Source organism: Abrus precatorius, unplaced genomic scaffold (genome assembly GCF_003935025.1).
Source record: "Abrus precatorius isolate BTA unplaced genomic scaffold, Abrus_2018 Scaffold11, whole genome shotgun sequence".
In the NCBI taxonomy this organism is placed as follows: Eukaryota; Viridiplantae; Streptophyta; class Magnoliopsida; order Fabales; family Fabaceae; genus Abrus; species Abrus precatorius.
In genome coordinates, this window is record NW_020874303.1 from 27,525,357 (window position 1) to 27,577,355 (window position 51,999).

The 51,999-nt window shown below is 31.0% G+C and overlaps 5 protein-coding genes across 16 annotated transcripts; 3 read left to right on the plus strand and 2 right to left on the minus strand.

Annotated features, from left to right (window-relative positions):
* Window positions 1-11,653: 11,653 nt before the first annotated feature.
* Window positions 11,654-15,732, plus strand: LOC113854803 (uncharacterized protein YKR070W). The gene is made up of 12 exons (XM_027486038.1): window positions 11,654-11,784; window positions 11,892-11,995; window positions 12,095-12,130; window positions 12,314-12,387; window positions 12,829-12,869; window positions 13,043-13,114; window positions 13,234-13,435; window positions 14,219-14,314; window positions 14,423-14,490; window positions 14,714-14,915; window positions 14,997-15,080; window positions 15,541-15,732. Exons 1-12 carry the CDS (start codon window positions 11,681-11,683, stop codon window positions 15,598-15,600), a joined length of 1,143 nt encoding a protein of 380 aa, XP_027341839.1. The 5' UTR covers window positions 11,654-11,680; the 3' UTR covers window positions 15,601-15,732.
* A 596-nt stretch (window positions 15,733-16,328) lies between these two features.
* Window positions 16,329-20,763, minus strand: LOC113854804 (enoyl-[acyl-carrier-protein] reductase, mitochondrial). The gene is made up of 8 exons (XM_027486039.1): window positions 20,278-20,763; window positions 19,495-19,638; window positions 19,303-19,405; window positions 19,031-19,130; window positions 18,706-18,782; window positions 18,525-18,603; window positions 17,231-17,349; window positions 16,329-17,126 (listed from the first exon to the last, which is right to left on the minus strand). The coding sequence occupies exons 1-8, from the start codon at window positions 20,687-20,689 to the stop codon at window positions 17,033-17,035; spliced, it is 1,128 nt and encodes a 375-aa protein (XP_027341840.1). The 5' UTR covers window positions 20,690-20,763; the 3' UTR covers window positions 16,329-17,032.
* A 7,890-nt stretch (window positions 20,764-28,653) lies between these two features.
* Window positions 28,654-32,328, plus strand: LOC113853712 (probable serine/threonine-protein kinase PBL7). 2 transcript variants are annotated; one of them, XM_027484260.1, is made up of 5 exons: window positions 28,654-28,933; window positions 29,682-29,932; window positions 30,099-30,288; window positions 30,408-30,799; window positions 31,534-32,328. In XM_027484260.1, exons 1-5 carry the CDS (start codon window positions 28,849-28,851, stop codon window positions 31,951-31,953), a joined length of 1,338 nt encoding a protein of 445 aa, XP_027340061.1. In that variant the 5' UTR covers window positions 28,654-28,848; the 3' UTR covers window positions 31,954-32,328. The 2 variants fall into 2 exon arrangements, 1 of the variants encoding a protein (XP_027340061.1); XR_003502689.1 differs by lacking the exon at window positions 31,534-32,328 and adding an exon at window positions 31,162-31,519 and having other exon boundaries at window positions 28,683-28,933; window positions 30,408-30,885.
* Window positions 32,329-33,560: 1,232 nt separating this feature from the next.
* LOC113855958 lies at window positions 33,561-36,031 on the minus strand. The gene is made up of 3 exons (XM_027487587.1): window positions 35,036-36,031; window positions 33,962-34,504; window positions 33,561-33,662 (listed from the first exon to the last, which is right to left on the minus strand). Exons 1-3 carry the CDS (start codon window positions 36,029-36,031, stop codon window positions 33,561-33,563), a joined length of 1,641 nt encoding a protein of 546 aa, XP_027343388.1.
* A 3,104-nt stretch (window positions 36,032-39,135) lies between these two features.
* Window positions 39,136-51,656, plus strand: LOC113856148 (phototropin-1). Of its 11 annotated transcripts, none has more exons than XR_003502868.1 (24): window positions 39,136-39,672; window positions 40,891-41,530; window positions 41,639-41,821; window positions 42,537-42,628; window positions 43,618-43,912; window positions 44,180-44,399; window positions 44,518-44,588; window positions 44,890-44,996; window positions 45,294-45,343; window positions 45,468-45,572; window positions 45,821-45,880; window positions 45,966-46,055; window positions 46,189-46,265; window positions 46,635-46,719; window positions 47,061-47,141; window positions 47,486-47,589; window positions 48,439-48,488; window positions 48,800-48,906; window positions 49,006-49,137; window positions 49,798-49,849; window positions 50,386-50,455; window positions 50,857-50,997; window positions 51,119-51,211; window positions 51,305-51,654. XR_003502868.1 is itself a non-coding variant. In XM_027487838.1 (24 exons), the coding sequence occupies exons 2-23, from the start codon at window positions 40,926-40,928 to the stop codon at window positions 51,206-51,208; spliced, it is 2,910 nt and encodes a 969-aa protein (XP_027343639.1). In that variant the 5' UTR covers window positions 39,136-39,672; window positions 40,891-40,925; the 3' UTR covers window positions 51,209-51,211; window positions 51,305-51,656. The 11 variants fall into 11 exon arrangements, 4 of the variants coding, with proteins under 4 accessions (XP_027343639.1, XP_027343640.1, XP_027343642.1 ...); XM_027487838.1 differs by having other exon boundaries at window positions 50,343-50,455; window positions 51,305-51,656; XM_027487839.1 differs by having other exon boundaries at window positions 49,006-49,065; window positions 50,343-50,455; window positions 51,305-51,641.
* The last annotated feature ends 343 nt before the right edge of the window (window positions 51,657-51,999 follow it).

Consider the following 51,999-nt stretch of genomic DNA (forward strand, 5'->3'; position numbering starts at 1 on the left):
GCATGTGTTTGTATATATACACATGTGGGTATCAAGCATGATATGAACTTTTTTATTATCGTTTAATTTGATGATGTATACATTTTTTTTAAATTTGTTTTTTTTTTAACTTTATCACCGTCATTTCTAAGTGTTTTATCTCTATATACTTCTTGCTATTTTTTTTTTTAGATTTATCTTATTATATATTTCATAATTTTGATACTAAAGGTATTTATATCATTTTCTCTGTTTTTTTTTTATGATATTTAAGATAAAGCAATGTTCGTTTAAAAATATGAAAGCCTAAAATTACAATATATTTTTTTGAATGCAATCGTATTTGATTATATTTTATTTCATACATAAATTTAATATCAATATAATTCATTTCAAATATGTGAGCGAAAAGTTAGTAGATATACAAAAGAATAGTTGATATTTTATCAATGTAATTTTAATAATAGAAAAGTAAAAAAAAAAAAATCATTAACAACACGTATACTTAAATTATTATCTTAAAAACACAAAAAAGGAAAAAAAGTATACGTGAATTAAAAAAAAAAAAGTCAATTAAAACAGTGTTCGCAAAAAGTGAACTTTTTTTCAATTTATGTTCCTCTCATGTTAGTACGTGGAACATAAGGATTGGCTCACTGTACAAAACGAGTATACACTGCATCAAGTTTCACTCTTCACATATGCATAACCTTCGGTCTTCACCCCCTCGATTCTCAATTTGACAGCACTAGTCCCGAACTCCTCCCCTTTCCTTTGGCATATTCTGTTCCCGTTGCTCAGGTAATCTTAAACTTCGCTATTATGTTTGTACAGTAAATTTTTCTCTTTAATTCTTTACTCACTACACAGACAAGGACTTTTCTGTAACCTGTTCGTTGTTCCCCCTGCTTAATTTTCACGGAAACGCTACACTTGCTATTTGTTTTTGCTTCCTCCTCCTTTTCACAGATCTAAACTATACAGAATGTCAACCACTTCTTCCACTCCTCAAAAGCGGAAAGCAAGCCTTCCCCCCAAAAGAGGCAAGATCAAAGCTGAAATTTTTAACGGCTTTGTCACTTCAGTGGCTTCTACTGTCACAAAGGTTGGAGAATCGCTTCGAAACGTAATTGGAAATGGTGGCGGCTCTGTATCTTCTACTCCACCCCCAAGTGCCTACAACTCTGACGGTAACTCCGATGCCTCCTAGGCTGGATCAAACGACTTATCGTTCTCATGTGTCTTCGTGGCCGCTTAGCCTATGTTTTTGCTGGTTAAGCAATGTTTGATTTATTGTTTTCCTGGGAAATATATATATATAGGTTCTTAAACTCTGCTGGTGTTGTTTTCGAATGTTTTAGAGAGGAGATGACAGAACTAGAGGAGGTGTTGGATCTGTCTTTCTATCGTTGTTTCGTTTGTATTTTAGGGTACGTACTGGGATCATATGTACTTTTGCTCGTGATTATATCGAAGTAATAATGTGAAATTTGTCCATTTTGTGTGATATTTTTGCTCTTTTGCTTTGAGTTGTCTAAGATCAGACATTGTTTTTTGGCGGGTTTGATCCTCTGAAAATAATCTTCAATTGGTTACTAGTTAATTTATTATGGACCGGCTTCTTCTATGTTTTTGAATTGATCAAAAGTCACGGTAATTACATCTGGAAAAGAAGCAACTGGGAACGAGCTTTACAATACGCCGAGTATAAATAATAATAATATATAGGATTTACTTTGGTTGAACTTTTTCATAAATATATAATTTAATTTTGAAAAAGTCCTTTTGCACTTTACTGATTCATTGTGCGACCTATACCTTTTAGGATTTAATTACTTGACGTGGCGAATCTTTCATCCCAAAGAACTCATCTCTTTATACTCTTATCAAAGAAGTAATGATTTTCTCATAACTTGATTAAACATACTTATGTCCTAGAATATGTCAAAGTTACTGAATCTATAGTTTCTCCGTTGAGCCCTTACAATAATTTTAACATTGGTATCAAATTGTCTTTCAACAAAATTAATACATCTTTGTAAAAGATTTGAGTTTCAGCCTTAGAAAATATTGGAAAAACCTAAACAGTCAACAATAGTAAAAAATATTTATAGTTATATATGATATATTTGAGCAAATCCCTCTAATATTAACATGTTTTAAGACAAAAAGAGAAAGAAATTGAGAATTGCTAATGAGAAAAGTCAACTTCTTTTGTTTAGCTTTATAACAAGCATTACAAATAATATCACTAGCAAAATTTAAAGTGAGATAATGTTGTTTCATGATTATATTCAGAAGAAAAAAGTCATCATAAATAAAGTGAATAAAATATACAACATCATGAACATTACTATTACAAATACAATAACTGAACGAGTATTGTATAATTGATGAAATTAATTTTGTTTTACTCTTCTAAAGCTGTGGTATAATTCTTTGAAAGTTCTTCTTATATAACAGTAAAATTTTTCAACAACCTTATATGGATATATATCTGCTTTCATAAATAGTGTCTAGTCATGCTCCAAATTTGTTCATCTATTCCTTATGATTCTATTGATCAAATTATAGATAAGTGGAATAGAGAAGGATAGATAATCCCAAATAATAAAAACAAATCATCACTATAGTTACTACTGAATCTATAATTTTCTTGTTGAGTCTTTACAATATATTCAGGAAAAAAATGTTATTTGCCAAGATGAAGAAATTCTCAATTAACAAATTGAGAATTCTTTAGTGTAAAATAGATGGTAGAAAGATTGAAAATTACATTTACATGTAAAACTTAATATATTATTTATTGTTCTTAGAACAATAATTAAAAACTGGTGATAAATAACACGTAAATCACAATCACGTTTTAATGTTTAACAAAATTTAATTTTGTATGTTTTTTAGCATCAAAATTATCTTAATTTGTACAAAATATTGTGTATTTTTTATTAACATTTTTTAAAAAAAATATTATGTAGTTATATAAATTATAAAAAGTCAAAATAAATTTAAAGTAAGAAAACATGTAATCTCATTAAATTTTTAATATAAATATAATTTATCCCAAATAACAACATATTTGAAAATATTTGAAATTCACGTAGAATCGCAATACATATCAATTAATCGTCCTTTGAGGCGCTGCACATGGTATATATCTATTTTGCAAAGGTAAGGGGGAATAATAATACGATTCTGTCAAGCAAGACCCGTATTATTTTGTTAGATCGTCAATGAAAGTGCAATCCATTTAAATTGCTTAATTTAATATTTTATAATCTAATTTTAAATAACTATAAACTATATTCCTATGTATGGTTGATTTCCAGTGGAAAGATGCGCTATATTGTGGTAATTGAAGCCTAGTTTATGTTATTTGTGGGTGCTTAATGTGATGGGTTGGCGATGGCTATTGGTGGTCAATGGGGGTTGATCTTTATTTTTTAATTAATCTATTTATTTTTTGTTCTACGCATCCCTTTAATAAGTATGCAATTATTTCTTCTACGAACAACCGTTTTCTTTACATTGAGCAACATCAACTATGCAACTTAGATTAAAAGTCATTCCATAGGAGGTGTAATAGGTCAAGAAACTTTCATTAAAAATGGTCTAAGTGGCATGTGCCAGTGCTTGATTTAATGACATGTCAGATATACTAGCTCCCCCTTTGTATACATTAAATTAGCTTATGTTATTGAGATCGCTCTACTGCCTGTACATAGAATACTATCTTTGAGATGCATTCACACACGTTAAATTTGAAAAAAATAAATAAATAAACCCATTTACTTACTCTCACAAAATGATTGAATCAAAATATGCACGCTAAGGTTATATTAACATTAATCAAAGGGAAGGATAAATTCACCAAAACCTATTATGATTTAAACCCCGTATAAATAAAACTAAACGTGTGATTTTAAAATGAAATATCTTCTGTCAATATTTTTTAAGTTCTTGGATCCATTTCCGATAAATTTGTAAGAACTTTTAATGGGAAAAAAATACTATTAACCATATAAAATAGTTTCTGCTCAGTAGTTTATTCCTCATTTTTGTGGTTGGGCAATCGGGCCGCTTACACCATTTTTTAACTAAATTTTTCTTATTTCTGTTTGATTTATGAAAATGGTGGTTCACAGAGTAATATACAAATTATAATTAGACATGAAAATACTATTTATTGGTTAATAATATTTATTGAACTCAAGTTAACACACATGTACAAATCAATTACTTAAACTAACGTCAATTATATTGATTAAATTCAAGTCATTAATGCATTTATCAAATTTACTGTGCATCAGAAATTAATTGATATACATAAATTATCAATGCGTTTGAAAAGAATCTAGTTGCAAATTTATAGTAAACAAATATTCGTGTCTATTTTGAAATTTGTCTGCACACATCTTCTCTTCGGCCTATTTTATTACGTCCCAGTTTACAAATGTGGACACCGCATTGAAATTGACAGGAACCGTGCACCATCACAAACATAAATTAATAAAAAAATTAAAATATTAGTAACATATTTCTGATCATTTGTGAACTTGTTATTAATAATAATAAAAATATATTAAAAATATAAAAAAGTACAATCCTATTCCTCACATAATAAATCTTGCTTATCCTTTTGTATTTTTAATAAATTTTAACCTAGAAGAAGCACTTGGTAGTGGGAAATGGTTCATGAGGTAGGTTTGTAAACGAATCTTCCCATCTTAATGGCATATTTTCAATCATTGCGCGGAAGGAGAAACTACTTTTTTCTTTGGCGGGCGTTGCGTTTCTGTACTTTTTCCCTTGCCCCGTGGCAGTGGATAAGTGTATGTCTTGAACGCTCGTCCTATAACATTTTGTGTTGGGCTGTGTAATGTGTTCAGAGTCTTGTTCCGCAAGAAGCTCAAACCTAGGTCGCTTTAAAGAGGGAAAAAAAATGTTTCATGAACATCTTAATAAATATTCAAAATCATTCTTTTATATTATAAAGAAAACAATTTTTAACTCATAGGTTTAAATTTATTTAACAAATCGTAGGTTTAAATTTCTACTTATTTTATTGAGTTGAGGTAATTTGAGAAATTTTCTTGCTTTTAAATGGGTACTATCCGTCTTCTTAAAAGTTTTATACCAACAAAATATTGTTTTTTTTAACTCAATGGAATGGTTAATATTTAATTTCATTCTGTCATTTAAATATTATTAAAAATACAATCCAACTGGAAAATAAGAAAATTTGCATAAATTCATTAAATGAATTTAACTAATCGACTTTTCCATTTCTTAAATTTATTTTTATTTATTAAGTTGTTTTTTACAAATTTTTAAATAATCAAAAGTTACATATCTTTTAGTTGGTTGAATAGAAGAGAAACAGAGACAGACTACATTGCCTTATTTACTAACAAATGAATCAATACCAAATGAGAAAAAGAAGTCGCGTTAAAATTTGGAAAAGAAATTATTCACTAGTTCGGTTTACATATTTAATGCGTAGATGTATAAACCATTGTCATGGAAATTTTTCATCTACCGCTGAAATGGAAACGCAAAATACGAATGTTGTGGATGCAAAAATTTAAAAAACATATCGGGCATTACACACACACACACTATTTTTTTCCAGTTAAAAATATTTTATTATTTTTTATAATTAATATATAAACTTTTAAAAATAGAACTTTCATATTTGTAATTAATTTTTTAATACTTTCAATTTAATCAAATGTAAAACATGGAGTTTTTTTTCCTCCTACAGATATTTTTTTTTTTAATGCTCAAATTCCCTTTTATCCATCTCGTTTTTTTTTGTCAAGAAAAAATACAATAAAAAAATCAATTAGATTAATTTTTTATAGTTATTATAAATAATTTTAACACAATCTAATTATTTTTGTATTCATCTAAAAAAAAAGAAAACGTTATTCATTTTTTCCTCGTACAATTACTCATTTAAAATTCAAATAATAACTTTTATTGTTTTTATTCTGATTCTCAATAAGAAAAAAAAAAAACCATTCCTCCAAACATCCCACAATCTTCAATGAAGCGAGACGAATGGGATAAACACATTCATCACAAAAAATAAATATTTAAACATTTTACTATTGTCGGATAAAATACGCTATAAGCCGAACTAAACTGGCGATGAGTCATCACTTAATTCAAAAGCCAAAAAAACAGAAACGTGGGCAACAAGATTTGTACAGTGTCTGTCCTCGCTTCCTTTATAACAGCGTCACTCAAGTTCGCGCTTCTCACTTCAATCCATACACAAACTCTCACAGTTCACAAGTTACAGTTTAACCCCTAAACTTCTTCTTCTCTCCTGTGTTCAATATTTTCTGCTTCTTTCACTCCCTTTTCTCTTCAAAGTTCAAACCCATTTCACTGCCTATGGATCTAACTGAAGCCCAATCAAAGAACAAATCCACTAAACTGATCCCACCCAAGAGAGGGCAAATCAAGATCATAATATTCAAGAGCATCGCCGCGGCGTTGTCCTGTTCCGGTCGTCGGAAAGAACGGCGCCGTGACGCTCCTCTCAGCTCCACTTCTACAACCCCACCCATTCCAAGTGGCTACAGTTCTGAAAATTGACACCGGGTTCGGGTCGGGTTATATCGACCCGAAAAACTGTTATTTCCCCCCTTCGTTTGAGGGAAATTTTGGAGAAACCTTGACTTATTTATATGCATCGTCGTTGATGTTGTAAATAAATTTTTGCAGCTGATTTTGCTTGTAAGTTGTATCTCCTTACTCATGTGTACAATATTATGAGAATATCGATAAACGCTAATGTGATTTTGCGGAGTTGTTAATTATGACGATGTAAGTAGAGTTTTCTTTTTGTGTATAATGATGTAAACCGTTTATTGTTAGTCCAAATTTAATAGCTTGGTTTCTTAGATAAATTTTATTGTTCGTTGTCAGCTTGTGAATATGTAATGATATGATAAGCCTTTACTTTCTGCGGTTCTTCTTTCCGTTTCCATTTTCTCTTCTTCTAACTATCTGGATCCAAGCTTTGAATGATGAAATTTACACTAGTTCTTCTGGTACCTCTCTATTGACAAAACAATATTTTGATTACCGGAGCACGCTAAATGGCGACGGCTACTCCTTTGAGGAGGTGAAAAGAGCGCGGAAGGAGCAGGGAACCGGCGTTTAATTAAAAATTAAGGAAAACACCCATCAATATTTTTTTTAATACGAAAAGTCCAACGTACACATCGTTGATAAATAATTTTTAATTTGTTATCTAACTATCAATTATTGTCTCGCTTATTGTCTTTTAATTTGTTGATAAATAATTTTTTGAAAGATTAAACATGATTAAATTAGTTTTTATGAAAAATTAAATTAGTACAAAAGACAAGTTCAATAATATTTTATGAAATAAATAAGTGACAAAGAAAAAAAGTGATAATGAGCATTTATCTTAAAAACGATTTTGACTAGACTTTGAAAATCCTTTATGAACACGATAAGGCCAGTTTGAATGTGTATTTTTATGTTCCCCTGTTCACTTTTGTAAGTAAGGATTTTAATAAAATAATATTTTTAATTGACAAATGTAGTTAATTGTTATCTATTAATCTAATTTTATATTAAATAAGTATTTTAAATTTAATAATTTTTAAGTAAATATTTTGAGTGATAAAAAGTCAATGAAATAAAAAGTAAATTATAATATTAACATTTCTCCATTTTTTTCTCTTCTCAATTTTTTTTAGCTCTTCATTTTTCATTTATCTCTCATCTCAACTTTCATTTCTAATATTTTATTGTCAAAATAATTATTGTTTATTACTTGTATTTATAATTTAACTCACTTCTAATTGATAAAAGTAATTGTCATTATTTTAGTTAAAATTTCATTTAAGTTAAGTAAAACTCATATTTATTTATTTTTTTTAAATAAAGTGTTTGCCATTTACAAATCTTCAATAGTATGAATTAGAATTTATAATTAGGTACTCAACTGTGTAGTCATGAGTTGAAGTAAAAGATAAGTAAATCCTTATTATGTGAATGAAAATCAAAGAGAAAAAATAAAATAATATTTATTTCTTTCGTGGTTACTTCCTTTTTATTTATATATTTTTTTAAACCAAACATGGTATTGTGATAATAATAGAGGTGAAACAATGGCAACTTCAATATCTTCGAAGACCCTGTCTAACTCATGTCAGCACAGCACATCCAAGATCTTCTCATCATTATTAGAAGGTATATTGAATGTCCTCGATGACAGGCATCGACGGTAATTGATTCAGAAAGGAAGACTCCTTGCATTTCCTTAGTGTATGTGAACTTAGACCCTAATGTGCACTCTTGCTTATCCGATTCCCACCCGCGTTACACCTCGCGTGATTACTATCATTTTCAAATAAATAAAACTTTGTTTAATAAATTAAATAAATAACATTTGCCCTTCTTCTAGATTCAGTTATGTAGGCATGTCGTTGGCCTGAGTTTTGTGGCCACTTTTTTTTTTATATGATTTTTATTTTTTAAAATACAAAAAATATGAATTTTTTTACAAAATTACGAGAATATAAAATTTAAAAATTATCATTGAAAATTTTTGGTGTAGTACAAATATTTAGAAACAAAAAAATAAAAAAGTGATAAAATTTTAAAAGTTGTCAATGACAAATTTTTAAAAAATATTAAAAAATAAAAAATTGTCAATAGTAATTTTTTAAAATATAATTAAATATTTAAAAAGTGTATCAAAAGTTGTTATTAACAGTTTTTAGCCAAAAGTTACCGATGACAATTTAAAAAAAAAAATCATCTTTCTATAATTTTGCAAAATTTTTCATATTTTTTGATTTTTTTAAAAAAACCCATATATACAAAAATATTCCGAGTTTATTGTATTATTCTATAACCTTTTTATTGTTTAATAAAGTAACTATAAAATAAGAAATACATATATTTATTATTTTAAAAACATTTAACAGTTAAAAAGATTTGTAATTGTTTCAGCTTTATGAATAGTTAAAACTGTGGCATTTATGTGGTAAATCACGTTCCGTTAACAGCCAAGGTAAATTTTATGGTATCTATAAAAAAAATTTAGTATATCATACATAAATTTTTTTAATTTATAATATTTAAATACGTATTTAAATAATAAAATTATTTAATAATAAATTATTATATTTATTATATTTAAATAAGTTTAAGAGCATTTAAGTTAAAATTAAATAAATTAAAATTAAAAATAAATAATAATAGTAATATATTAATATATATTTTTGTATTTTTAATTTTATTATTATTAATATTTAATTATTACATTAATATATTATTTATAATTTTTTATAATAAATAGAAATTATTTAAATAATAAAATAAAAATTTAATATACAATATACTTATATATAATAATAAGACTATGTAATAAATAATATAATTTTAAATAAATTATATATAATAATATTTTTTATTTGAAATATATATTTTTTATTGATATAAAATTTTTAAATATGATACTCATAATGTATCTTTTTTTTGTTAATATAAATTTTTTAAATATAATATTCATAAAAAAATTTTAAGATACTACAATATAAAACCTATTTGTTTTACTTGTTGAAATTAAGTGTATACGGTTTTTCATATTAAAAACCACGTAAAAGTAGAAGTTTAGTACTTAAAAAAAAAATAAAAAAATCATAAAACTGTGTTTGGAGAAGTGTACAAATTGGCTATTATTGTATTCGCTTACCCTCAAGCCTTGCTGCTACCTGCCTCAACAAGCATTTTGCTTTTTGACGTCAGGGTCGTCGTTACTCAATGATGTCAGATGGTGAGGTAGGACTTTTTGTGGGCTTGACTTGGCTGCAAGTTGATTCTAATGGATGATGGCTCGCAGCCCAAGAGTAACTTTTTTAATACATATTTTATTTTTTACTAAAATTTATAAAAATTATAAAGTTTCACTTGTTTTCATTTTTAAATTTATTTTTATATTTTTTATTTTTTAAGTAACAGTAAAAAAAGTATTGTTAACATTCTTTTAATATTAATTAAACTACAGTTAAAAGAAGTTGAACAAATAATCAGCAAAATAATTGCGACATAAAAAAAGTTATGAATTTGACAATAGGATGTGATGAAATAATAATATTAATAATGGTGAAAATTAATATGATACACTCAGTTCATAATTCAGACTGAATTATGGGATGTATTCATGTTACATGTATTATTGTATATAAATAAAATTTGAATTACGGATGAGATAAATGGGGGGTCTCTATGTTACTATATACTGTGTACAAGAGAATTGATACTGAGAAGATGAAGTTAAACATTTTTTTAACTTACAGCACATTCAGACATTTGCTTAATCACACTAATTAGTGACCATAAGGCAACTAAAATTTATATTTGAGACATTCAATATTTATGAATAAAAACACATAAAAATAATATATTTTATTAAAATAATTTATATTTCACCGTATTGTGTTTCCTTTTCTTAATCAGTAATTAATATATCTATCTCATTATTTGACTTATTTTTTATTCTTTTCATTTTTATTGTTTATTTCTTATATTTAATATTATAATATTGAGATAAAAACATTACTAAAACATAAATTGTTCTAAATGTTAATTATCCATTGCCTTTATAATACTTAAAATTCATACTATTTCTATGTGAATTATTTTTTGAAAAATTAACATCAATAAAATATTGCCTAACATCAACAGTGTCTCAACAGATTATAAATAGATATCGATTGAAAACAATAAACAAAATTAACTATAACAATTTAGCAAGATTTTACGTATCTAACATTATAAAAAGGCATTTTAAAAAAGTAATTATAGTTTTAGTATGTTATTTGAATTATCTTTTTTCAAAATTTCTAAACTGTTATTAGGCCAGCCGCGCAAAGTTATTAAAATAAGTTTTCTTAAAAAGACAAAGTTGTAAGATACTATTTTTAAATGTACTACAAAGAATATATTTTTTTGTACGGCGAACAAATTCTGCTAGTGTCGGATCAACTGATAAAGTTATAATTTTGAATATTGATTTTTTTACCTCTTCTCTTGTGAACATCTATGTTACAGAGAGAGAGAGAGAGACAGGGACAGAGACGTAAATAAATTTTTATTGATATCTAATCAGAAATTACGGTATTGAAAAAAATATTGACTTTTATATTAATTAGTTTTAAAATTATATTTATTGTACTATTTTAATTAATTGGCATTATAAAAAGTTATATATTTTGATTTTTGTAGAATGGTCAGGTAATAAAGTATTAAAATTAAACTTAATAATTTTTAATATTTTCAAGTTATATAAATTTTATTCTATTGGCAGACTTATTCTACCTAAATAACTAACTTGAGGACTAAAATTCCACAAATAAGTTACAATTTTAAAGCTGATATTTTTTGGGTCCACCAAAATTTAAAGTGGATTTTACCTTACACTTTATGGAAAGCCCATGAATCTTGTTTTTAGGCCAGACTAAGCCCATGAATCTAATTCTGATTTATCTTCTAAGTTTCCTAACCCTTCGTCCCAAGGGAAAGAGATTTCCTAGGCCCAAAGCCGGCCCGTTGGACACAAAAGCAACCACCTAGCATTGGAAAAAAGGCTTATGCTCTCGCATTCACCTCTGATTCTGAAGTTGTGAAAAGGAAAAACACCGTAACAATGAGCTTCCATCTCCTAACCAAAGCTTCGCGGCAGAGCCAAACGACAAAGCCAATTGCATTTTCCCATATACTTCCACGCTTATTTTCTCAGCGATCGGAACGGTTCGTTATTCTTAAAATCTCTCATATTCCTCATTCTCTTTATGCATTGTTTCATTTCGCTCATAAGCTTATCGTTTCGAATCCGTTAACTGATGTTACGCTAGCAGGCCTTCATTCGGCATTGCGTTCGACATCGACGGTGTCGTTTTGCTCGGTAACACCCCCGTCGGTGGTTCTCCGGGAGCACTGAGAAAATTATACGACGACGATGGTAAACTAAAAAAAAAAAAAAAAAACGCTGTTTCCGTTTCCACCATTTCTTATTCACCGTTACGGACTTCTGAATTTGTTGATCTGTTTTTGTTGTCAGGTAAACTGACAATCCCTTACGTTTTTCTCACTAATGGTGAGTGAGTCGTTACTGTAGTTTTATTTGTTTTGTTTACCACTGTTTATATGCACGGACGGATTTTTGAAAATTTCTTATTATAAGAGTGTGGTTTAATTAATGACTCATTTGAATGACCGGCCTCATAAAAATATTGTTTTTAAATTATGCGTTTTAATGTTAATTTTATCTTTGAAACAGGTGGTGGCTTTCCTGAAGCTAAAAGAGCCTCTGAGCTTAGTCAACTTTTGGGTATACACGTTTCACCTTCGCAGGTGTGTTGGAAGGGTTTCTCCATGTTCTGCAAAAACTAGATGCATTTAATATCTGAAGAACATAAAATATCATTCTTATTTATCGGTGCCCTGGGGGGAGTGGTTAAAGAAAAAAAAAAAAGATGTTTTTGTTAGAAATCATGGTAGGTATGTATTAATACATTTTTAATACTTTTTTTTTTCTCTTTTGATTTCTTAGAAGTTAGCATTTGTCAAAAACATTTGATCCTTTCTGCTTTTAGTGTTTAGGAGGATTGATTTGAAGGGTTTAGAATTATTGATTTTGGAAATATGCAGTAATCTGTATACGTGTGTGTGTGTGTTTTTCTCCCCTGCATGTGTCTCTCAATAATCCCAAGTGATTGCCTTTTCACATTGTTGCTCTAAATTGTATTGAAATTGCAGATGCTCTTCCCGTAATCAAATCTGATCGTTGTGCAGGTTTTACAGGGCCATTCAACATTTAAACAATTGGCCAACAGGTATGTGTGTGCATCTTCTGATCTGGTTGCATATGAGTATTAAATCCTGAAACGATCTTCTGGTCAGGTTGCGCATGAGTATTACATGCTGAAGCCAATAAGGTTAATATGCACTTCAGGGCATTTAGGCTATTTTGTCACATTATATTTATCTTGGAATTTTCACTTCACAGATTTGAGAACGATCTCATTGTTGCTGTGGGAAAAGGGGAACCTGCCGCTGTGATGTCTGAATATGGTTTTAAGTAAGGTTTTAAGATAACTGGTTCGTCTGATATTTTGTGAAAATGTTGAATAAGCAATTCAATGTCATTCAATGTCTAATCAGTAATCATTATGTTATTGTTGATATTTGTCTTTTCAGATATGCTCTTTCAATTGATGAATATGCATCATGCTTTGAAAACATTGATCCACTGGCTCCGTACAAGAAATGGACAACCAAGTGTGCTGCTACACAGAATTCAAAGTTTAACGAGAGTGTTCCAAGGAACGATGTCTTCTCTAATAGGGTTCAAGCAGCATTTGTAGTTAGTGACCCTGTTGATTGGAGCAGGGACATACAGGTTAATTTTGTCACTGATCCTTATGGACTGGTCTTCCTTTTATCTTTCCTACACATTTTGTGAGGGAGGTACAGGTTACAAAAATTACATGGCTTATTTTAATCCCACGGGTTAGGAAAGCAATAATATGATCAAGCATTTTAAATTGTAAGCATTGGACTTTTATTTTTTCCTCACAAAGCATGATTTATATGTAAAATTAAACAACACTACTAAACTGCTCATGCTTTTGACTTTTGTTTTTGCCTATCTGGTGGTTCAGGCCTCAAAGCCATACTCTTTGGGGATGTTCAGTCGAGAAAAATGAGCTAGTGCTAAAATACATTTATGCTTTAGATTTTAGCACCTTCGATATGATGTCATGTACACACGGTCATTTCTTGGAAAAGTAATTGACCGTGGTCTGTATTTGGGCTATTCATGGGCCATGGTTTTGTCTTTACTTCATAGCTAGATCAAAAGAAATGAAAAAGAAATGAAATGAAGAAAACCAAAAGAAGAGACACAAGAAAAGTAAACTCTACAATATATACTTGCATTCTACTAGGATCCAAAATTAAAAGAAGCAAACGACTAAGTTTGACACTTGACTTTCAAGCTGCTGACAACTTTACTAGTTTTAGTTTTATCATATTTAAATTACGACTTGGTTTGTGTTTCTGAGAGGTAAGAACAAATAAAAATACATCTCTACTTCTTTGGGATTTTAGAAGCTCTAAGATTTGATTTGTTTTTCCTGCATTGAATTGATGGATCTGTGAATGACCAATGCTTTTCATTCAGGTTCTCTGTGACATCTTAAAAACAGGAGGCCTTCCTGGAAGGAATGTTGGACCACAACCGCATATATATTTTGCAAATGATGACCTTGAATACCAGGTTGGTTGATGTTTTCTATGGTTAAGTCTTGCAGAAAGACACAGATTATATGGAACCCTTTTAAAATTCTATACTACTATACTTACTGACAAGGTCCACAAAAGGTAGACTAAGTTTCCTTCCGAACGTTTGGGCATGGGAGCTTTCAGGATTGCATTAGAATCCATCTTCAATAGGTAAGACTGCCTATTAATTAACTGTTAATGGGTCTTTTCTACTTTAGTTCCTTTAAATTGAATACTTCAATATATGCATACACTTATGCAACAAGAGAAACTATTCAAGAATAATATCAAAACTGAAGCCAAATTAGTTTAATGATATGGATGCTGATTTAATTCATATTTAGATTCTTGAGAACCTTCATGTATCTATAACCATTAAATGCACCATGTGCAGGATTCACCCTCATTCCTTGGAATATACATGTTTTGGCAAACCGTATCCATCTGTCTTCAAGAATGCAGAAATCGTGTTACAGAAACTTGTGGCATCGCTTTATAACGATTTCTATGATATAAGTCGTAATAATGCTCCATATTTTAAAACACTTTACATGATAGGAGATAATCCTGCAGTTGATATCAGAGGTGCACGACAGGTATGTCTCTTGGAGTTAGATTTCACAAGTTTGATAAGTAAAGTTATCTGCTGATAAATGGTGCTATTTATTGCATTTCAGACTGGGCATCCTTGGTTTTCTATTCTCACAAGAACTGGGGTTTTCAAGGGGAAGGAAAATCATGACAAATTTGCAGCAGATCTGGTAATTCTTTATGTTCCTCCAGTAAAATCTCATAAATACTTGTACCTTTTTTCCTCTAACACTTCCTAAGTCTTTTTTGGAATGCGGTGGTCATGGATATTTGGAACCGTAAGATACACAGAAAGGCAATTTTTCCTTCCGTTGTTAGTGCCACAATGGGAATTATTGGTAGCCCGATCAAAACTAAGATGGGTAGCAATCGTGAGTTAGACATACAGTAAAAAACCAGGATGAACAGGATTTTAATTTTGTTACCACTACTACTGCTGTTTTTTATTTTGGGTATTGGGGTTTTACACATTTTGAAAAAGGATGGAGGACCGTGATTATAACACTTGTAGAGAGTACTTGTTTTTAAGGGATTGTGTTCAAGATTATGACGCAGCTTTTGCGTCTAACGTTGCCATTCTTAAGTAAAATAATACCTTGTGGGGATTACAAAACAACTTAGCTTTTGCAGGTGGTTGACACTGTAGAAGAAGCTGTGGACTACATATTGGCAAAGGAATGCGTTTCATAGGTCTTTACATTGAAATGCTTTGATTCTTTAAGATGACATTTGAAAGTCATAGGTGATTCTGTGATATCACCAGAAGAATGTAATAATTTGTGGCCTAATCAGCCGTTCATTTAAAGCGCATACAAGTTATATCATGATACCCTGGGTGAAACTCTTTTTTCTCATTGGCTGGTTTGTCCGTATTTCTGATAGATTGAGAGCTTTTAGTTGCTTTTTCTAAGCATTAGTTTAGCTGCACTTTCTTGAGCTAGTAACTTCATTTCAATATTGGACGAGATTTTACTATAAAAAAAAGTTAGGAATCAACTAACAAGGTTTGACATTGTCAATATACAACTAAATTCGTTCAATATCAGTTTTGATTTCTAATTACGAATAAGAAAGATCGTAAGGAGAAATATAATTTATATCAATAATTTTTACGCCTGAAACAATTAATGATATCATTAGCATGCACACGTAAATAAAAGTATGAATAAAAAATGAAATTATGCAAGTTTATGAAATATATATGGATACATTACAAAATTTCATACAAACTGATTGGCTAGTTAAATATAATTCAAAATGTGTATAAATTAATTTCTTAATTATAAAACAAACAAGCCCTTGAGCACGGAAGCTAGAATTTGATTTTAATGTGCGTACCGTGCCTAAAACTGCAGAATGGATTACTAGGAATAATTTATTTGAATATTACTAGGTATTCGTGTCCTATAAAAATGGGGTTCTAAAATATAACAGATATTGACAGTAAGATTAGATAGAAAATCCAGTTAAAGTACAGGACCCCCCCTCCACAAAAATAAAAAATAAAAACCAACACTTGCTAAAATCTTAATCCACTCCTAGTATAATTGAGTCAAGAAAGGATCGAAGACTAATTTCGATAAGGAACTATTGAAGAGGACGATAGAGATTATCGAGCCAAGTTTTGAAAGGAAAATAAAGCGAGCGAATATGTGCAGATCGACAAGTGATAAAAAAAAGGTAATACTTGAGCAAAAGATAAAAATACCACTATCTGAAGACTAAAAGATTCTTTGGAGACTGAAAATTGATTTAGAATTGAAGGAATATCCTGACTGAAGCTGGGCAAAAGACGGTTATGGCCGTCTGAATATTTGAATTTTAAGATGGTTTAGCAATTATTAGCAGTTACTTAGGAATTTGTCTATATATATACATGAATGCATAACCAAAACATACACCACTTCCTCTGAACTTGAAAATACTCATCAGAACCTGCAACTGCAAGCATCCGATGAGACCGAACGGTTTTGTGAGAAGAATTAAGTACATTCTTGGTTACTTAATTAGTGTGATTAAATAAATTTCATTTTGTTTTGTTATTCTTTTGCTCTTTTTGAATAATTCTTAAAACTCAGAACAATTTTTTATCCAAAAGAAATTAGTATGAGCACCCACACATTTAGAATTTGATCACTTGCTTAGGTTGGCTCCCGAGTTTTCCTAGAGCTTTATCCAATGCAGTGTTGAAATCGTCGAAGGGAGCCAATTCCATCCTGCAAACAGAACGAACATTATATGAAATTGGTATGTTAAATGAATGAGAATGCGGGTATTCATATTCAAGAATTATTTGACCGTACTTGAATAGAATACATACTTGTATTTTAACTTTCCATCTTGTACAAGACTTAAAAGTCTGTCTATCATTCTTCTGCTCTCTTCAGCTTTATCTGTGCTCAACCACTTCTGCAACCAGAATCCCCTCAAGGAAAGATCCTGCAAATATGTGGTTCTAGACTATGGTTACATTTTAATTAACTTGATCAATATGCTATACACATGACATCTGAAAGGTTACACCACAAATATGTATATGGTATGAAATTAAGGAATCTCATTCCCAAGGTTCTGGGTCCACATGAATAATTTTTCTGGCTATTTCTCCATTCATTTTCTAATTTGATTGATCATACATTATGGAAATGCCGTTTTAAACCAAGGGTATAGATATTCTGAAATCCTCATTTCAATACTTATCTGATTCTATTATTTTAAAAAAAAAAAAAACACTATTTAGTCATCCAAGCAGACAAGTGCAGATTTGTTTGGTAAATTAAAAACTCATTTTCACCCAATCATGCAAACATCTGGGCATCTTGATATCTATATTTCATTAATTTTTCAATAAGCAATACCGCACTAGTACAGAATCCCATCACAAAAGGGCAACTCTAGAATTATGTCTTAAAGTTGTTTCCAGAGCTTCAATTAAAATGAATCTTAACAGTCTTTTTACATCACTCAAACAAATGAAGAAGTATCCAGTGGATGAATAGCCATGTTTACAAAGATGACTTTTATGGCCTGGGACCTCTGGAGAGAAGTTGCACACAACTAAAATTCATATTCACACTCTCGTTATACTGGTAGGTTACATCTTGTTTGGGAAAGTTAATAAGTTAAAAATATGGACCTATTCGAAAGTTCATGAACTCACAAATATTTATTGAGGTTAAGCCTCCCTAGCCCAAGGTTGATCTCTGTTAACCTTTCAAGAAATCCAGGATAAGAGGCCTGGCCCTGGATTACTTCACTAGTATTATCATTTATTCCCAACTTCAGCACATTCTGGCAGAATATCATATATCATAAATTTTACAGAGAGCTTTAGTTATCACATTAACTTCTTAACATGAAAGTTGAAACCTTCTCACTTCCAAGTTCTAACTGGTGCCCTTTCAGGTATACCAGTGGAAGATGCAAACTCCTCAGTCAGACAATTACCAACTCTCATGGAAATTTTGATATGATTCAACTTTATATATCTATAATTGATTATCTTTATGCTTCATGTGAATCGTTGTCAACCAAGGTATTTCAAGATTTTAACAACAAAAACTATGCTGCATAATTATGAGAGGGAAGACAATGATCAGAAGTTGCTGCCTGACCTTAAATATGAAGGATGATGTTGATACAGAGACAGGTTTTTTAGACATTCCACCATATGTCAACATAGTTCCTCCCTGTCTGCAAGGCACAAACTTTTATGAATCTTCATAATAAAGATGTAAAGTAACAGAAGAGAATGTTGCCACTCTAAAAGCCTTCACCCAATATTTCATGTCATACCTCAAAAATTTGAGAACCAGAGAAGCAGCATTGCCACCAACACAGTTAAATCCCAGTGCAGGTTCAGGTATACCACCCTACCGTGTCAATTGGATGCAAAATAAGTAACTTGAATTCGATATAAATAATAATTCTTCAAAGCAACGTTGTTTATTTGTCAGCTTCCTCAGCATCTCATGAAGGCAAGTGCAAAATTCCCCATAATAAAAGATAAAATCACATCTAAAACAAACTTCCTAACTGCTTAACCAAGGACTATCATAAACATTCATCCAAAAAACTGACATCTATCTCAGCATAGACCAAATAATAAGTCAAGGTATACCAGGAGACTCTTGACATTCTTTACTTCCAATTTGTTTTCAGTGAAAACTTCATCAGCACCCAAATTCTTGAGCCTTTCTTTTACTTCATCAATCCCAGGCCTGCAGCAAAAGTATTTGCAATGCAAAACTAAGATTCTTCATAAATTTATTATTCTTCTTAAAGGAAAGGAAAAACGGGATGCTAATCATATAATGAACAAGCCATAATCTAAAACAATACGTAGAAGCTAGCAACAAAACTTCCAAAGAATGTTCAAATAAGCACAAGCACCTGTCCCTTATAATATTAATGCTGTGAATGCCACGAGCTTTTGCAAGCTGAATGACACACTGTCCAACCATGCTGGTAGCCCCATTTTGCACAATAGCATCTCCTGTTGATACCCACAATTACAAATTCTAATCCACCCACTAACACCCTTTCCCCAAAACCGAAAAAAGAAAATTCAGCAAAGGGTAGTACCAGAGTTCAAAGTAACGCAGTCTTCAAGCATGAGTAGAGCCGTCAAGGGATTAACAGTAATGGTAGCAGCATACTCCATAGGCACACCCTTGTCTATTTTGTGCCAAACATTCTCATCCTTCACAATGTACGTCTGCCATGTCCCTGTGCCCCGCCAAAAAAATCAGTTTTCCAAGTAATAATAATAACTGCTCTTCTATAAGTGTATCCAAGGCACGTAATAAAAGCCAATATATTTTAAGATTTTATTAAAAACTAAAGAATGTAATATAATTTAATGTATTAAAAAATTAAATATTATAATTTTTATTAAAAATATTATTCATTAATTTAGTTTTTCTATTGAGTTTCTAGAGACATGTGTTAAGAAATAAAAAATAATAATTTTTAACGTATGACCTAAAACACATATTAAGGAGCCAAAATTATTTTTAAATTAAAAATAAAAGTATTTATTATCTCAAGTTCATATTCATACTTTTAAACTAATTAAAAGTATTCAGTATATTTTCCTATTAATACACATTCTTATTATATACTCAAGAACATAAGTTAAAAAAACCATTTGTGATTTATTGATTTCTTATTCCTTGGTAACATTGTAGTAATAATAATAATAATAATGGTTAACAGTTAAATGGGATAAAAAGTTATATATAATCAATTTTAATTAAAAAATATAGAATTTAATGGAACATTTTACAGGTTAAAAAAAATGAAATTAATAATGATAAAAGAGAGTATAGCAAATAATAATAATAATGATAAGAGAGAGAGAGGCACCGAAAGAGGGTGGAGAGGGAATGACCCAATCACCGGGAGAGAGAGAGGTAACCAAAGAACCCACAGAGTGAACCTCTCCAACGCCTTCATAGCCACCGACTGCAGGTGGTTGTGGCCGCACAGGATACACGCCTTGTATCCTATTGATATCAGAGGGATTGATAGGAGCAGCCAACATCTTCACACACACTTCCTTCTCTTTCACTTCAACCGCTTCGACATCCACCAATCTAGTCACCTTGTCAGGTTCCCCATGCACCTCGTACACCACAGCCTTCGAAGGCGGCGACACGACGGAGGAAGAGAACGCTCGTGTGCTTATTAATTGACCGCCGCCACCGTAAACTAACCTCCGCTTGCAGCTGAACGACAAACGCGGTGCGATCACACCCAATGATCGCAACGTTGCCATCGCTCACACCGTGTCTCGATCGTTCTTTTTCGCTTATGTTCCTCCTCAGAGACGGAAACTGCTTGATGTTGGGAACGACGTCGTTAGATACGACAGGGTATTCTAGTCCTTGGAAATGTTGGGCCTGGATTTGGATATTTCTATCTCACAAATATACAGCCCGTGTACTTTTTGTACAATGGCCCACATTAAATTTACACAAAAAATTCGGTATTTTCATTCTTTTACCACATTTTTGTAATGGGAATTTATTTTCTTTCAGCCCAAATCTTTTTTACCGGGCTTTTCAGGCTTGGGGCCGTAAAACGTGTTCTGTTTTGAACTAACAGAAGTATATTGTAGGCGTAGGTGATTATAAAAAATACACATTAAATATGATTTAAAGTTTTCAAAGATTTGTGTATAACTAATTTAGGATAAATATAAAATATAAATTGGAAGAAAATTATTTAAATTATAAAGTATACAGAATATATTGTTGGCACATTGAAATATGTTGTAGTGTGTTTTAATCTGAAGAAAGAGAAGAGTTTCCTTACGTGATGATCATTGAAATATGTTGTGTATCTTTTTTGCATGTAAATTTGGGAACTGTTCTCAAATGCAGTTTGGGAAGAATTTATGATAGATAAAAACTTTTGAGAAAGCAAATTACTGTTGGAGTAAGCAAAAGTTTGCCATCGTTTTGAATTTACTATTATAGACAATAAACAATATGTAGAGCAAATCCTTTAGAATTAGATGTTCACATGATTTTATCTCGTAAAGTTTCTAGATTCTCCCTGACAAGGGTACCATGTACCTTATCGTTTTTCGCTAGTGTGCTGGTGCATCCTACATCATGAAAGGTGGGAAATCATGTCCGAAATGCTCTTTTTTTATTTTTTTAATTGTTTGCTAACTCAGTCACATAATCGCGAATGAGTAGAATAACATTATGTTTACTTTGTTTCAATATGACACAATTGTTCGACGGATATTCAGTGTCTGACGCAACCTGCCATGGTTCTTTATAGAAATAGGTTGTTAACTTTTGGTCATCATTTCAGTAACTGCCTATGCCTGTAGCTTCTTCTTTGTATCGATCAAGCCTTGCCCAGGAAGAAGCTTGGATGTTTGTTCTAGTTCTAGATTGCTAAAATAGTCTGTTGGTGGCTATACTTTGGATATTATTGCATCTTACGTACTAATAATATTTTTCATGTTAGGATGTAAATACAGTATAAATGTGTACCAGTTATTGTTGGCTGCAATGCTGTCTGTGTGTAATCCAATGTCCTAGTTGTTACATTGGGGGTTAATATTTTATGTTTTATTCGAGATTTTAGAAGAAAAAAAGAAGTTTGGACTAAACGAAGATGGTGAAGACAGAAAGAAAAGAATTAAATTATTATACTATTTTTTTTTTATAAAAACTTCTCTAAAAATTTATCAATACAAAATCTAAGTATATAAAACCACTTGATTTTAGCGGTTAAAATCAATATTTTTTTTAATGCTTTTTGGGTATTGCCATAAAGTCCCTTAACCCTAACGCGCAAACTGAAACAGTCCCAATGATCCACTTTAAATGGTTGCAGTTGCAGACCAACGAATTACGCTGGAACTTCATAGGAGACATCTATCAAAAAACAATTATTACGAAAATATTTATTTTAGTATTTAAAATTATAAACGTTAATTAATTTAATCTTTAACTTTATAAAATTTTTTATTTTAGTCTTTGAAGTTTTAAAAAATATTTTTGAAAACACATAATAAAAATTATTTTTTATTAAAAATATAGTATTAAATAGTATCAGTTTATTAAATTTTATATTTTTTTATAAAAATGTATCATTTACAAAATTTATTATATTTTTTTATAAGTGAAAAGACGAGAATGAAATTAATAGATTTTGTACAAATAATGGTAAATCATTTGTGATCATTTTATTTTATTTTATTTTATTATGAACTAGTGATAACTTTTTTTATTAATATGACAAAATAAAAAATCTTAATGAGATCATTACCGAGCCATGTTTACCTACTTGAGGACAGATTAGGAGATCATTTAGATTGATACCTACTTAGTGATCCTAAGCTTCAGGCCAAACTTCTTTGGTGTCTTTAGCACCTTACAGCTTAGTGCCAGATGTCATAAACACTTATTTCTTTATTTTCCATGGCAGTGTAGGACATTGATTGTTGTCAAGGCTCGAGGGCATGCGCGTTCTTAATTTCTCATTGTTTAATGATAAGTAGTATTGGTTTCAGTCTCACTATGTTATAGCTCTCTAATATATATATAATTTTTAATGTGTGTCTAAAAAATGTATTGAAAACATTAAAATAGATTTTAAGATAATAAATATTTTTTTAATAAACTTTTTAAAATTTTAACTTCAAAAGGTGTTAATTTTTATATATATAAAAAAAAAACATGAATTGTTGGATTCCAGCAAGTTGACATGCACAATTTGCTCTAGCTAGTATATAGCTGAGGGGAACACCACAGGGAGGACATAAAGAAAATGAATAATAAATTAGGTCATCTTCAACAATGTGGCGTTGTTCATGGTGCGCAGGCACTTCTTTTAGTCAAACTTATCGTCGTCAACTTGGCTCTATCTTTTAAACGATGGTGGAGAATCCGTTCCCCCAACATGCTACATAGCCAAAAAGTTTCAAGTTTTGGCTTCTGTACCCAACTATGCACTATTGTCACTTTCGTGGGAGTGATTTATATTGAATAGCGTTTCAGAAGGACAACATTTTATATGTAATATTTTAAGGATTTTAGTATTTTAATTAACATTTTAATTTATTTTAATAATTTTTTTGGCCGTAGATATCCTCCAGTTACATAGAAATCAACACGTGTGTTAAGTTTTTCTCATTGTAAGAGAATTTATAAACTTTTACAATCATGTCAGATTGGATCATAGCATGATATCTTTGTTGTGGGTTACTTACGTCTGAATCCAATATAATAATATATCTACGTCATTTGCACACTATTTTATCTTTTACTCTACTGGTGTATAAATTAACTTCAATTATGAATTATCTTCACAAACACACTATTTTTATCACCAACAATTTTGTTGTTGTGAACGAGGATGCAGAAACGAAGAAGAGATCACACTAAACAAAACTTTTTTATTGACACATTTGATGAGCATTACTCTTTAAAAAAACAAATACAAATTTTATTTTTTTATTTGAATAAAAATATACAAGTAATTTAAAAATTTTAATAAATGTTTACATATTATTGCTTATTGTTTAAATCTTGATTTTTTTTCATTAACGTTTAAAATCATTTACAAATACTTAAATTTTATATATAAAAAAAATGTTACTTGGTTTTATATTATATCTTTCACTATTAGTAATTAGTATTTTACCTATTTATTGTCTTTTACCAAACAAACATTAATTCTTAAAGGCAAAAGAACGAGATAATTATTCATTATTTTATAAAATAACAATAAAAAAAAACTAAAGTATCAATAAAAAATAGATAAAATATTAAACATATTTTTTAAAAGTATGCTCAAAGATACATAATAAAAAATAATATATAATATTCTATTAAAAATTATAATATTTAAATATTATCAATATATTAAATTTTGTGACATTAAATCAATTTTAAATTATAGATATAAAATTAACTAAATCTAAATTTATATCGTGTCCTTTAATTTATTGTCAAAAGTTTGGGGTATGAAGATGAAATCAATTGTCACCCAAAATCTGACATAAAATTTAATGGATTTAAATATTTTTCTGGGGAAGCCATTTTAGGAGCCCTAAAGGTGCTGCCCCTTACTTAGGAATTAGGGTATTTCTTGGTGGGTGAAATAAGAACTACCAAAATACTAATACTCATTACTGAACACAAACTCATATAGCGTGCCCTTGTTTTCTTTAGTTCTACAGATGCTTCGATTAACGTTAAAACAATTTTTTTCCACGTTTGCATGACTTTTCAATTTTATACTGATAATATATATTTTTTAATTTAAATACATTATCATAAATATTTTTATATTAATTTTTTTACATAATTATAATTTTAATAACAAATTTATAACAGTAAAAAGTATCTATAATTGTTTGCGATGTTATGGAACCAAGTAACTAGCAATGACTAATAAATGTAGCACTTAAATACAATTTTTATTTCAAATTTTTATTTAATTTTTAAATGTAGCACTTAAACTAGTCATCCGTTGGTCTATGTTATTTATTTGTAAATTATTTTACTAACTAAATCAACAAAAGAAAAAAACAAAAAAACAACACTTTTATTCATTCATATCCCTTGGTATCATCCAAACTTGAAAAGGCTAAACTTTAGTGACGTGTACGATCTTGTCACCTTCTGTGTCTTTTAACAACTATCGTCACATCGCAATACCAGATAAAACAGTCATCACGATCAACTAACCACTAATCTACATTCTTCGAACATTTTTAAATTTTTTATTTTTTGTAAATTTATAAATTTATAATTATTAAATTCTGCATGTTTAAAAAAGCAAGAACATGTGTTTTCATGAGATGTTTATTTTATATAAAAACATTAAAACAATATATAAAAAGATATGACAAAGTTCAGGTTCCTTATTTTTGTATGTCTCTTTCTCCCTCCCCGCTAACGAAAACCTACTTTACTCTATAAATTTCTTGTCTTAAAATAAAAAAGTTCATATTAGTCACGCAATATTGTTTGCTTTGTTGTCCTGATAAGTGTGGATACAATTAAACAACCTTTTCCTAATCATGCTCCATCATTGTTTTCCCTAATTTTAAGTCACACCTTTGTGGCTAATGTAAACTGCGGAACTTTCTAGATTTCTCATTCTCCTTTGTTTTTGGTGCACCGACCTCTTTATTTTACTGAATAATTTTGAATCTTCTTATTTTATTTTTATTTTTATGCATCTTCCTAATAAATAAATAAGAATGTTAATTATGATTCATATTTTAAAGACAATATATATAATATCTTAGTTTATAAAATACGTAAAAAAAATACTCAAGTAAACAGAGAAAATAAAGTTGTATTTTATTTTACTTTTTTTTAATACATGTTCGGTGTCATGTGTTAAGAATAACAAAAATAAGAATTTTTATTAAAAATTCTAATATTTAACATTATTTAAATTATGTTTTCTAAAGTTAATTTTTTATTATATTAAAGAAAATCGTTAATTTTGTTTTAATGGTCGTGACCATGTCCTTATTAGTGTTAACTGATTAGACGTTTGCGCACTTGGTTTGTGGGACGGCCTAGAATAAAGCAAGATGGATTAGTTATTTGGTTTTTGTTTGCGTTTTCGTTTTCGGTGAAGACAAATTATATACAATACATGTATGTTACGTGGAATGGAATCATTTGTCTCTAGTTCTTTAGCAAAAGTTTATGAATGCTATGTGTCTTATTTTTATTAAATAAAAAAATGAATACTGTAATATTAACAACTTTTGATTATTCTTATAACCATTTCCCCCTTAATTTGCAAATAAAAAAATGACAGCTTTGAAAAGTTAGAGCCATGTTGATTAAAAATAAATTCTAAAAGTACTTAAAACAAACCATGTAATCTCAATTTTAACTATCAATTACTTTCATGAAATCATTATTTTTTAATTCTCTTAAAAACTATTTATGTATAAATAAATTAACAATTTTATTAATCTTAACCGTTAAATTTAAACTTAAGAATCTAGGAATAGTACTTTTCAAAATTAAAATACACAGCATTTATATATAATTTGAAAAATCTCAAGGTAATAAATAATTTTACAATAAAAATATAATGTTTAATTATTATTTTCAGTTCTGAAAATTAAAATTAATAATTTTCATAAACCAACATATAAATACTAAAGTATTTTTCATAAAAACCAACTTATTTTTCATAAGAACATTTTCATTACAGTGTTTATTATTATTATACAATAATTTCATAATTATATTAACAATAAAAATGTTTTTAAAAAGTAAAATGACAATAATCAATCTTTTACATACCTATGTGTGTGATATCATTAAATTATTAAATTGATTGAAAATTTTAATTATAGCATGTGAGCTTGAATAAGATTTTTTTTGAAGAAATTATAATTGTATAAGTCAAAACTTATTTTTAAATAATTTATATTTGTTTTTTAATTTCAAAAAATACTGTATTTTCGTTTAAAGAATGTTAATAATTAGATTAAAAAATGTCAATAACTATCATTGAAATACTAATTAAGGAAATATCATGAAAAATTATATTATTCTTAATTCATATTTTAATCAGTGTCGTCGAAGTACTTATTATTGAGCAAGAGTATTATTATAAAGAAACACGTCAGTGACTCAGTGTGGAATGTGTGAATAAAAATCTTATTGATTAAATTTGCAGCTGTTAATTTCTTATTTTCCTCCGAGACATTGTCGAGTCCCATAATACGTGTTTTTCTACTCCTCAAATTTAAGTCAATTTTTGCATATGAAACAAAAATAGACACACATTTTTTTTTTATAATTTGTTAACAACGACTAATTAAAGCTAATTATAAAATATAACCTTGGATATGGGAGTTAAGAAATGAAGTCAGGGGGAGAGTTTTTTTTTTTTTTTAGAGGAAAACAACTTTTAATTTAGTTTTTTTTTAAGAGAAAATCTCCAAATGAAGTTTGCATAAAAAGAAGGGAGAAAATTTAGGCAGTATTTTACTATATATATTCTTATAAATATTAATAGATGAAATATAAAAATAATTTTGACCGCACTAATTACCTTGAAACATTACAGTTCTCAATCATAATTTTGCTATCAAAAGCAAAAATCTTTCATTGTACAAATTTATGGGATTTGAGTATAATAAATTATATTTTATAATTCAGTGATGATCATTTATTTTTATGAAAAATTTTATATTTGTCATAATATAATAATGATTTTCATATTTCTGTAAATGACAATTTAAAAATATATGCAACTATAAATCCAAATAAAATCAACCCATTCTTTATTAGGTTTGCTCAAATTTATTATTATTATTTTCATATTCAAACTAAATCAAACCGAATCACGTACAATTTTAGAAACTATATTGAAAGCATATTAATAATATTTTAATATAAAATTTATGCTTTTAATTATTTTACGATTTAGGTCATTGATTAGCGTCTCTCGTTAATATTTCCTTATTTGAAAAAATAACACCTAAATCCACTGCTTTTATTTAACCAAAAATAAAAATATTTTACAGTAAATTTTCATTTATGGTTCAAAGTTAGGGAGTCAAGTTAAGATAAGAAGAAGATGAAATATCTGACACGATATCCAACTCCAAAATTCACAACCTACTATTCAAGTTTTATGACAACTTTATCCCTCTATCAACGCGTTAAGTTATTAATAGGAGCACTGATTCAGTGTTGCCAAGCTCACATAAAAATATCCATCAATTAGTTTCCTCCGTTACAGCTTAATGGCTGGAACGCGTGGATCATCGTTGGAACAGACACACGAACGCAAGAATAGAAGCCGCATGCGCGTAACCAACAGGTCCCACTCCACACGTCATCGTTTCGACGTTGCAAATCATTCTAGACGTTGACTACCATTTAGTGGGACAATCGAACGGTAAAGAAGGCGCGTACTTTAATTAGGGCGTGCAAGCGCGTCATTTGAAGGAGAAAGATATGTTTGCGAACCAGCTCGCACCAAATCGTTGAACTTCAATTAAAATTCGCCACGTCATTGAAACAGAGTTTGTTAATTGTTAACACGAAGTAGCAAAGAAGGTTTTGTGTTACAGTGAACGCAACTGAACTACCCAAACAACCCTTCGTTGGGTCATTCAGTTCCACGTTTGCAACCCACCACATCTTTTATGGCGAAAAGACAGAAAAACCCTCGTGTCTTTCTCGTGGCTTCTTTTAATTGGTAACATAGAACATTTGATTTACGATTCATGTCCACCTCGTAGCGACCCAGAATATATTAAAGCACCCAGAAAGGCCACAGCATGAGGATCCTGTTTCCCTTTCTCTCTCTCATTTTCTAACACAGTTTGTGACACTGTTTCTGCTGTGTTTTTTCATGTTTGGGGTCTTTGTTCTGGGCTTTTCTTTGGTTTAAGCCTGAGACAGAGGTAACAGCATGAGTTGCTTTGGTTGGGCAACCAAATCAAGCAAAAAATCGAACAGTAGCAACAACGAGAAGCCCAGCAATGTCACTGCCGTTGGTAAATTTCGCCAATGGATCTTTGTTAGTTAATGTTCTCATGCATTTTAGTAAGGCAGAGATTAAACAGGTTCACGCTTTATTTGTGATCGTTTTCAATCTTATGGCTCCTTGTTTTCTCAGTGATCGTTGTTTTCAAAATATTTAGATAAAAATGAAATTTTGGACGTGGGCTTTTCCTTTTTTTTTTTTGAAAACAACGATCAAAGTTTTTTTTTTTTTTTTTTTGGGGGGTGGGGTTGTGTTCAACATGTACCAAGCCTCTCTGGGTTTCTTTTCTTCGATACAAATTGTTGACTGCTTTTTGTTCCGTTATGGAAGCATTTTCCCAGGAAATTTTGTAACTTTCTGTCATATGAAAAAATAAAATAAAATTAAGAATTTGGTTTATGTTTGATTTCAGTTTAATATTTCATTTTCGGTGGTCAACAATAACGTTCGAGCATGACAATTTCTGGTGTCTTAAACCCCTCTCTCTAGAAATTTTTGGACGAATTTGGACTTTGATGTAATATTTTTGAAGGCTCGAATTTTTGTATTTAATAATCCAAAGTATGGGGAGGTTTCTATGTTGCTTGAATCTTCCAATCCATAAGTCACACTGGCCCTTGTCATTTTGTGTTTTTATTTCCTTTTAAATTTTGATTGTTGTTTGGTTTTATTTATGGTTTCCTAGGATGAGTCGTTTTGTTTGAACTCTCTCCCTCACGTGTTCTTTGTTTTGTATGTTTGTTTATATTGTTTTGCAGAAAAAGTCAAAGTTGATTTGAATGTGAGCGGTAAAAAAGAAGATAATTCAAAGTCTGATCAACTGTCTCTAGATGTGAAGAATTTGAATTTAAAAGAGGAGTCCAATGAAGAAAAAGTTAACAATTACAGGGCACAGACATTTACTTTTGATGAGCTTGCAGCTGCAACAAGGAATTTTAGGTCGGATTGCTTTTTGGGTGAAGGCGGGTTTGGCAAGGTTTACAAGGGGCACATAGAGAAAATAAATCAGGTTTGTTTTAAATGGGTCCGTAAAAAAATTAAAATAATAATCAAATCATCTAACCATTCTAATCCTGTTATTGTCATGTCTTTCATATTTATACCCTTTTCATTGGCATCATGGTTGTTCACATGCTTATTATTGGTGAGGTTAAGGCTTGTTATTGTTTATGTAGGTTGTAGCAATAAAGCAACTGGACCCTCATGGGCTTCAAGGAATTAGGGAATTTGTTGTTGAAGTTTTGACACTGAGTATGGCAGACCACCCTAATCTGGTCAAGTTAATTGGGTTTTGTGCTGAGAGAGAGCAGAGGCTGTTGGTTTATGAGTACATGCCATTAGGATCTTTGGAAAATCATTTGCATGGTATAGTATGTTATACTAGTATTTTTTTTCTTAAGGTTGATTGGTTGAATAGAATATACTGTGTCAACAGTGTTCTTTGCCCCCATTGTTTATATTTTTCATATTCTTCATTCTCTCAGATCTTTCACCTGGTAGAAAACCACTTGATTGGAACACAAGAATGAAAATAGCAGCTGGTGCAGCTAGAGGTTTAGAGTATTTGCATGATAAAATGAAGCCTCCTGTCATATACCGTGACCTGAAATGCTCCAACATTTTGTTAGGCGAGGGATATCATGCCAAGTTATCTGATTTTGGTTTGGCAAAAGTAGGCCCAAGTGGTGATAAGACCCATGTATCAACAAGAGTTATGGGAACATATGGGTACTGTGCCCCAGATTATGCTATGACCGGTCAATTAACATTCAAGTCTGATATTTATAGCTTTGGAGTTGTTCTTTTGGAGATCATAACGGGCAGGAAGGCGATTGACCATACAAAACCTGCTAAAGAACAAAATCTAGTTGCATGGGTATGTCAATGATATTTTACTGAACTCGGTTGGTGGAATCAACATTTTTCTTATGCTACTATAGATATATCTTGTCATTACGACAATAGAGTATTCAAATTAGCTAAGATTCTGTTGTAAGAAAATTTGATGAGGTACTTCATGCACAAAACAAATTGCATTTTCTTCTCTAGCTTTGCAAACAAGTGAACTGTCACTATAGCTAAATAAATGCCCCATTATTTTTGTAGTGCTTAGTTGTTTCAGATCTTCGTAGAAGGCTTAATTTCTGGTGCATGCATTGTGTTGAAGTTGAAAACCTTGACATATACGTGTTTATTATTGATTTAAATGCAAAACTTTCTAGTACCAAATTGTAAAAGTACAAGCATGACATATAATCGAAGATTGTTCTTTTGAGCTCATTTATTTTGGTTGCCATTCTTCAGTAATGCTGCTGTTTATTTACAGTGGTTATTCTGTTGTTGGATAATGTTGTGTACATAGAGTATGGATAAAACCCAGGTAACCATTATGTGCTTAGAGACATTAATTCATTAAGCTTCTTGAACATCTTCGTTAGCACAGAACACGACTTTTCAACGAGTAAGCTGATGAAAATAAAAGAGAATTTTCCGTTTTGAAGGTTGCTGATTTTTGTTTTACTAACAAGTTCCGTAAATTGGCAAAAATTTCTATTTTTTCTTCTGAAATCACTACCTTAAAATGCATGTATTATGTATATTTTTTTGCAGGCAAGGCCTTTATTCAAAGACCGAAGAAGATTCTCGGAGATGGTTGATCCATTGCTTAGAGGTCAATTTCCAGTGAGGGGTTTGTACCAAGCTCTTGCTATTGCTGCTATGTGTGTTCAAGAACAGCCTAATATGCGGCCTGGTATAGCTGACGTTGTTACAGCTCTAAATTACCTTGCATCCCAGAAATATGATCCTCAAAGTCATCCAGCGCAAAGCTCTAGAAAAGGTATACCTTCTCCAAGAGTGAGAAGTGACGCTAATCATAAACGTGTTGTTAGTAATGGTTCTGAGATAGAATATAATCCCGAAGTTCATTCAGTACAAAGTTCTTCTAAAGTTTCATCTCCGAGGGTGAGAGGTGACATACATAGACGAAATGTTAGTAATGGTTCTGAGACAGATAGCTCTGGAAGTTAGAAAATTGAAGTGTTTTTGGATATTCGTATTGTGAAATGCCTAGTTATCCAATTTTCCTTCATAGGAGATAACTGGTTCCTCTTCAATTCTGAAGCCTGAAGTAAAGAAACAATATTCCCTTCAGTTTCCCCCTCTTCTGTATACATGTGAAGTGGCTTTTTCTTGTAGTTAAGATGCTCTGCTATGTAGGTGTTTTTGTTTTGGCCCATCTTTTAGAATTTAGTCTCAGCTACAATAAATGACTTTTTGATAGTCATCTTAACTGCAATGCTTTAGCCACCACTATCTATAGACTCTATATGCCAACTGTTTGAACAGAATGATATATGTTAGCAGTTTAAACCACTTTTCCAGCAGAACCTCTGCTGTTGAAGGAAGATCAATGTGGAAGTGAAGGCATAGAAAAGAGGGTGTGGAGGAGCTGGAAAAGAATTGATAAAATAATAAAAAATTCTCCTGTATTGGTTGAAGTCTGCTAATAGTTTAGACAGGATTATGAAATTACATGAATGAATTTCCTTGAAATGGAATGACTTATTTTATGTTTATATAAAATTTATTACCAGATGTAATGTTATGTTTTATCATATTAAAATTATATTATTTAAGTTACTTTATATTATGATATAGTATATATTTGTCAGAGCAGCGTACAATCTGTTGCATTTATCATGTAGTATTGGGCATGACCATACACGGGGACTGTACTATGTGAGGGCGTGAGTGCATGGAAGGAATTAATTTTGATAGTGGTCGATGTTAATATTATGCTTATAACTTTTTTTGAGCACTTTTTGATAGTGTAAAATTCATGAGATTTGAGGTAAAGATGGGTTAGGTAGGCATGATCTTAAAAGTTTGAAAATTTATTTAAAAACATTGTTTTAATAGGCTATTATTGGGCCTAAAACTTAATATAGGACAACAAGCTTAAATTTTTTAAAAATCTATAACTATATATTTTTAAGATATTACATTAAAAATTTAATACATTTAAGTGTTATGTTTACTCAATTAACTAATAAAACAGATTATTAAAGGCTTAAGGAGTGTATTGTTAGGAATTATATTATATAAATATACGTGAATGGTGAAAATATTACATTCAATTAAAACTAATCTTCTCTTATACATGTGTTTTTTTTAAGCATGTTTCATATAAAACGTGTAGATAAATAATAAGAAGCACTATAAAGATAGGAAAGAGGAACTATAAGTTTTTGCAATAGCTTGACGAGTTAAAAAACAACAAACATTTTCTTATGCTATAGAGCGTTATTGTCCTCTGCCACATATGAAACAATGATGAACATTTATGTTAAATACTTTGAAGACAACTACATTTGCTAATATGCTCTATATAATTTACATAGAGGAAAAAAGAAAAAAATGATAAAACGTTACCTTTTGACATGATGGTAAAGGTCTGACAAAGCATTTTAACTCGTGTTCTGTGAGATTTTTGGTGCAAGTAGAGGTTGGAACCTGGAATATTTCTATGCTCAATTTCCACCTTCTGTACTCGTTTATTTGTGTTATCTTTAAATATATTAGAAACAGGAGCGGCAGTGACTTAAGACAAGCAATATGTGCTGTGACATCACATCCTACAATTCAGTAACTTCGCCTTCTCGACAATTGCCCACCCATATGAATAGAGTTGCGCTTTTACGCGTTGGCAGTACTCTACAACAATCTCTCCTTGGTGACTGCAAAACAAGTTTATGATTCATTTAGTAAAAGGATTCATACCAATGCTTTTATCTATATATATATTGACTGATGCTAGTGCTAGTATGCCAGTAATATATTCTGAACATTTTCTTTAATTTATCTTTTGTGATTGGTCAAATTTTTTTAAAATTGAAATAAATCTTAAAAAGTAATCAATTTGAAAGACGTGTTTTAACTTTTTTTTTAAAATTGACTCATCACAAAGAGTGTGTTTTAAAGAAATGTACTGCTAGCATTTATGAATGTGTGTGTGTGTGTTTTGGAGCATATCTACCTTTTTCCAGCGTGAGGGGTCTACTCTTTTGGTAACTACAACGGAAGTGATTTTCTCTGGCGAATTCATTTTCCAGCGGCAGAAAGGGGATTTAGATTTGTCACGAGAATAAAATCCAATAACTTGTTTTGTGGCAGAGTTGTAATGATTTTTTGTCATATAATAAAGGAATGGCTTCTGACAAGGGTGTTTAGCAACAGGCCTTGTGTTGAATGCATATGCAGTGTAATCAGCCCTTCTATACCAATTGAGAAAGGTTCGAGATGGCATTTCTATTTCTCTAGGAGACAACACTCCCCTCAAGATTTGAACCACATAACCCCATGAAACTGAAATTGACCAAAATCTATTTTTGTCATAGCAAATTGATTGTTGCATTATACTGGCTGAGTCTTGATTGACAGATTCCATCAGGTGTCGTAGGGCTCGTACTCTTGTCATCCTTGGGAATATTGGTTGCACTACATCAAGGTGGTGTAGGGACACAAGTGGAGCCACAGGGTGTGCTCCTAGAAGACCTAACAGGTCTCCATACACATCATACTGCATAAGTAACCCAAGAGAATTTAAATAACAAAGCATCATAAATAATAATAACTTAAAAATGATAATAATACATTATAAGTTTCACTAATAACATAAATCTATTTTTTTTTATAGAAGTGAGACTCACGTACAATTATTTATTTGCCTTTTTAAAAAATTATTTATAAATGTTTAAATTCAATCTTAAAAATTGAAGTCAACAAAACTAATAATAATATTGTATGTATCAAATAACAACAATAATAACAATAAAAATATGTTGTTGATGTTTAATAGAATGGAGAGGCATATAGTGTTAAAAAAATGAACAAAAATTTTAACAATATATTCTTCAACGTCCTTTTGAAACTCATTTTTATTAGTTAAAATTTAGTAATTCACATGAGATTATGTAATCCCATTCTCTGTTTAACGCGCGATTTTCTCATTTCAATGAATTTTAATTAATAATAAAAACGTGTTAAAAATTTACATTGCCTAGCACTTCTATAATTTTCCTAAAATGTTACAATTTTCCTAAAATGTTACCTGGTGAAATCCAGCTTCCTTAGTGAGTGGCACCCCTAACTCAGCCATGCAAGCTTGAATTCTATCATCACTTCCATACAAAGCAGGATAACGTTGAATGCAACGATCTTGCATTTTTGCTAGCTCCTTGGCCAATGGATAGCTTATGGCGAACCCTCCTCCACCATAAGCCATTGCATACGAGAAATGAATGTTCTGAACATGGCTCTCAGATGAACTTCCAACATAGTAGAAGTGCCTATGGTCGTACTTGGAAAGAATTCTTGCAACATTATCCACCATGAATACCGTGTCATCATCTCCCATCACAAACCACCTCACATCCTTCATTCCAAGCTTCAATGTTTCTGTCACCACCCTTGAAATCCGCAATGCTGATCTTTGCCCTTGACGATTTGTATACCTGAATTTTGAAGTGTCCTTTGAGATTCGAATCTCGGGTAACCCCTCGTTTCTAGAAGTCCTCACTTGTTTGTCCAACCACACTACTCCTCTTGTTTGATTAGGTCTCCACCATATCTTTATGTATTCTTTTCTAATGTGCCATAAACTTGATGAAGCAGCTATCCCAAAAACGATGTGTTTAAGCTCAGTTTCTGTTCTTTGAAACATTTGGTTAGGGGTTAACCGAACTACCACCGGAGATTTGTTTTCTTCTTCTTCTCTTCCTTCTTCTTCCTCTTCTTCTTCTTTTGCATTGGTTGCTTCTTCTTCATCATCTTCATCATCTCTTGATACTTTCTCTTTTAATGATTTTTTCTCTTCTATGCTTTCATCGGTAATTGTAGTTGATGTATTGTGAGTATTTATTTGAAGGTGTTCTTGGGTGACATCATTTAAATTGGTGGTGGAAATGGAACAATCTTGTTGGTCATTGTTAAAGAGAATAAGGTTGGAAGAATAGAGGATGTAGATTACAATGGTGATTAAGATCAACCAAGTGATAATGCTTTTGGAGCTTGCGTGGAGCATGCGATTATGGGAAGAAGAGTACATTTGGTTTTTCAATTAAAGATGAGATTTTTGTTTGCTTAGGTGAAGAATTTCCTTTCAGATTGTTTGTGGTGATGTGAAGAACCTTCAAGCTCATAATTGTTCGGATCATAGAAATGGAGAGGGTATTATTCTTACTGTTTTGTCCTCTTTTGTTGCTTCTAAGTGAAGTTAGTTATGGCTAGAAGCGAAGTTGAATGCGATTTCAATGGATGTTAGGTTGACAATTGCATTATATTGGTCAACTTGAATTTTCTTTTTTCGTATTTTGATCAAGTTTTTTGCTTGCATTTTGATCTTGTTCTTTTTATTAATGTATGTGATTTGCCTCGTTTAAATTGAGCAACTTAATGTAAAGAGAAAAGTGAAATAACTCATTCTCAATTCACAAATTTAAAGAATATATTTTAATAAATTAATAATTTGCTATGCACGTAAACTTATTATTATTTTTATTAATGATTGAGTTTCTTGATTTACTTTTTCTTTCTTTTGAAGTAATTTATTTTAATATCCATTTGGACGTTAAAAATGTCTGGAAAGAGATTTTAAAAAAAGGAGGAGATGCCAATTTTTTGTTTTAAATTAATACTATTATATATTATTTTGATAATAAATATTTTAATAGTTAAAATTACCCTAATACAGTATAATTTATCTTTTATTATATTTTTTAAATTAAAATATAGAAGAAATTATTTTTTCTTTCCTTTTCCTCTAAAATTCTGATTCTAGACAATCCCTAAACAAACAAGTATCCCCCCATATTTCCTCCTGCTTGTCTCTTAGTGATATTTCTATGGTGTCCTTTTTTAGTTTCACTAATTTTCTTGTCAGCCATACCATTTCCAGTTGCTTCACTTTATGCATTAAGACACTGTTTGGTACTCCTCTAGAGAACCAAGTTATTCTTAATGGTCATAACTAGAGGAGAAATTACCTTCAATTGAACGTTGATATCAAATTCCTTTTCACTAACACAAAACACAACAAGCATACTATCACATATTGGTGAGATGTGAATGTGCATGATGACTATGAACCTGGGTCGAGGCCAAAGAAATAAAAACAATAAAAAAAATGGTTTGATATTGTCCACCTTGCACGGCTACCATATAATTATCATTAGAGATCATAAGCTATAATAATTCTACTTTCACAATATACAATCAGCTCACCTTTGATTTCTTCTCAAATGGAATATTTATCCCTATTTGGAAACAATTCTTTGTTATAGAGTTGAGTATATGAAGGATAGTATATTAAACAACAATAACGTTAAACATCAAAATTTTGTGCTTAATTTTTAAAGCAGATCCGAATTTTAGGTTTGACATAACCTAACCAAAATAAAATAGAATTCAAACATTTTCTTAGATCCCACCTGTATATATTTGCCCCACGTGGATGGTGTTTCTTCTATTCGAAATCGTTTCGACCAATACGGTTGGAATTGATTATAGGTCAGGGGCCACTACTGTAAAAATGGATAATATAATGTCAGGGAATTTGGATCTTCTCATCACATGATATAAGAGGAAGACACAAATTTTAACTATTTATTAAAAAAAGATCTACTTTAATTGATAGTAGATTGCATTAATTTAAACTAATAAAAAAATATTTTTTTGTAATTTGTCCAACATTAAATATAATAATTTTTTATTAAAAATAAAATATAGTGGTAATATATTAATATTATTAAATGTTATAATTTTTAATAAAATATATATATCATGCGTAATATTACACAAATTAGACAAACTGATAAAATATATATCTTTTTTATGTTTAATATGATCATATATATTATTATTTAATAGGATACAATTTTTGTATAGCATGATTGATGCTTTTAATATTATTCTTTGATTAAAGTTTGCCTTCTTAAATGTATTAATCTTTAATATTAATTATTGTTACATAAATTATCAAAATAAAACTTAAATTTTAGATAAAAATAGATAAAAAAAATCTACAATCCTTCATAAAAAAGGTTGTCATGTTTGATAATAATAAAAAATCAAAATCCAATGCCAGGATCTTGTCTCCAAAAGATGAATTAACAAGAAGTACAGGACGAAATGATGGCGAGGGCTAGGTTTATAACGGACACAATTAACCAAAGAGGAGGCCATGATTAATTCTCAAGTGAGCTGGTAAAAGGTGAAAGCGATGGATGGCAAGGCAAAACAGCTTCAAGTTTCCAAGTTACCTACGTATGCAGCAACAGTCTCAGTCTAATAGGAATAGCAACAACAATAACTCCATCGCGCTGCATAACGTTGGCAGACTCTCCTAAATGCTACCAACATGATAAGATTATTATCTTAAAACCACTTCACATGCTTATGGGACCTACACCTCTATACCTTCCATCTCCTACCACTATCTTACAATACATCGCCATCTCGTCTCAATCTTTTCTTTCACTCTATGCTATATTGATTGCTCCTTAGGGTTGATTTTTATCTCCTTTAATTTTCACCTTGTGCCCTATAATAATAATCACGAAAAATACAAGTAAAACACTCTTTAACTTATTTTTTGAATTGATTAATGTTTTAAGAAGTTAAAATATGTTTTGACTATTGAAAAATTGATTAACATAAAAAAGTGTTAAAGATGGTATTTAAAAGAATATGTTGCTGATATTAAATAAGAAATATATATGAAAATGGATCATAGGTATATTATTTTCTATGGCAATTGTTTCATCTATGTTTAAACTCGTGAAATGATTATGACAGAACAAAACTTCATCTAATGAGGTTGAACATGTTGTGAGCTAGAACTGCTTGGCTTCCTGTCATTATATTGTAGCACTAGCAGCCACGTCAAAGAGGAAATTAGGCAGACGTCAAATCTGCATTTCCATCATACTTTATAGGAAAATTATACACTTTGTTGAAAATTAATGGTAATCTGTGGTTGTGGTATTTAATATCCAGCATGGCATCACGTGTCCACTTTCCATGCCTGTCGTTTAGGAGGGGGGACTAGAGGCTTTTAAAAATACAAGCTCCATTAGTTTTGAGTAAGATGGATATGTTACGTGATATGATTACAAGTATTATTAATATTAGTAGATATTTGTTGTCATTTGTAAGTTGTCTTTTTCTGTTTTTGTCCTTCGCCATAATTCAACAAACGCAGACACACAAACACAAAAGTCTTTCCCTTCACACAAACTGGTCGGGGAGAGCATGCAAAGAACAACGTGCCTTATGAGATAATAGAGAAGACTTGTGCATTCTTTGCTCTTTGCTTTCTTCATGCTTGCCAACTCACTTCCTCACTCTCTCAGAATAGAAAGAAATCATTGGAGTTTGAAGGCAAAAGGATATGCTATGAAGCAACTGAGAAAGAGCCTCTTGTTCCTTAGAGTGTGATCTCCTAATGATTCAGGACTTGAAAGTGAAAAAGGGTATTGGGAATAAGAGCAGAAGCCATGTGAAAAACTGTGCATATGGATGGAAAGCCAAACTTTTTTGACAAAGATTCAGATTCTCCATTTATGTTTTCTTTCTCTTTTCCTCTTGCTATTTCTAGAAAAATAACGTTTTAATCTCTCAATCAAGTGAAGAATAAGCAGAAAATATACAACCTTATCCACCAAATCGATCAGCACAATTCAGCTTGAGGTATTTTCTAGTATTGTCTTGCATTATATTCCCAACATGATTCCCCTTATTGTAATAATAACTATGAATTCTGTTTCATGCTTGCTGGTCAATCATCTTAACTCTCACATTCCTAGCTACTACCATTAATTATCATGACACATATAACTTGGGCCTAGCTAGTGCGTAGTTAATTAATTATCATGACATAATCTTAATTTCTTTTCCATTGCGAGTTGATTAATTTTTCTGGTCCTAGCTGGCCAGCGCGTAGTTAACTGCTATTGTTGGGCCATAATTAGAAAACCAATTTTTAAAATCGATGTCTCCCTGAGGTCCCAACTATAGAAAATTTGATCAGATCTCATTATCAGTTGACAAAACTACCCTGAAAAATGTGAGGCTCTTAAAATTCCTTGTAGTGATCCAACTACCCTAGGAACACAAATTAGCTTATGTACACATTTGAAATGACGAAACAGTCCCCACTTAATTCACTATGTTCCATACAAATCCAGTCTCATTGTATCCCACCATCACTCTCTAGAGTCCCCATTTCAATTACTAACACACGACCACCCTGGTATTTGTCCCCCTTGCCCACCCTCTCAAAGATGAGACCATGTTATTAATCCCTAATCCAACTTATATTTATAGCTTAATTAAGCATGATTTCTATAGAATAAAAATGAAATAATAAAAAATATAAAGATTCTTTACTTTGCAACTTGTATTATCATTATGTTTTTTTTATAAAATTTCTGCAAAAGAGTACATAATAAGAATTTATATATAAAAATTTAATTATAATTTCTATAATTCAATTTATTAATACCATTAAATGTTGGAATTTTTAATAAATTTTTTATTATGTATTATTTTTTATAAATTATTATTATTATTATTGATCTTAACTTTTAAAGTTAAGTTTAAGCACATAAAATAATAAATATTTATATATTTTTAATATAACTATTAATAATTTTTAATAAGAATAAATTTAAATTTTTATATCATTTATTTTTATAAATATTTTTAATTATTAAATAAAAATATTAAATATATTTTCTATTTTAAGATGGTAAATACATATTTTTTTATTTAATATATCTTTTATAAAATAATAAAAAATATAACAAAGCTCTCTTAATATAAGCTTGCTATTTAAATATAAGCATTGAAGTTAAAATAACCTTATAATTTGGAGTATGAACAAATTTGAATCGTTTCCATATATAGGCAAGTGGGAACAGAGAGGTAGCTACTAGCTGGCGATGGAGCAGTCGGAAAAATCACCAAAGAAATTATCATCACTGAGATCATCATTTCCCAGAGACCCACGTGGCTCACTCGAAGTGTTCAACCCAACAACTTCAGCCAACTCCAGAGCGGGGTCACAACCGTTGTGGAAAACTTGGACGGAATCCGAAGAACCACGGAACCTCTCCGATGAAATTGCCACCTCCACCTCCTGGATGGCCATCAATTCCCCACCTCCGCCCACCGGAGAATGTGGTGCCGCCGCCCAGAGAGCAGCCGAGTGGGGTTTGGTCCTCAGAACCGACACCGAGACCGGCAAGCCTCAAGGCGTGACAGTTCGGAACTCCGGCGGCGAGGAACCCAACGCCAAACTCGCCGCCTCTTCTTCTTCCAGAAGAAACTCTCGCAACTCCGCCAGAACATCCGGCGACTCTTCGGACGGCGGCGCCGTCGGCTGGATTCCGAGAGTTTCGGAGGACTTGAAAGACGCTTTATCGGCTTTCCAACAAACTTTTGTGGTTTCGGATGCTACCAAACCCGATTACCCGATCCTATATGCCAGTGCGGGGTTTTTCAAAATGACGGGTTATACGTCCAAGGAAGTCATAGGGAGAAACTGGTACCTGCCTATTCTTTTTTTATTTTTAAAATTAAAATGGGAAAAGAAATATGCAACGGCCGTTTTAACTGTAATAACGGATATTTACTTGCGGGTCGGGTGGTCCAGTCGGTTTTTGCAGGGTGCGGATTCGGATTCTGATGACGTGGCAAAGATAAGGGAAGCATTGCAAGCAGGGAAAAGTTACTGCGGAAGGCTATTAAATTACAAGAAGGATGGAACGCCTTTCTGGAATCTTCTAACCATTTCACCTATTAAAGGAGATGATGGCAAAGTGATCAAATTTATCGGGTTAGCTAATAATAATAATAATAATAATGATAATAATAATGAAAGTTTAGTCATTATTCGATTTGTCACAATTATTGTCATCTTTATCTTGGTTGGAGGGGATGGTTGGGACCAAAATTGACCTGTCATTAGTTTGCTCATGTCACACGGGCTGTCTGTTGCAAATTTTAAGGTAAAAGAGTGCGAGGCGCGAGAGCTGCATGCATTTCACCTTCCATTCTGAATGGACCACTCTACATTTCGTTTTCTTTGCACTTAGAAACTGCCAAATGGGGCTATGTTTAACTGCTTTTGTCAATTGTGAGCTCGTTTAAACATTTATGGCTCTTTTTCTTGGTTGGGAAGGTGCTTTCCTTGAATGTGAGGAATTTTCTTAACCATGGAATGTGTGGGATTTTTAAGAACTTCCTTGTCAGAGAAATATAGTCTAACATGCCTAAAACTGAGGTGGACAAAGAATACGGAATGAATTATATTTATAGTTTTTTAATGTATATTAAAAAACATACATAATTTTATGATTTCTTTAAATATTATATAATAATTTTTTCAGTAACTGCATGGTTTATTATATATAAATATATTTTATAACAAGTTAAATTCACTGTGGGTGTAGATAAAGAGCCTTTGATTGATTGTAAGTGGGCCTTCATTTAATCTGATATACAGCGAGATGCTTAGCCAATGTGTTTTGTTGTTTTGGAGATTGTGGCAGAATGCAAGTGGAGGTTAGCAAGCATACGGAGGGGTCCAAGGAGAAGACGCTACGTCCCAATGGATTGCCAGAATCCTTGATTCGATATGATGGTATTCCTTACATCTTCCATTTCTGCTCCACTTCGATCCCTCTTTGCTTTGTCATCTCACATAACAATCTCTCTCGTTCAAGTTTACTGTTACAAATGCCTTTCTTTTATAAAAACAAATTGAAGCAAAAATAAAACAATAAAGATGTCACACTGAAAAATGCAGTACAAAATAGTAATGAAAACCACGGGACAATAAGAGAATGCATTGATAATGTTACATTTAGACACAACATTAACAAATATTTTATTTAGAATTTAATTTAAATATTTTATACTGTCATTTCATCATGTATTATTATATCATCAACAAGAATATTTACATTTTGTAATAATTAAAATTAAAAATATATTTACACTGATAGTGTACAAAATTAAACTCTTTTAAATATTATATACAAATACATTTAAATTAAGATAAAGTCCTAAAAATAAAAATTTGATTAAAATTATAAAAGGAGGGATGTATAATTAATTCATGTAAGATATAAAAATATTAGTTAAAAAATATTTGAAATTTTGAAAATATGTGTAATGCATTTAAAAGAATTGAAATTTAAAATAAAAGAAGTTATGAATGGTTCATATTATTCTTTAAAAAGGAAATAATGGTACTCTTTACAAAGATTTTATTGTAATTAAGTATAGTTACGTTGTGATATTTTATAACGAGGATCATACATGGTTATGATTATTTTACACTCAATAAATGATTATGATGAGGGTATATATATATATAATGATCCGCTAAATATATGAACTTCACTAAATATATTCTAAGAAACTTTTCGTGCAATGAAATGAATGGGTCGATCTAGATATATCATATTACCACCATGTTATGCAGCGCATATGAAAAAAAAGTTGATCATTCCACGTAAATCGTTAACCTTCTAACGAATATATATATACACACACACACCATGCAATAGTAGTTTAAGAGATTTTCGTAGTGTTTTTTCAACAGCACTAACAGGTAGTGTGTTGCAGCCCGTCAGAAAGAGAAGGCTACAACTTCAGCATCTGAGTTGGTGCAGGCCATGAAGCGCCCCCGAGCATTCAGTGAATCCACAAACCGTCCCTTCATCAGAAAATCAGAAGGTGCTGAACAAGAAGAAGAAGATGATGACGACGAAGACAAAGCAGAAAAAACACTAAGAAGAAAATCTGAGAGTGTGGCTTCGTTTAGACGGAAATCACAAGGAGGAAATAGAATTTCAATGCAGCGTATCAGTGAACTGCCTGAAAATAAACAGAAAAACTCTCATCGCCGTTCTTTCATGGGGTATATGATTATTTATTTATTTACGTTAATCATGTCTCATTCTATGTTCCACATATTATATTTATTTGGGTCTCACTAATCATAAAAAAAGAAAAAAAATTATTTTTTTTGGTCAAGAGTGAAAAGCTTTTGTTAAAAATAAAAATTTAGACTATATTTAAAATTATGGGTGAAGTTGCATTAATAACATTTTAAATTTTTATTTTTGATATTTTAACCAGTGTCTTGAAGGCACCTTTTACATAATGATATCTTTCTATGCTTCAGGTTCATGAGGAAGAGTCAGTCCAGTGATGAAAGCATCAATAATGAGGTTGTTGAGGACGTCAGCTCTGAGAGTGAGGATGATGAAAGGTCTCATAGTTTTGAATTCGATGACAAAGAAAATCAGAGGGAAAAGCGAAAGGGTCTTGATCTTGCTACCACACTTGAACGTATTGAGAAAAACTTTGTCATTACTGATCCACGGCTTCCTGACAATCCTATAGTAAGATTCTTTATTTATATCTTTTACGTTGAAGTCAAAAAATTGTTTCCCTTTTACAGTGAAAAAAATGGTAAACATGTAACACGGTAAAGTTTGTACTTGGTTTTAACTTTTTCAGATTTTTGCATCTGATAGTTTCTTAGAGCTTACAGAATATAGTCGTGAAGAAATCTTGGGAAGAAATTGCAGGTATGCTTTAAATTTAATATCATTACACGGCAAGTACACTTATGCTAGATGGAAGCTAGTGATATAAATTTGTATATATATTTTATTAGAATTTAAGTATAGGCCAAAATCGAGTAAGAGAGAGAGAGAGAGAGAGTAAATTTAAGTTTAAATAACTTGTCTTAAAAATTTTGGTTATTTAAACTCGTAATTCTCTTATTCAGATAGCCTTTAATTTGTTATTAATTCATCCATGAGACTTTGTTATCTAAGCTTTCTAAATTTTCAAAAAATCAATTTACCTTGTTATTTGGCTATTTAGGTTTCTGCAAGGACCCGAGACTGATCCAGCAACTGTGAGAAAAATTAGGGAGGCAATTGACAACCAAACAGAAGTTACCGTGCAACTCATTAATTATACAAAGAGTGGTAAGTTTTTAGGATTTTGTGCAGGGAAAAACCACTTTCATGAGCTAATTTCTCAGAGATTGGAAATAAGCATCAAATGCATAATTCATACGTGTAGTACGGAGTATATGATTGATCTGTTACCTCTTCATGTTTTCATGGATACTATTACTATTTGATATAGAAAGGTTCCCAACATTTGCACATTGATCCATTTTTTAGAGTCGCGATAATCTTTTTTAGTGTAGAAAGGAAATATAACTATTTGACAACTTGAAGATCAATAATGTTGCAATTTTCATTCCACTTGCTTCCCAGGAAAAAAATTCTGGAACTTGTTTCATTTACAACCCATGCGTGATCAGAAGGTAAAACTTATGATAGTCCTCTAAAGATGTTGTTACATCTTTTAATATTATGCTGTACAAATTTTGTTTTGGGTGCTTAATCATATTTCATAACATTAAACACAGAATCTTCTTGGTTTAACAGGGTGAGGTGCAGTATTTTATTGGTGTTCAACTTGATGGCAGTCAACATGTAGAGCCTCTTCACAACTGCATCACAGAAGATACTGCAAAGGAGGGAGAACAAATGGTTTGATCTCTATTCTAATGCTTCATTAGTTCATACATTAAGATTCCAAATCAACCTTCAGCCTTGAAGCCAATGGACTGTGATTTCCCTTAGAACTTTTTACATCTATTATGAGCTTTCTATTTTTTTTTTTCATATAAGATTTGTTGGCATTATATGTAACGGTTTAACAGTAGGAAACTTTGTTCAATTTATCATGTTTTGTATTTCTTGAGTTAAGATAAATTTATTTTGAAATCCACCCTCAGGTCAAACAAACTGCAGAAAATGTGGATGAGGCGGTGAGAGAACTTCCAGATGCTAATATGGTAACATCTACAGCCACAGGTTAACTTTGTCTTCTAAAGAGATTTTGACTTCAACAGTGACATGAATTTTTTCGGCTATCTTCAGAAACCAGACGATTTATGGATGAATCATTCAAAAGTAGTTCGCCCCAAACCTCACAGGAAGAATGATGCTGCATGGAGAGCTATCCAGAAGGTATTACTTTCATATTTGAGATTACGTTTTATGTCATGTTTCCATTGGATTTTCCTAGTCACTTCTTCAATGTCTAATGCAATTTTTGTTATTTTGTAAATTATTTTGTGACCTTCGTTTCTTGGTTTTGCAGATCCTAGAAAGTGGAGAACAAATAGGTCTAAGTCACTTTAAGCCAATTAAACCTTTGGGGTCAGGAGACACTGGCAGGTTTTTTCCTCTATTTCTCAAAATTGTTTGAACTGGTAGCATTGCGTTAAATTAATTGTCAGGTGAAATTAATTGTAACCATAAGACTATGATACACTAGACAGCCACATATGACTGACATACTATTTCAAGATTTATCACTTCTACTAGTAATTCTATCTTTTCTTCGAATGAATTTTTGCATCTATAAAAATAGCCTTGCAGATGCATTAGTATGTCGAATTAACTGAAAATTCAAGTGAACTCGAGATTTTGAGATCATAATTAGAGTTTCTCAATTGAATTGAGTGATGGAAAGTTTCTTTCTGTTTCATCATTTTTCCTAAGCACGCTTCTGTGGCGGTGATATTATCATATATTATACTGCAGTGTGCATCTGGTGGAGCTACGCGGAACTGGTCAATATTTTGCCATGAAGGCTATGGATAAGGGTGTTATGCTCAATCGTAACAAGGTTCTGGATGTGATTAAATACATGATTATTATTATTTTTTCTGATTTTCTTTGTTAAGTTTTTGGTCTATTCACCACGTCTTACAAACCTAGACATGTTTCTGCAAGTTATATATTGCATTGGCTTCATTTCCTTTACCTTTTGGCAATACATTTAACTTCTATTACTTAATTCATGTCTTTGAAGACTTAATTAACATCGAGATAATAGTTCACTAGTTACATATAGCCGTGCTTTTTAATGATCTTTAAGTAACAAAATTCCCATTCTAATTGTGTAAATCAAGTTATAGTAGCATTTACCCTCGAAGTAATAGAATGGCCCTTGTACACTTCCTACAGGTGCATAGAGCTTGCACAGAGAGAGAAATCCTTGATAAGTTGGACCACCCTTTTCTACCTGCATTATATGCTTCCTTTCAGGTTTGAAACTCTAATATTACTTTCAAATAAATAACTCAATAATTATTATTTATTAATGACCATAGTTACGAATAAATGCAAGGAACATTACGATTTATTTTATTGTTACTTGCTCACTTTGTGCCCTTATGCACTGAACCTGTGGTTATTGAGTGTAAATATGTCACATCACAACCTTTTAATTTTTACCATTGATACAGTTGGATAATGATTTCATGAATTATATTTTGTCTTGACCTACATAATTGCCTTTATTTCATATTACGTTAAAGTCTGAAGTTACAGAGCAGCAAGGATGTCGACGTACTGAATTTGTCAAATATGTATAAATTGATTAATTGCAGACCAAAACACACGTTTGTTTGATAACTGATTATTGTCCTGGTGGAGAACTGTTCCTGCTTCTTGATCGACAGCCAACCAAGGTTCTCAAGGAAGACGCAGTGAGGTATATTATGTTGCATACACTCCGTGTGTATTTTCAATTTAGGTAGATTGGGAAAAAAATAATACATGATTTTTTGTTCTTATAAAACACAAAATAATTTAGAAAAAAGAGAGGAGGGGGGGGGCTTTATTTTAAAATGAAGAGGGCATTTAGATTTTTTCATTTTGTCATTGTGAGATTCATCTAATAGACTAATAGTATGGATTGCATTTTTTTGGTCCGAAGGTTCATAGATAGAAAATATGCCAACCATTCCTATTATCTTTCCATTTGGGCCATGATCTTAAGTTGGGCAGTGCCAATCTACGCCCCAATCTATTTATTGGGCCGAATTGACCATGTTAAATGTCGTTGGAAATTAGTACTCTATTTAGTATATTTTGATTTCTTGTAATTTCTCTGTGCGTGCAAATCTAATGGCCAATCTTATGAGCACTGCATTCCAGGGTTTAGTGTACGGTGTTTGGATCCGCGATGGAGTGTGATCTGCTTTTTCTTTGGCTGGTTTGGGCCTTATTAATTGATAGAGGTTCCGTCCAGTTGAACATAAAAAAAACTTGGTTAACTTGTATACCCTTTACAACCTCACATTTCTTTAATTGACAACATCTATAATTTGGAGTTTCTGATCTACTCTTTCACATGTTCTCAATTCTCCACCTAAATGCAGCACAAGCTCAAGTTTTTTTCAATGAATTTTAGTTTTTATGAACCTTTTCTTTTTAAGTTTGGTGCATAAAGACTTCCAATAACCACTATTAAAGTAAAGGATAGTTATTCAAAACCTTCTGCTATTTCTTGTGTTTCTCTACTTTTCCTTAACTAACATTAAATTCTTAACATTCATAGATTTTATGCAGCCGAAGTAGTGATTGCATTGGAGTATCTTCATTGTCAAGGTAGGCTCTTTGTTGTTAATTATTAAGTTCTTAATCATTGTTGTTGCTTTCTCTTTTAACCCATGAAACTGCCTTGCAACTTGAGAGATGTTTATTGACAAAATATTTCGGAAACTCTGGGATGAAATTCATCAGGCTGCAATAATCTATAGATCTATTAAAATATTACCCTCTAGTAATTACTTGGTCCTGTGTCAGAGAATTATGTCCTTGCAAGAAATCTAGCCAATGAAAAAAATCCTTTATGTATACCAACTACCATGACATTTGCCAGAACATACTTTAATATGACGTTTGGTGAGACTTTACAGGGATAATATATCGGGATTTGAAGCCAGAAAATGTGTTAATCCAGAGCAATGGACATGTGTCTTTAACAGATTTTGATTTGTCATGTCTAACATCTTGCAAGCCACAGGTAAATCCTTTATGTCTAACATAATGTAGTTTTTAATTAGAAGCAACACTTTTAACTCATGCCACTAAAACAATTTTATTTATGTGTGATTGCATTCAGCTTATAATTCCAGCAACAAAGGAAAAGAAGAAAAAGAAGAAAAAACAGAGAAGTCAGCAGGTTCCAATGTTTATGGCTGAACCAGTGAGAGCATCGAATTCTTTTGTTGGCACGGAAGAGTACATAGCTCCGGTTTGTTATTCCTGGACATAATATTATTATTGAGCAGCAAAAACTATGGTTCAATATATGCGCGGTTCAAATACGTATATTATTTTATGGTGACTACATCAATGATCATAATATAGTGCATTTGTACGTATAATCAATACTTCACATTATGTTAAAATAATGTTTTGTTGTCCAAATACTTTACAAGTTTGTAAAACGTTGTTTCTTCATTGAACAAGTTTGTAACGTGGGTCTGTTCTATTTAAAGTGTACTATGTAAAGAATATTTTCCAAAAGACCAAAAAAGGTTAATAGTTTATGAAAGCAAGCATGAATTAATGAACACGTGTTTTCTCTCTGTAATTTGAAAGATGAAGTTGAATCAATTAGAAGTATAAGGAGTTCTGTAGTTTAGCGTTGATACTTGATAGGAGGCTCGACGTGAGTGTAGAAATCTTCCATTGTTTGTCCAATCATTGTTCCAAGATTGGCAATTTAACTTGAACTCTTCTTCTTGTAGAGACCTTTTGATTTCTTGAAGTGGGGTGGGGTGGGGTGGGATCTTGGTGACTATATGAAGTATACAAAGAGTTTGATTGCATCCATGCTATTTGAACTTCTCTGGAAATTTTTATGCATTTCTCAGATTTTGTTGTAACTGACACAGTTAAACTTGTGCAGGAAATTATAACTGGTTCAGGTCATACTAGTGCTGTGGATTGGTGGGCTCTTGGTAAGTTTTAATTCTTATAAAAAAAGACGCAATTATGAATCTAAATAAGTTTCTAAACATTAAAAAAAAATAACAGGAGAGCTTAAATTCATTTTTTATTCAGTTTGTGTAGTGGATATTAATGTTTACATAGATTATCAGTTTTTAACTTTTAAGCATTTGTTTTATTAATTCTCTTTACTATTCTCAATACTTTTCATTTGTTACCTTTCTTTTCACCTAAGTATGCATATCCGATTTAATGATTAGGAGACTAGAAATTGAAAGGGTTAGGAAATGCAAACATAAATGCTAAAAATAAGCATTTATCTCTCATCATTGTTGCATCTAACTCATGTTAAAATATTGTGATTAATTAAAATCATTGATCACATCATTATCTCTTGGACTCTTTCGCACACAAAAGGCAACTCTCAGACGAGTGTGGATTATGGAAATGTTCGAAACAAATTAAAATTCTATTACACTGTTTGACTTTAATGCTTCTATTTAGGTATTCTTCTATATGAAATGCTTTATGGGTATACGCCATTCAGGGGAAAGGCAAGGCAAAAAACATTTGCAAATATTCTTCACAAGGATCTTAAATTTCCCAAAAGCAAACCGGTGAGTGCCATGCAACGTAATTTATCATACATTTGTCTGTGTTAGGAAATGCATCCTTCGGAAAAAGAAAAAAAAAAAATTCTTCAAACTAACTATTAATGTCTGATGTATCAGTTACTCAAGTGTGGAGCAGGATTCCAATGTCATCATAGCTCGCATAGCATATGCATACTCCTAAAACAATTTTGAATACTTGATGTAACACTAATTGTTCACTTCCAATCCATCGTCAAATAAGAATGTTCACGTAAAATTCTTATGAAAATCCCATTTAGTCATACTTGAGTTGGGAGTTATATGCATCATGGTGAGGGATAAAAACCTCCACAAGTTCGAATGCCACTATGTGAACACAAATTAAACGATGATGTTGTTTTAATATGCAACAAGTCTTGATGCAGGTAAGTCTCCATGCAAAGCAGCTAATATACTGGTTGTTGCACAGAGATCCCAAAGACAGATTGGGTTCACATGAAGGAGCAAATGAAATTAAGCGTCATCCTTTCTTCCGGGGTGTCAATTGGGCACTAGTTCGTTCCATGGTAACATATTATAGTAATTAACTATAGTGCAAATGGCTTCAATTATTAATACTATGTTTTATTCAACATCTAGTTTAACATTATGATTTGTCTGATTAGTTAAGCATTCATATCTTAACAGAAACCTCCTGAGGTTGATGCTCCTCCCTCACTTGCAACTGAAGAAGAAAAAGAAGCCAAAAATATAGAGCCCGAGCTAGATGTTTTTTGAAAGGTCTGAATTTCTTCCCCTTCTCTCTATATGTCTGTGGTTATACTTAATTCATTCAACTGACTAGCTCTTAACATGTTATCTTGTGGCCTGCAGGATTAGAAGATGAAATTATGTGGCATTCAAGACACACATGATGAATTCTCTGTGTTTTTGGAATAATTAATGGAATTTCAATCCCGTGCTTCAGTGGTGCATCATGTTCATTGTATTATATATAAATGGAGATCTAGAATAATTTTTTTAGTTTATGCTACTTTGGTGCATGCCCTTTCCAATAGGGAATAGGGGTGAGGACCATTGGGCAGTTAGTCTAGTGTGGAAATTTTTGTATATTTTTAGAATAATATTTTGAGTAAAGTAGAATATGCCATGTAATAATATAAAAAATAAACCTGTATTGTTAAACCATTTTTTATGAAAAGATTTTATTTTTATGTGACTTTTTAAGATGATGTTTGACTCTTTTCTTTAAAAAGAGTAGAACTGTCAATTTGACCCTTGACCTACAAGCCTACTCATATAACTCACTATATAACTTCATATTTTTTAAGCTCTATATATAGTGGGTCTATTTTGGTTCTAAGCCCTAATATAAAAATAAAATATGAGTGTGGGTTAGGGCTAAAGGTGGGTTAGCCCACACTTTTTAGAAAGTAATTAATAAATATTATGTTACTTTTTTTAAGATACATATATTTGTTTATTATTTTTATTAATTGTTTTATTTAAAATTAATAAAAAATATCTTAAATATAAAAATATAATTTAAAAAATAAATTTTTTTATCT

What these genes read in the sequence shown, in the direction of transcription:
- LOC113854803 (XM_027486038.1), top strand. Translation starts at nt 11,681, where the DNA reads ATGAGCTTCCATCTCCTAACCAAAGCTTCGCGGCAGAGCCAAACGACA. An exon ending in ATGATGACCTTGAATACCAG is followed by an intron (nt 14,315 to 14,422) that starts GTTGGTTGATGT and finishes CACAAAAGGTAG; the next exon opens with ACTAAGTTTCCTTCCGAACG. An exon ending in TTAGAATCCATCTTCAATAG is followed by an intron (nt 14,491 to 14,713) that starts GTAAGACTGCCT and finishes CACCATGTGCAG; the next exon opens with GATTCACCCTCATTCCTTGG.
- LOC113854804 (XM_027486039.1), bottom strand. Translation starts at nt 20,689, where the DNA reads ATGGCAACGTTGCGATCATTGGGTGTGATCGCACCGCGTTTGTCGTTC. An exon ending in CTGCGTTACTTTGAACTCTG is followed by an intron (nt 19,406 to 19,494) that starts GTACTACCCTTT and finishes GGGTATCAACAG; the next exon opens with GAGATGCTATTGTGCAAAAT. An exon ending in AGAATGTCAAGAGTCTCCTG is followed by an intron (nt 18,783 to 19,030) that starts GTATACCTTGAC and finishes TTGACACGGTAG; the next exon opens with GGTGGTATACCTGAACCTGC.
- LOC113853712 (XM_027484260.1), top strand. Translation starts at nt 28,849, where the DNA reads ATGAGTTGCTTTGGTTGGGCAACCAAATCAAGCAAAAAATCGAACAGT. An exon ending in CAGCAATGTCACTGCCGTTG is followed by an intron (nt 28,934 to 29,681) that starts GTAAATTTCGCC and finishes ATTGTTTTGCAG; the next exon opens with AAAAAGTCAAAGTTGATTTG. An exon ending in TTTGGAAAATCATTTGCATG is followed by an intron (nt 30,289 to 30,407) that starts GTATAGTATGTT and finishes TCATTCTCTCAG; the next exon opens with ATCTTTCACCTGGTAGAAAA.
- LOC113855958 (XM_027487587.1), bottom strand. Translation starts at nt 36,031, where the DNA reads ATGTACTCTTCTTCCCATAATCGCATGCTCCACGCAAGCTCCAAAAGC. An exon ending in AGGAAGCTGGATTTCACCAG is followed by an intron (nt 34,505 to 35,035) that starts GTAACATTTTAG and finishes TTACTTATGCAG; the next exon opens with TATGATGTGTATGGAGACCT. An exon ending in ACCCCTCACGCTGGAAAAAG is followed by an intron (nt 33,663 to 33,961) that starts GTAGATATGCTC and finishes CTTGTTTTGCAG; the next exon opens with TCACCAAGGAGAGATTGTTG.
- LOC113856148 (XM_027487838.1), top strand. Translation starts at nt 40,926, where the DNA reads ATGGAGCAGTCGGAAAAATCACCAAAGAAATTATCATCACTGAGATCA. An exon ending in GAAGTCATAGGGAGAAACTG is followed by an intron (nt 41,531 to 41,638) that starts GTACCTGCCTAT and finishes CGGGTGGTCCAG; the next exon opens with TCGGTTTTTGCAGGGTGCGG. An exon ending in AACCCATGCGTGATCAGAAG is followed by an intron (nt 45,344 to 45,467) that starts GTAAAACTTATG and finishes TTGGTTTAACAG; the next exon opens with GGTGAGGTGCAGTATTTTAT.